This window comes from Neofelis nebulosa, chromosome 16, assembly GCF_028018385.1.
Source record: "Neofelis nebulosa isolate mNeoNeb1 chromosome 16, mNeoNeb1.pri, whole genome shotgun sequence".
Taxonomy (NCBI): Eukaryota; Metazoa; Chordata; class Mammalia; order Carnivora; family Felidae; genus Neofelis; species Neofelis nebulosa.
This window is the reverse complement of record NC_080797.1, coordinates 16389121-16440352: the sequence shown is the minus strand read 5'-3', so window position 1 is coordinate 16440352 and position 51232 is coordinate 16389121. Positions and strand designations below refer to the sequence as shown.

Below are 51232 nucleotides of genomic sequence, written 5' to 3'. Positions count from 1 at the left end.
GAGAACACAGACCTTAAGGGTGGATGGAGCTCGGTCTATCCCTGCCGTGTGCACACGGCTCACGACCACCGTCCAGAATAAGAAATGGCCCGTCACCAGCACGCGTGGAGCACCGCCTCCTAGGTGTCCCCTCCGGGTCACTCCTCCCTGCTTAGACCTCGGCCCTGACCACCGGCACTGGGACTCACTCTGCCAGGCTTCTGTTTTAGGCCAGGCCGCCTCAAACACACATTGTGCCAAAAACCTGTCCGGTCATCTCCGCAAAGATGATTTTACTGGCTTAGAAAATACGTACTCACGGCTTGGTTCAGTTAGACTTTGAATTTCTAGGCAACCGTCCGTCTGTCTTTATCCGTATCGGGTGACCATGTCAGAGGGAAAGTCAGCAACATCCAGAATGATCCAACCCCTCCCTTCCCTTTCTGGGGGAGCACCCTGGGACAGGACAGAAGCACAGGCGACACATGAGGGGAAGCTCCACTCCCCGGGACAACGAGAACATGTCAGACGTTGTGACGCCCCTGAGTCAACAGGCCCCGGGACCCTGCTTCCGGGCTCCCTGTCAGGTGACATTTTCAAACCGTTCTTGTCTACACCTGCCGAGTGTGGGTTTTCTTTCACTGGCAGGCCAGACAGAGGGCCAGCGTCAGGACAGGAGCCGGGGTCTCTCAGGCGGGCGAAGAAGGCCCTGAGCCCGGGACGGCGACCGGCTGGTCTTGGCGGAAGGGCCGCGAAGCCGGGGCTCAGGCCTTGGGCGCCCACACTCCCCAGGTGCAGAGGGAGCCGGCCGGGTATGCTTTTCTCAGACCAACTCTCAGAACACGCTTGTTTTCGAGGCTTTCTTTTATCGGTGCTCCGCAAAGCTGCTTCACGTGCAAAAGCTCCCCCGTAGCCTGGGTGTGGGAGGGAATCTGACTCATGAGAAGCGGCCTCAAAGGGTGGTGGCGTGTCCTGGGCTGAGGCCACAGCCATCACCAGGCGACGTGCTGATAACAGAACAGCACCAGCGGCCTCCTCCCGCTGCCCTGGGAAGACGCACGCGCCTGTTCTCTTCCACCGAGGTCGCCTCTGGAGGGACTCCAGGGCGGCCTCCTTCCTGCATTTCAGTGTTGAAATGACAGGCAAGGGGAGCCGGGGGGGTTGGGGGGGGGGGCCCGTCGGTTGAGCGTCCGACTTCGGCTCAGGTCGCGATCTTGCGGCCCGTGAGTTCGAGCCCCGTGTCGGGCTCCGTGCTGACAGCTCGGAGCCTGGAGCCTGCTTCGGACTCCGTGTCTTCCCCTCTCTCTGTCCCTCCCCCACTTGTGTTCTGTCTCTCTCAAGAATAAACATTAAAAAAAAAAAACTTAGACGCAGTGAGTCAACGTCACCAGGTGTAGATGCAGAGAAGAGAGGAGCTTCTGATATAAACACCTAAAAATTCTGGAGGAAAAGCTACACCTGTTCCCCTTTACTTTCTCTCCGAGTAGGGTTCATGCGCTCTGCTAGGCACTGGGGACAGAGATGCTTGAGGCCTGGTCCCTCCTCTTTAAATTTTTTTTTTTTAACGTTTATTTATTTTTTGAGACAGAGAGAGACAGAGCATGAACGGGGGAGGGTCAGAGAGAGGGAGACACAGAATCGGAAACAGGCTCCAGGCTCCGAGCCATCAGCCCAGAGCCCGACGCGGGGCTCGAACTCACGGACCGCGAGATCGTGACCTGGCTGAAGTCGGACGCTTAACCGACTGAGCCACCCAGGCGCCCCATCCTCCTCTTAAGCCCCTTGTTGTCTGGTTGCGTAGACTGACCTACAGATCACCCCCGCAACGAAACAGGAAAAACACTATAGTAGCTTCCTGTATTGGTTAAGATATTTTCAATTATAAGTAACTGTGCACCATACTTACACAGTCTTAAACAGTAAAGTAGATTTCCTGGCTCAGGCAGCTGAAGTGTCCCCGGGGAGGGCAGGCATTGCTGTCTTCGGTCAACGTTCTCCCCTCCTCCAGGCACCTGCTTCTTTCTCGGATTGGATGGCCTCCTGTCCCAAAATGGCTGCCAGTGCAACCAGACTACGTGCTTCCCCCACAGTCAAAGTCTGGTCTGTGCTTTCTTCAGCCACAGACCAGAAGTCTTGAACTTTGCTGCAGTCTTGAACTTTGCAGCCCGCGTCGGGCTCTGTGCTGACGGCTCGGAGCCTGGAGCACGCTTCCCGTTCTGTGTCTCCCTCTCTCTCTGCCCCTCCCCTGCTCACTCTCTGTCTCTCTCTCTCTCTCAAAAATAAATAAACATGATAGTAAGTGCTCAATGAATGTGGCTCTCGGGGACACTGTGATTACATCCTGAGCTTCCCCTTCCTTTTCTGGGGGACTCTGCTGGTTTCGTTTGGAACCCACACCTCCTCACACATCCCAGACACCATGGGGAGAGCTGAGACTCCCCGGTGCCCTGGCTTCAGTTACCAGGTTGGTGCTGGGCGTGGGCCCCAAAGTGGCTCAGTGGGAACAGAGAAGACGTCTGCGGGGCGGTTGTGGCTGATGAGGTTTTCCGAGGTGTCCGCACCCGTGGCTCCGACCCCACATGGTCCTCGCCAGGGCAGCCTCGACACTCCTCCAGGAAGTGGTGGGACCTGCGGCCCCTCCCCCGAAGCTGGGCAGGCCCTCGTGAGGCCTCGAGCAGCAGGGTCCGATGGAAGTCACTTGGTGTGACTTCCGAGGCCAGGTCCTAAAGACGTCGTGCCCTTCGGCCTCGTCTCCTTGGAACCCAGCCACCGTGCTGGCGGGGAGTCTGAGCAGCTCTCCCTGAGCAGGGCTGAGGCCCCCAGTCCAGAGCCCCCGCCCCCCACCCCCTCCCGGGTTCCCGGCCAGGAGCCACGTGGATCTGCGGGCCTTGTGGGCGAGCCGTCTTGAAGCGGACCCTCCAGCCCCCGGCTGATCTGCCCCAGCAGATGCCACACAGAACAAGGCTGACCGCGTTCTTGCTTGAGCCCAGTCCGGATCGCCGATTTATGAGCAAAATAAAAGATTCAATCACCAGGTTTTGGGGTGATTTGTTATACAGAAATAGATAACCGGAACAGGAGTTCTGAAAGAAAAGGCTCAGTCTGCCTTTTATAATTTTTTTAATGTTTACTTATTTTTGAGAGAGAGAGAAAGAGAGAGAGAGAGAGAGTGGGGCGGAGGGGCAGAGGGAGAGGGAGACACGGAATCCGAAGCAGGCTCCGGGCTGTCAGCGCAGAGCCCGACGAGGGGCTGATACCTCTGAACCGTGAGACCGTGACCTGAGCCGACACCCAGCGTCAGATGCTTAACTGACTGAGCCACCCAAGCGTCCCTCGTCCTGCCTTTTAAATGCAGCATGGAGCTGGAGCCACTGCAGCCTTTTTGGCGCCATGAAGGGGAGCGGCGTGAGCATGAAGAGGCTGCTACAGGAAGCAGAAAGGAGCAGTGGCCTTGCACCAGGCCCCTCAGACACAGCCGAACGCTGGGCCCAGCGAGCCACGACGCCACCGGCTTCCGCACGTCCCCGTTGATGCCCACAAAACACCCTCTCCAGAGGCTAAGCCTTTCTGAAGTGGATTCGTTCCCATAATCCCAAAGCACCCTGGCTGCTGTAGACACAATCCCTACCACGGTGGCTCCACGGGCCCGGGCACGGCTGGGGGCAGGACGGCCACGACGGCAGAGGAAGGGCTCTGCAGCCAAGCTTCCAGGCAAGAGAAGGTGAGGGCCAAGCCCACGGGTCTGGGGAAGGGCGTTGCCGAGGGGCAGTTCACAGGTGCCGGGCTCGGTACTACTCGCTCTAGGACGAGATCCCAAACGCCACCCCTGTCGGGCGAAGACGCGACTATCGGAGCGTCTCGAAGAAACGGCCCCCACGGGGGCTGAAACCGTCCTTTCCTGCTGTCCTCACTGCCCGGCTGCTGCGGGGAGTCGGGGGAGGGTTGGAGATCTCCCAGCAGGAGGTGGGACAAGACTGGGAGCCTCGGTGGAAACTTCTAGGCCCAGACGGTTCGGCAGCTTCGGGGCTGGGCCGCTGCTCCTGCCCTCGAACGCACGCCTCTCCGGGTCCCAGCCCGCCGTCCTCCCTACATTCGCTCTTGTTCCGTCCCCACCCAGACTGACCTCAGCCCATCCCACCCTCCAGCCGAGCTGGGGCGGCCTCCCCGCCCCCCCAGCGCCCCCTCACACAGCTGGTAGTTGTTACCGCAAGGCCTCAGATGTTTACCAAAGCTCTGCATTCTCTCTCCTCTGGCGACGCAGAGTCTTAAAGGGGCCCAGCTAGTTTTCCTCCTCGTGGGCCTCGGGGACCCCTCTCCCTCTGGACGCCCTCTGGGGGCGCCCTCTTGACCTTGTGCGGGGAGCAGGTGCCCGGGTCGGGACGGCCGGGGCCAGCAGATGATGACTCCCCCGGTGGCCGGCGCCTGGGGCCGTGGTGTTGGCTGTTGGAGGGGACCCACCGAACTGGCCTCCTTTCCTCCCGGGCGGGAGGGTGCGCACCCACCCCTCCCCCCCCCCCCCCCCCCCCCCCCAGGAAACCCAGGACACGTCCCCGACACCCACTTCTCGGAGGACAGCACGGCCAGCTCCTGCGGCCGGGCCTCCTCCCTGACTGGGTGAATAAACACAGGCGCCCCAGGGTTTGGGCAGCCCACAGCCCAGAAACACCCCACCGTGCCAAATTGGAGAAAAGCCTTCTTAAAGGAGCTGAAGCTTTTAAGCATTTTCCGAAATCCACGGACCTCGTGTGAGACCGGGCAGGCTGCCCAAGCCTGGGTCCGAGGGACCCCACCAAGGTCTGAGGGAGCCGACTGGCCCAGTGGGGGGGCCGGGGGGGCAGCTGGCCCGACCCATGCGTGGTCAGGGGTGAGTCCTCCTCACGTCCCCAGGCCGGGGCCGCCGAGGAGGGCAGACCAGATGCACCCCGGCCGCTGGGGCCGGCCCGCCTCCCCTCCCCGAACCCCGGTCAACGCACAGCCTTGGAAGCATTGCGAAGCCAGGACCCCAAATGTGCAACCGTGCCTGCGATCCAGAGTGCGGGGGTGGGGGAGTTTGCGGCTGGGCCCCGTGGCGGGAGGGCACTGAGGTCTCCGACCTGGGTCCCTAACCGAGTAAAGATTCCCGGAGGCCCTCGCACAGAGCTGAGCTCCCGGAAGCATCTGGTCATGTTCGTGTCCCCCCACAAATCCACACGCTGGAAACTAACCCCCAGTGTGATGGTGTTAGGGGGTGTCACCTCTGGGAGGTGTTCAGGTCGGAGGGCGGAGCCTTAGGGATGGGATTAGTGACCTTATAAAAGGGACCCCGGGGCCTCCCTCACCCCTTCCTCCCTGTGAGGACCAAGAGGGCTATCTCTGAACCAGGAAGGTGGCTCCCACCAGCCACCAAATCTATCGGCACCTTGATCTCGGACGTCTAGTCTCCAGGCCGAGGGGAGCGAGTTCCTGTCGTTTCTGAGCCACCCGGTCTGCGGCTGGCTCTGTTAGAGCCGCCTGAGCGTGCAGAGACAATGCCCTCGCCATCGTGATAAGAGGGACCGTGACATCGGAAGCCTTCAGATACCCTTTCACGTGGTTCTGACGACAGTCCCCGGAGAGAGGCGGCGTGTCAGTGCGCACGTTACGGTCGCCAAGCCGGGGCCCCGAGAGGGGAAGCCTTCTGCCTGAGGTCACCCGGCCGAGACGGAGACCTGACTCGCCGCCCGGAACTCAGAGATCACCTTGCTTTTGTGTGGTTACAGCCTCCGAGCGAGCAGAAGGTGTGGCCACGGGGGGCTCCCTGGTTATCCTGGTGCAGGAGGGGGCTCCGCTTCCAGATGGGCACAGGACTCCTCGGGGCCTCCTGGTGAAGCCGATGTCATAGGCGGCTGCCCCCTGAGCCGAGGGGGTGGGGAGGGGGCGCCCAAGGCCTCCCTTGGGGAACGCACCCGGCCGAGGGCTTGGGCCCGGCCCTGGTGGCAGAGCAGGGAGCCGGGAAAGCCGCCAGCGCCGCGAGATGGGATGGCGAGAAGGTCAAACGCAGGCCTTCTCACCATCGCCACCCCCGAAGTCTCCGTGTTGCCAAGGCAACGCTCCCCATCCCCGCACGGGGCTGCCGTGACTGAAGCACAAAGCCTCTTGCACGCGGCTCCCGGGAAAGGGCTGGAGGCTGGTCTCATGGGGAACGGCTGCTCAGGGCACCGCACACAAGGAATTGTAAGGGCTGCCCTCGGCCACCGCGCCGGGCTGGTATCCGTTACCATAAACCGGTAACGGCAGGCCGAGTGTTTCCCTGAGTTCTGTGCGCCCTTCCAGCAAATGATCAAGCCTGAGCAGGGGGTGGTGGGAACCCCCCTGGGGATCCGCGATTGGCATCTGAGGTGGGAGTGGTCTCCTGGGACGGGAGCCCTTAGCCTGTGGGGTCCGCGCTGACCCCCGGCAGCTGGTATCTGAGGGCCGGAGAAGGGTCGGAAACAAAGTCCTCCGGGAGGTCCAGGAAGCAGGGTCCTCCACAACCCTCGCGTTCAGTGTCAGAGGGGTGGTGACAGCGGCACAGAGGGCAGGGGTTTCAGGAACGCTCAGAGCCCCCCGGGGGGTTCCCACCTGCAGCCACGGCAGCTGTCACGGGGTGGAGACCCGGGCTCTTGCATTTGCGGGAGCTGGCGTCTCTGGGGCTCTGGAACGCAGGCCGGGCGCTTCCCCAGGGCTCCTGACTCGGAAGGGCTGGGGCAGTCCCGAGAATTTGCATTGCTGACAAGTTTCCCAGGCCACGCTGACGCTGACGCTGCTGATGGGGGACCCCACTGTGAAAACCGCTGGTCTAGATGATCCCATCGGAAGTTGACTTAAGCTGGTCCAATGTCCCACAGCCGTTTCGTTTCCTCTACTTGGGACTCGACGCGAGGTCCGTGTTCTAAGTGGATTTCTCCCCTAGGGTGTAGATGTGGTCTTGGAGGAGGGGGGCGTAGGTCTGACGGACCGTGCGTTTGAACGCATGGGTTGGTTCCTTCATCCGACCCAGATTTCAGGGCTGACCGTGTTCCCGCTCTGTGCTGGGCATCCCTGGGATCCGACCTCGGAAAGAATTCCGTCTAGTGGCCGCAGAGACACGGGTGGGGATGGCCATGCCCTGAGGGAGGATTGCGGCAGGGGGACATGTCGTGTGTCGTGGGCACAGGGCCGGGCAGCTGACTCGGCGAGGAGGACAGAGAAGCGTTCCCAGAGGTCCTGCGTCTAAGGCGCTGGGCTCCAAAGTGTGGTCTGAGGGAGCTGGTTAGAGGTGCAGAACTTCAGGCCCCCTTCCGCCAGACCCCTGAGATCTGAGGGGCCCTCAGACCTGAAGGATGCGTAGGAATTACCCGGTGAAGAGGAAGAGAAAGAATGTTCCAGAAGAACATTCTGGTCCGTGCGCGCTCTAAGAGGGAAAACAAGTTCCACCGACCAGAGCAGGATGTGGGGGTGGGTGTTGGCGGTAGAGAAGCATCTTTGCTTGTGAAGGGACCACGACTGGGGACACTCCTGGTGGCTCTCCTCCACTTGTCCGGGGCCTCCAAGCCTCTGTCCATCAGGTTGGGAGGCTTCCAGTGGGTCCTCTTACCGGTAAAAGTGGGGCATCGTTTTGCTACAGCTCCAAGAACAGATTTGCGCCTTAGGAAGTCTGCTCCCGCTTCCCTGCGGTGGCACTGTCACTCGGGCAGCACTGTCACCGGACAATGGCAGAGCTGTGTGGCGGGGAGGCTCCGGAAAGGAGAGGCAGGTCGCTCCGGGTTCAGGGTGGGGACGTGACAGATGGAAGGGAGGCGGAAGGGTTGGGAAGCCGGCAGGGTCCCCTCTGCACAGAGGAGCCTGGGGCTGGGGATAAGGGGCCCCAGTCCGCTCAGCTCTGCAGCTGAGGACGGGGGCTCAGGTGCCCAGCCTGCCGGCCGGTCTCGGCCAACTGCCCCGTGGCCGTTCCCAACAAGCGCCAGCTGTGCGTCCCCGTCTCACTCTGATGGTTAGAATGCGCCTTGTCACATTACACCAAAACCTGTGTCCCGGTGGCTTCCCTGCCTCGGCCCTCGGATCTTTGAAAGAGGTCGCGGTCCATGATCCACCTGACCCCCCTCGCCGGTATCCTGGAGCTCATGTGGATCGGGGTCTGTAGCAGTGTCCAAGGGCCAGCTTCCCCGTCGCTTCCCGGGCCTGGCACGGGCAGAGGTGGCGTCACCAGGCACGGGGGTCTGCTGAAGTCAGATGGGAGAGTCCGTGTCTCAAAGAAAGCAGACCCCAGGAAGGGTGATTCTGAGTCTGAACGTCATTCCCCGGCCAGCAGGAGGGGAGACAGCTTCCCATTTTCAAGCAGGAGAAAACGGGCTGGCGGCCCCCATCCAGCTCCGGGCACCCAAGGGTGCCGTGGCAGGAAGGCAGAAGGTCCCCCTCGGGACCAGGACCCCTCTCCTGGGCACCAGCAGGGTTCGGATTAGGGAAGGAGTGGGGTGATGGTGTTCCCTCAAAAGATATGTCTGTGTCCTGACCCCGAAGACCCAAGGGTGTGACTGTGTTTGGAAAAGGGGTCTTTGGAGACGTAATTAAGTTAAGGACTTGGGGATGAGCTTGCCCTGGACGGAGGGTGGGCCCGAATGCAGGAGCTGGCGTCCTTATGACAGAAAGGGCAGGGAGGCGGGAGACACAGGGAGCCGAGCTTTGGATGCAGAGACGGGAGCCACGTGCCCTCACGCCAGGGATCGAGGGCTGCCAGCAGAAGGGCACGGGCCTGGAGCGGACCGCCCGAGGAGCCCTGGGAAGGAACCGGCCCGGCCCACACCTTGATTTCGGACTGTGGCCTCCAGCACTGGGAGAGGTACCCCTGTGCTGTCTCTAGCCGTGCAGGGGTGGGGGCGACTCCAGCCAGAAGCCCCAGAAACTAACACAGGCCGGTTCCCGCCTGGACGCGGTGCAGCCCCCTGGACAGGCCACCCCCCCCCCCCCGACCCCCTGCCCACTCCAGCAGGCTTGAAGGCTGGCTCAGGGGCGCGTGGGGGTCGCAGGTGCTGGTGCTGGCTGTCCCCGCCTGGGCAACTCCAGTGGGTGCTCACCCGGAGGCCCCGAAGCCCCTCTGGTTGCTGACCTGGGCCCCCCCCCAGACCCTCCGGGCCGCTCTGGACTGTCCCCAGGACCCCACTCCTCTCCACCGCCCTCCCCCCCATAGGTCACAGCCCATGGTGCCTCTGGCCCTGGCGCCCTCTCATCCCTGCCTCTCACCCCCCCTCCCCCAACACTTGCCAGGCATCCACTCACTCCTGGCCCTGGGAGGGGGGCTGGGGCCGGGGGAGGCCACCGCTCCTGCACCCTGGCCCCGAGAAGGGAAGGCGCCCCCTCCCCGACGCGGGCATCCGGGCGGATGGGGAGGGCCGGCCGGGCCGGGCAGCGCGGGTGCGGGAGGGGAGCCGGGAGCAGGGCTCTGTGTTCTTTCCCGGCCGTTTTGCAACGACCACATGCTTGGCGCTGGGCTCTGGCAGCCCCCCAGCGACATTCTTTCGGAGGGATCAGCTGCTGCCACATCAAACCTTTTCTGTCCAGCCCTCACGGAGGCCCCGGGCCCGCCACCTTCGCCTGGGGCCACGCGGGGCAGTGGGGGGGCGGCGGCGCAAGGAACCCACCGCGGGTTGTGACATTTCGGGGCGTCGTGAGCGCGTCTGCACCAGGCTGTGGCCAGAGCTTGAGGTGTGAGGGCCTGAGCAGCAAGGGGACGGCTTTGGAAAACCTTTCCTTGCGACCTATTTCCTCATTAAAAAATAAAAACGAAATGGAAAAAGCAGACGAGGGGCGCCTGGGTGGCGCAGTCGGTTAAGCGTCCGACTTCAGCCAGGTCACGATCTCGCGGTCCGTGAGTTCGAGCCCCGCGTCAGGCTCTGGGCTGATGGCTCGGAGCCTGGAGCCTGTTTCCGATTCTGTGTCTCCCTCTCTCTCTGCCCCTGCCCCGTTCATGCTTTGTCTCTCTCTGTCCCAAAAAAAAAAAAAAAAAAAAAAAAAAACCGTTGAAAAAGCAGACGATAGAAACCTTTCATTGGGCGGGGGGTGGGGGGTGGGGGGTCCACAAGCGTTCTCAGGGTCAAAGGGTCGCCCGCGACTCCCCTCCCCCAACAGAAGCTCGAACAGGGGTCACGTGCTCCTCCCCGTCAACCAACTGCACCCCAAACCAGAAGCTGCACAGACGGGTGGGGGTCCTGTGGGCCCCTCCCTGGGATCGCCCACTGCTGCTACCTGGTGGGGGAGGGGCAGTCCCAGAAGGAACAGCTGGGTCCTTGGGAGAGGGCCCGGAGTTGGGGTGGGGGGGGGGGGGACATAGAGACTCGGTAGACAGCCAGGAACGTTCCCCCCTCCAGGGCCGTAACGTGTCCCCGATCTCTCAGGGCCTCTGAAGCTCCTTCCTGCGTTCGGGACACCTGCCACGGTGCGGGCTGGAAAGGCCAGGTCTGCTCTCGGGTGGCCTCTCGGGACCTCGGGTCTGCAGCAGGTGGCTGAGTGAGGCAGGGGTGGTTCAGAAAGCTTGCTGAGGGGACAGAAGAGGAGCGGCGGCATCCGGAACCCCAGGGGCCCATGAGGCAGAGAGTGTGTCCCCGGCGGGGCGTCGGCGGTTTCTAAATTCCAGCCTCGCTACCTGGGCCCAGCTGTCCTCAGCTTGCTGGCCGTGAACTTCAAATGGCAGCTCCTCCCGGCAGGAGGTAGATGCTGTTTTCCCCGCACCCTTGGATCTACGGCGGCCTCGCATCGGGGAACTCTGCCACCGGGTGACCAAGGCGGCGTTGGCATCCACCAGGACCAGATGGACAGACGAGCCCCACGCTCCCAGCTGTCCCACCCAGGTGAGGCCGGGACCCGAGGAGCCCAGCCAACCCCACGGGAGCAAAGACCAGCCATTCCCGAGAATCCAGCCCAAATTACGCCCCCTAGGGCCATGCGCGCAGGAACGGCGGTACTAAGAGGCTGAGTTTGGGAGCGGTTTGTTAGTGGGCAAGTTCCCTGAAACACTAACTTCCCTAATTGCTGCCCAGCTCCCGAGCCTGGTTCTCCAGCCTTTCCCTCCGGTCCGCGAGCTTCCTGATTCCTTCCTTAAACCCTCTTCCGCTTAGAGTCGCCAGACTTGGTTCTGTTGTTTGCAAACGAGAGCAGCGGCTGGTGTAGACGCTGGTGCTGGAAGTGGATTTCAGGCGAGCGGTCCTTGGAGAACGGTGGGCTGAAAGCAGAGAAACTCCCACTGGACCCCCCCCCCCCAGCATGACTGCAGATAAGACAGACAGTGAGTGGTGCTGGGGACGACACGGGGCAGCTGAGCTCTCACGCGGGGGCAGGGGGGACACTGGCACGGTCACTGAGGAAAAGCGCTGCACAGCGTCCACTAAAGCGAAACGCACGCCCCATCCACTGCACTCCCAGGTGCACCCCCGGGACAACGAGCCCACGTGTCCTCCAAAGGACACACGCAAGAATGTTCATGGAGGCTTCTTTCAAAACAGCAGAGGCGCCTGGGTGGCTCAGTCCGTTAAGCATCCGACTCTTGATTTCTGCTCAGGTCATGATCTCACGGTTCATGGGATCAAGCCCCCTGTTGGGTTCCACACTGACAGCCCGGAGGCTGCTTGGGATTCTCTCTCCCTCTCTCTCTCTCTCTCTTTGCCCCCTCCTCTCTCTTTCAAAATAAGTAAATATTTCTTTTAAAATACCAAAACGCTGGAAACAGCCCTGATACCCAGGAGCTGTAGAACAGGTTGGAAAACTGGGGCAAATTCCTATAATGGGACTCTGTCTTTCTGCGGAAACCTGCAGACAAAATATTGAGTCCAAGAAGGCCAACGCTGAAGGGTACACACGGCGTGATTCCATTTATGTGAAGTTCAAGAACAGGAAAGACTAGTCTGTGTTGATGAGAGTCAGAACGGTGGTTATGGGGGCGGGGGTGTGGTACTAATTGGAAAGAGGCATGAGGGCGTCTTCTGGGGCCGAGGGAGGTGTTAGAATCCAGATCTGAGGGGTCGGCATTTGTTGTATACACGTAATATAAAGATTAACCGAGCTCTATACTTTATACATGTGTGTGCGTGTATATATATATATGCATCGATGTAGATCTGTACCCTCATACGTATATGTCGTAAAGCAGTAACACCGTTTCTCAAAATTCCACTGGCACACAGGGATAGACGGCTGGCAGTGTATAAACCAGCTGATTTCAGTTACTGGCCTGTGGGTCGCCTGGAATGAAATATCCACTGGAGGCAAAATGTTGGGGACCCTGTTGCTGCCCACAAAATACTATGAAGAACCAAAGATATTCAAGGATTGCAGGCTCAAGGGGCAGCTGTTTTCAATGGGACTGAAGCAAGGATGAACCAAGCAAGCTAAAGTACGTGCAAAATTTAAAGATGCAAAATTTAAAGACCCAGTCTCAGGGGACAGACAGCCAGAAGAAAGTCTTTTGTCCTTTTCTGCTACCTCCTTCCTGCTTCCTCCTGAAAGGCAGACATGATGGCCGGAATCCCAGCAGCCACTGCGGACCATGAAGTAACCTCAAAGACGGCAGTCATAGCCTAAGATAGTGCTGAGAAAAGGAGGCTCCCACCTCCAGAATGATTGCCTCATCTCTCCTGCGTGAGAGAAAAAGAAAGCATCCCACCTAAGTCATTGCTATTTTTGCGTTTTCAATATACGAAGCGGAAGCTAAAAATATCCAGTACAGGCACAACCATCAGAGACCTGCCTTCGTTGCTTGAGCCGCTGAGAGTAGTGCTGTCTCACCTGCCTGATGGGACAACTGGGCTTCCTGGTGACCCATGAAGCCCTCGCTACGATGCAGAGAAAGGAACCCAGGATCCAGGACCCTGAAATGTGCACGACGTGCAGTGAATCTGTGGCCCCTCATGTAGACAGAGCCGGACAGCCCTCTTGCCTGAACGCCCCGGGGAAATGCACTGAGGAAGGAGGTGCCAGTTGGTGGGGGCTTTCCGACTGCAAGGAGAAGGATGTGGCCAGCTGTCTGTGAGGGGCTCGGGACCAGAACGGATTCCTTTATGAGCTGCCTCCCCAGCGGTGCTTGGGATTCACCAAGGCACACTGGCGGGGGACGGGGGGGCGGTGCCCACGAGGCCTGGTGGGAGGACCATCCGGGAGGTATCTGGGCGTTTGCAGTCAAGTCGATGCTGTCCTCAGCATCTCCTTCTAAGCCACAACCAGCTTTGGGCCCCAGCACCTGAGCACGGGTCCTGAGCAGCCCTCCCTGAGCTCGACAGGATCTGAGCCCCCAGCAGCAGGTGGAGTGGGTCCCCAAGGAGTGGCTCGACCAATCCCTGGAGTAGTGGGTGGCTCGTATCTGTGCGGGCTGCCGTATTCTGCGCATCGGTCGCCCCTCCCTCGGCCACCTGCAGCCTCTTGGGGAAGACGCGAGCCTGGTTTCGGGATGCACGGTTGGCTAACACCAGGCGGGAGAGGCCTGCTGTGGCACTGTCGCCCTCCCTTAGGGCAGAAGGTTGAGCAACACCTCACTCCCCATTAGGGAAGAGGGTCTGGGCCACCTTGTCTGCAGAGGAGGCAGGGTTTGATCAGAGAGCCTGACCAAAGAGAGTCTCTGACCAAACAGGCCCTCATGCCATGGGGGTCAGGCAGGCTGCTCGGGGGGAGTCACTGCCCCTCCCCGGCCACAGTGGCCTGCTCTTCTGGCTCTCCAGGTGGCCTTGGTGGCAGGGAGGGTGGCTGTGCATGGGCTGACCTTGGCCTAGTCACCCAGGCCGATGCGATCTGACGTTTGCTCCCGAGCCCTCCCCTGGCGTCTTGTGATGCCGAGGCGGAACTGCCGTCTCCCCGAGGGCACTCGCGCCTGGTGGATGTCTTCCAGCCAAGGAATCCGACATTTATTCTAGATTTGGACTGGCCCTCCCCACCCGTCATACTGGCCTTTGTCCTACCAACCCTGGGCTAACCGAATGGCGTGGTGCCTGGCCCCAGTGCACGCAGGTGCCGAGGCCCAGGGATCTAATGCGGACAGCCCCGTGACTCACGAGTGTGGAAGGGCTCGGGGACGGCAGGGGCGGAAGACGGAAGAACCTGGGCCTGGAGGCATGCCAGCCAGTTCTGCCGGAACCACCCTGCTTCCGGATTCCTTACGAATCCGATCACGGGCTGCCACACAAGCCGATAACCGCCCTCCGGTTCTCGGTGCACGCGGAGCTCGAGGCCGGCAGGTGGTTCTCCCAGAGCCAGAGAAGAACACCGCTGTGGAAGCTGGTGGTCCCCGGGGCCACCTCTGGGACCCAGTGCTTGCTCCCGCCGACCTTTCCTTCCCCTCGACCTCTACCTGCGTTTGAGCCCGACACAGGAGCCGGTGTTAGTCAGCGCGCGGTAGAAACGAAACGCTAACGTTTGTAAAACGTCCAGGCACAGCCACCGACGTGGCCAAGACGGCGGGCCTGGAGCTGGGGACCCCTCGGGAAGGCGAAGCTGTGCCTGGGCCAGGCGGGAGGCTCTCTGTCCCTGCGGGGGCGGGGGCGCAGTGTGCGTCGGGCCTGCTGCCTTCTGGCCTGTCCCGCGTCTGACCCTCCCTCCCGTGCGCGCCTCCCCTTCCCGAGGCCAGAGCAGCCCAGATGCTGCCGTTCAGACCCTGGCCAAGAGCTGCGAGCACGCGGCCTGGGCTCGGCCAACCGCGTGCTTCCGGGGACCCTGGGCCTGGAGCTCACATCACACAGCAGCAGGGACAGTTCAGAGTTCCTGCCCTGCTCTCGGCGGGGGGTGGGGTCGGGGGGGGGGGGGGTAGGGTTGAGCACCCCGAACCAAGGATAAGTCCCCACGGGACCCCAGGCTCGGTCCCCTGCCCTCACTTAGATTGCGTGGGTGGCCCAGGGTCGCTCCAGCATGTCTTTCTGTCCCGCCCACCCCGTCGTGGGTGTCCGTTGTCGGGGCTCCGGCCCCTCGCTGATGCGCATGACGGTGGTTTCCAATTCCCAGGAGCCTGGCTGCGAGGAGAATCCGCGTCCGCATCCTCGTGCGCATGCGCGAGCGTTCGCGGAGGCACGGGGTCGCCAGGGGCCGCTCCTTCTCCCCGGGGCTCACCGCCCCCCGCCCCATTTTCCATATGCCCCGGGCTCTCGTTTCTCCACGGCCCGCCGCCCTGCGCACCCTCTGGTTTCCATCACCTGCATCCCCACTGCGATGACGCCGAGGGTGTCTACTGGCCCCGCCCGTCCCACCGCCGGGGTCGCAGCTTCGCGAGGACAGGGGCTGTGTCTGCTCCTTCTGAGCCCCAGGACCCAGCACACCCAACGTCCGAGCGCAGAATGGACGCGCGACTCTGGGCACCAACGCGGGAACTGGACAATCAGTGCAATTTTAATGATCTCGGACGAGGGACGGCACAGGACCCGACCGGGAAAGGGAAAGGCCGGGTGGAAAGTCCAGCCGCTGCCCCTCCCGGGTCCTGCTGCTTCTCGACCTGGAAGCCAGCCGGGCGGTGGGGGTGGAACTGGGACTTCTGTGCAGGGTGGTGAACGTTAGTTGAAACCTTCCAGTACTTTCTCTAAGCTCAGAGACATCAGTGAAAGCGCGAGGGCCCTCTGGTGGCCGGTGCGGCCGGTGGCTGCAGGCAGGAGGCGGCCAGCAGCGGCAAGCCTGGGGCGGACCGGGAGGCGCCTGGCCTCTCGGCGCTCGCTTGCGCCTAGTTCGCGTCGGAGGAGTTGGTCAGGTAGAAGGGGCGGATGACCGCTTGGAAGCTGGTGAAGGACCCTTCCGGGCAGGGGAAGAGGGAGGCGCTCCTGGAGCTGTTGGTGCCCAGGGCGTCGGGGATCGGGGCCTTCTGTCCCAGGAAGTCGGTGACGTCGGCCACGAAGCGCCCCTCGCAGAGCATCAAAGCCTGGCTTTGGTAGCCGACGGTGGGGTCTGAGTCGGTGGACTTGGAGAGGCCCAGGAGGGGGACCTCGTCCGCGGTGCACGAGAACCGGTAGTCCCAGCAGCTCTGGACGGTGGGAAGGTACAGGAGCAACCAGGAGACGAGCTCGTTCTGGAACAGGAAGCTGGGGTGCTGTGGGGTCTGGAAGGACCGGTTTGGAGCATCCAGGTAGTTGGACGAGGCCTGGGAATCGCCCGAGATGTTGGCACTCCAGGTGGGCGAGGTATACAGCCGGGGCTGGTAGGCGTCGTCGCTGAGGTTCAGGCCTCTGTACTGGGCCAGCAGCCGGAAGGGCACGGTGTGGAACTCCAGTGCCTGCAGAGTCTTCTTCTGGAAGAGTGCCTCGTGGCCGCGGTACAGGGACAGGTTAAACTGCAGCTCGAACAGGCTCTTGGGCAGCATCATGGGGAACCGGATCTCGTCCAGAAGGCCTTCCACCTCCCCGTGGGAGGGCTGCTTCTCCTGGCTCCACGCGTCCACGGCCATCAGCAGGGCCAGCTCGCTGCGCACGGCCAGGTCGCTCCTGGAGAGCAGGACTCGCAGCAGGGCCGTGGGGATGCTCGGCCAGGCCTCGGCCTGCGTCAGGGCCTCGAAGTTCCAGGCCAGGAACCGCACGCAGAGCTCCTCCAGCATGGGGTTCTGGGTGGCCAGTGCATAGGCATAGAGGTCCAGGGGCGTCTGGAAGGAGGCGTCCTCGGGGAGGAGGATGGCAAAGAGGCTCGCGCAGAAACTCTGCAGCCGCCAGGCCCCGTAGGTGGAGGCGAGCTTGTGGAAGCACTTCACCGACGTCAGGGAGACGCCCAACCTTCGGGAGTAGAAGTACCTGGGGAGGGGAGCGAGCGCTGACCAGCCGGGCACCCCTGCCCCTGCGGGACGACAGGGGGCCGGGCGTGTGCCGGGCCTGCCTCTCTGACATCACTATCTATCCCGTGTTTGCCGGCGACCCACAGACACCCCCGGCGGTGCCCCATTTCGAGAGGCGTTCGGTGCCCCCCGGACTTATCTTTCGGGCCAATCCACAGTCCAATCTCACATCTGCTCAGATCTGACAAGCGGGCAGATCCCAGGGTCGCCAACCATGACGCTCCGTCCCTCACCTGTGACGGAGGCAGCACCAGCAACCTCTGTGCTCTGCCTCCGCCGTCAAGGTCATCACCCTCTGGTGTCCTGGGCGCCAGGACCTGCTGGCCACCTCGGGCATCAGCACTACACTACCCCTTCCTTCCTGCCGTCACAGCCCTGGCCAGGGCCCCTTCGGTCCCTTGCTGGGTGCCTGTCAGTGCCCCTCTGTCCCCAGCACCTTCTCCTGCCCCCGTGACACGGGCATCACCCCTGGTTGCTCCCTGTCTGCTTCCCCTGCTGATGGGGAGCCCATGCCGGTGGCACGCAATCTATGATTGGCTCTGTGACTCGGGGCGCCACCAGGACCCTCTGTGCTGGGTGAGAACAGGTGTGGAAGGGGTCTGCCTAGAGGGCAATGCCGGGCTAGGCCTGCCGCCCTCTCCCGGGATGGGGCGGGTGGCGTCCCTTGGGAGGAGACGGGGACCCTGTGCCCAGTGACGGTGGCAGACGCGGGTCCTCCCCTCCTCGTCCCTTCCCGCACTCGCTACTCTCGAAGCTTAGCGCGTGATTCCTGCTGGCGACAGGAACTCGCAGGGGGAAGAGGGCATCTTCCCGCTGGCCGGCCACCCACCAGCTGGGTAACTGCCCGAATCACTGAAGCCTCGCCCTGGAGCAGTGGCAGGGCACTGGGGCGCACACCTCCCGAGCACGGCCTCTTTGGTGGCAGGCCCCGCAGGTGCGTTGACAAAAGGGGGGAGGGACTGTGGCTACCACCCCTCCCAATTCTCATTTCAGGCCGGAGCGGGAGGTTCCCAGGCCGCCGGTCACTACCCACCTCAGCCTCTGGTGGGCCCCGGTGTGAGGAGGGGGGTCCCAGTCGTCCCTCGGCCTGCCCCTGAGAGGCAGACTCGAACAAGGACGGGGAGCGTCGGCGACCCTCAGAAACCATGGGAACTGGTGAGGAGGCCCCGGGCATCAGGGGGCCCCGGGCAGAGGAATGGGGGGAATCTCTGCCCTCGATGGGGATCAGGTCTCCTGAGGCCTTCCCGGGGCCGGACGGGGTCCGGAGGCCAGGGGCATCCAGCCCGCTGTAGCCTTTCTGCCTTTGGTGAGGGCACAGAGACAGAGACAGAGAGAAAAAGGAAAAGACAGAGAAGGGAAGAGACAGAGAGAGAAGGAAAGAGACAGGGGCATCACCACTGCTCCAGAATCCTGAGCTCTGACCGAGGGTGTGATTCCAGCTGGGTCTGGGAAGCTGGGGAAGGGTGCCTGCCTGGTTCTCGAACGGATCATAGAGATGGTCCCACTGGGGGAGGGGGGGGGGGGACACACAGGGCAGCGGGGGGGAGGGGGGAAGGGCGCCTGCCTGGTTCTCATAGAGATGGTCCCATTGCGGGGGGCGGTGCAGCACAGGGCAGCCGGAAAGAAACCGTTTCAATCTGTCTTAATTGCCAACATTTGTTGTTTTCTCTTCAGTGTCGCTCCCAGCTACATAGAGCTTTAGGTCCGGAGAAGGAGAAGGAGCAGCTCTTTTTAAATACGTGCTTTCGGAGCACAAGCCCCTGGGGGCCCCGGCAGGGCGGCCTGGCGGGAGGGTCGGGCCAGGACCCGGAGAGGCGGGCCCCTGGTGTCTCCGTGTCCCCAGCTGGGGCGCCGGCTCACGGGCGGGGGAGACTCCGACGGGTCTGGGGTCACAAGCGCTCCACCTTCCACACAAGCAAGGTCAGAGCCAGAATGGGAGGAGGGTGAGTTCGTAACTGCGTTTAAGTTTCTTGCAAATCTTGGGCCGTGACCTCACGTGACCTCAGAGACAGGTGTGCGTGCTTCTGGACCACCTGACTCCTCCTCGAACACACGCACGACTGGGCCTCCGCGGAGGCCGTGGCCCAGACCGGCGGCGGCCTCTGGTGGGCGGGACCCCTTCCCAGCTCTGCCCCAGGCCCCTCCAGCGACCTCTCACCAAACCGGTCCGGGTCTTGGACCCGGTGGACTTGTGACCCACAGAGGGTTTGATGCCTCTTCTAACGGCGGCGACTGCTGGGAGATTTTTTATGCAGTGTTTTGTGAAAGTCGGTATTTGTGTGTGTGTGTGTGTGTGTGTGTGTGTGTGTGTGTGTGTGAGTGTAGAGTGTGCAACTGTGTGTGCGCAGAAGAGTGTGCGTGTGCACGCGAGAGGGTGGGACGCACACAACTGTGAGCCCGAGCATGTGCAAGCACACGTGTGTCCACGTGAGGGTGTGGGGGTGTGCCTGTTTAAGACCATGCGGATATGTGGGGGCACACGCGGGTGTGAGTGTGTGTTGTGTCGTGCCCACGCACGTGCTCGCGGAAGCACCCGTGAGGTCGGTGCCGTAGCCCCTGAGGTTTGCCGCCGGAGGGAGGTGGGAGCGCCCTGGGGACCCTGCCCAGGCCCTGGTACCCCCGTCCTGAGGATGGTCACCTGATAAAGTCTCTGACGACAGGCAGGCACTCTGCGTCCACCTCCATGGTGACGGTGGGGCCAGGCTCCTTCCACAGGGCTTCGGCCTCGGGGTTGGTTGACAGGATCAGCCTGTGGCCGCACACGTCTAGGCCCTCCTCCTCGTCGTCCTTCACCCTCACCCTGATGGACAGGTCACAGCCCCTCTGGCTGTCAAAGATCCACTCCAGAGCCGCAGGGAGCTCATCCGACAGGTCAAGGGTGTGGGCACCGCGGGTTTCTAAAAGGGGCAGAGGGGAGCACACTGTTAGCAAGAAGGGCCAGGGGCCGTCACCCAAGAACACTTCTGCCCCCTGGACTCGGTCTCCTCCTCGCCTTATCTACTCAGGAAGGCTCCGGGGGAGACAGGGGGTGCCGTCCCCTCTGTGGTGCAGAGCCTCCCCACCCCCGTGGGACACCCCAGTTAGCTCCTCTGCTCCCCCACATTCGGGCAGCACCTCCCCCGACGTCCAGCGCCCCCGCCGCCCCCCCCCCCCTTAAAATCCCAGCTGCTCAAGCAGTCACCCAGGTGGTGCCTTCTAAAACCCAGACCCTTTCCCTGGCTGGACCGTCTGAGGAGGGAGAGTCTTACAGAAACTCAGTTCAGAGCCATGGGGTCCCTAGCAGCCTCCTTCAGGGAACAGGGGCCTAGAGAAGCCACTTGAAGCCCCCCCCCCCCGGAGGTGGTGCCGGGGGTGATGTACCCCTGTCCCGACACCCCCAAAGCCTAACTGGAAACAAAAATCCCACCTGTTCTTTCTTTTTCACAAATGGGTCACAAGTCAGCCAGGCGGGTCCAGCCCCGCATTCCTCCGCCCCCACGGTCACCATCGCCTCCCTGCCCGGCCCCCCCCCCCGGCCCCCCCCCCCCCCCCGCGCCCCGCTCCCAGGTAGCCCTCCACGCGGTGGCTCTATCGCTGTGTAAATGCTCCGTCCCCAAGCCTGGGGTGGGGGGGGGGGGGGGGTGCTGCCCAGGTCCCCAGGCCCCGTGCGAAGCCCAGGAAGGAGAAGAAAGATAGGAATCGGGGACTGAAGAACGCGGAGCGGCCCAGAGAGGTCAGCCGCGTGCTGGTGCAGCGGGAGGGGGAGGGGAGGCCAGGGGGGCGGGAGCCACGGGGGGGGGGGGCAGGGTTTAGGGCTTGCCGTCCAGGCACGCGGGCGCTCCTTCCGTGTAGCCGACGGAGGACGAAGGAAAGTAAAAGGATTCGAGACGCAAGCGTGCAGCACGCAGGTGTCCCGTGCAGGGGGCAGGCGGCTCTTGCCCAAGGACCCGGTTAAAGGGAGCATTTGTGAGCGGCCCTGCGAAGGGCCGTGGGGAATCGGGGATGGCTTGGGGCGTGGTGCTGCTCTGGAGGCTCTCCCGCCCCCTCCCTCCGGGACAGCCGTGGGGCGGGGCAGGGCGGGGCAGGGCGGGGCAGGGCGGGGCAGGGCGGGGCAGGGCATGCAGTGCGCAGGGAGGGTGCGGGCGCTGCAGGGGAGGGCGAGGGCGGGCGTGAGGCGCGCGGGGCTCACCGTTGATGCAGATCACGCCCGCGTCCTGATTGTGCCTGCAGTTGCTCCTCAGCCAGCCCAGGGACTTGCACTCGGCCAGCGACGACTCTGTCCCCGCGCACTCCACCTCGTCCAGCATGATAGGGCCCGCGCCTGCAGGCACACAAGGGCGGGGCTGGGGGTGCTGGCGCCCTCCGCGGGGGGGGCGGGGGGGGGCGGGCGGGGCGTCGACAGGGCTGCTGCTCCCCCAGAACTGCCGACTGCAGAGACCAGTTGCGTTTACTGCGGCGACGGGAGCCCCGTGCAGCCCTCCCGCTCCATGCCGGAGGCCCCTGGTCCCTCACGCTGCCCTGCGGGGTCTGTCCCCAGGTGTGACCTGGCGGCGATCCGAGTGCGGGTTCGGGTTTATTCCGGTGGCCACAAACTAGCCATCATCTGTACCCGACCCCCGCCTCTGAATAGTTGGAGTATTTCCCTTTCTTCAGAATCACGGGCCCTGCGTCAGTGGAAACGGTCCTGTGCACCCCCCGGGGGTGGGGGTGGGGGGATGGTTCAGGAAGGTATGGTTTCCAGGGCCTGAGGGACTGGCTGCCGGCAAGGCCAGCGTGAGTGCCCCTGGCCAGCTCGGGTGTTAGCCCTGCTTTAAGTGTTGGCCAAAGCCGAGTGAGGAGGCCCGGGCCTTCTCTGGCAGCCGGTCCCAGCTGTGGGACCTGGGGACCAGCAGGCCTACCTGGCCCGAAGGCGGCTCTGCCCAGAGCCTTGGTGGCGTTCTCAAAGCCCAGGGCCCGGCAGACGACGCTGGCGTCCGTCAGGTCCCATAGGTTGTCACACACCGTCCCCCACTGGCCTCTGTAGAAGATCTCCACGCGGCCCTCATTGGCGCTGTCCCCGTCGGCCAGGCGCATGTCCCCGTCGGCCAGCCGCACGTCCCCATCTTTCACACCTACAGGGTCCCCAAGGGAACAGAAAGGTCAGCAGGGAGGAAGGCCCACCTCCCTCCCTATCCGGGGGCCCTGCCCCCCCCCCCCGAGGACCACTTGTCAGTTCCCCCCAGGGCGGGGTGCCTTCTGTGCAACGAACTTTAAAGCCCTCCCTCCATCCTCGAGGGGTTCACCTGTAGGGGAGGGGTAGAGGACATGGCCCCCTGCCAGGAGGTAAAACGCCTCTTATCTTTGAGGTCTGAGTCCTTCCTCTGTTGGTAGAGAAGGGGCAGGAGGGGCAGCTGGGACCCTAAAGCCTGAGAACGGGGGAGGCGGGACCCCGGGGGGCAGAATGGAAGAGGAGGGGCCTATGTGACCCCACCTGAGGGCATCTGGGGCTCGGGGATGCTGCCTGTGCACTACAGCGTGGACCCCTAGGAGGGTGGGGGGGGGAGTCCAGGAGTGGCAGGCCCAGCGACCCCCCAGAAACATTGGCAGGAAACGCCAGGTGCAGAGAGAAAGCGGGGCTGTTCTGGGACAGGGTCAGGCAGGAGCTGGGTGCCATGTCAAAGGGTAGTTCTCAGTCGGGGGTGCAGCAGGCCTCCATGGGGTCACCAGGACAAGGAAGGGCCTCCTGAGAACACTTCTGAAGACAGGCATCCAGAACTCTGAAGTCTGACTGGGTCCACAGGACACTGATTCGTGACCCGCCCCCCCCAACCCCCAGCATTCGGCCTGTGTGATGGGCTCCCGGTGCTCAGTCCCTCCGGGTCCCACTGGATGAAACGGAGAATCCCTTGGTGTCCCCCCAGAACCTATGAGCCACCATCACTGGGGATCACCAGGGCTCCAGGCAGGAGAGAAGACCCGGGCTGACCCCGGTGACCCAGGCAGAACATTGCCTAGATGTTCCGCAAGGAGGGGTCAGCCCCACAGAAGGCGGAGCGGCGGCCCCTCAGATGGCCACTTTGGGCATTCCTGGGGCTCAGCTCACCTTGGGTCCCTGCAACCAGCAGCCACATCCAGAGGAGTCGTGGGAGGGCCATGGCTCTCCTGGGAGGCCCCCGTCCTGCGGTGGAAGGAAGCAGAAGAGTCCGATAGCAGAGCTGGGCAGCCCTTGGGACCAGGATCCTTCAGACCCTACGTGTGGTGTCCCTGCTCTCAGCTGTGAGCGTGACAGGTGCCCCCCCCCCCAGCGGGAGCCCCCCCCCCCCCGAGGGGTGGTCCTCAGCGCGTAAGGAGGGAGTGAGACTTGCCCAGACGAAGGGTGAGGGGAACGGGTGGAGGTCTCTAAGCAGCGGGACAGTGGGCACTAAAGCCCATCTCCGAAAACCAGGCCCTGGGCAAGGCTGTAGAGGGTGCAGGGCCCAGATCCCCAGAGGCCTGGTGGGCCTTGCTGAAGGTAGGGCTTTACTTTTGGCAGCTGGACTCCTGTGGGCGTGCCTGAGAGCTCTCTGTGGGCCCCCGAAGGGAGGAGACACGCCGGGAGGTCCTCAGAAATCCAGGCAGGAGTGACAGGGCCAGAGACAGTGGCTGGGAGGGGGAGTCAGGGCTGAGGCCTGGGACTGGCTGCAGCTGGGTGGGGGTGGGGGTGCGGATGAGACGGGGGCCGGGGGAGCAGGCCGGGGGTGGGGGGAGATGCTGAGCGGTGGACCTGGTGCTGCCACCTCTGAGGTTAGTGTCCCCAAGACACAGGCGCGGAGAGGCTCGGGCCACCGAGACTCCACAGCCAGCCTGGGGGGCGCAGCTCTTCCAACATCCGCCTGGAGTCCTTGCTTCTCTGCAATTTTGGGGGCTCGGTTTTCGCCTTAATCCCAGCCTCTGCCCCTCACCTGCCTCTGCCCGCCAGGCCCCGGCTGTGGGGGAACCAGTCATCGTCTCTCTGTCTCGGTGACAATCCCGTGGCCACATGCCACTCCCGGGCCCAGCAAGTGGGCAACGAGGCCGCCATTGTGGGCACCCCTACAAGTTCAGGGCTGGTGACCCTGAGGCAGCACCCCAGTTGTGCATTAACAGTGGCCGATCAAGCACCTGGTACGTGGTATGCAAATATGGCTGCCCTTGGGGTGGTCATGGCCACCTGCTGTAGCCTGACCCCCTCACATGGGAAATTGGGATAAGGCTGCCTGACCTTTGCAAATTAGAAAAAAAGATACTCTTTCTTGGGATAGGTATAGGCCTGGGCTGGAATACACCATCTGATGAGAGGGCACTGGGCTGAATTCCAAGCCTGTTTGCCCTTTGTCCTTGTGCAGTGAACCACTTGGACAACTGTACATAGAGACCCTGTGGATCTGGGAGCGGCAATGATGGTTTCTGGGCTGAGGGAGAGCACCAGATCCCAGCTGGGTACCCACAGGGAGACTGTACCCACCGGATTACATTGGGTAGTGAGAGGGACACCCACCTGAGAACAAGAGGCATGAGCTTACCTGAGGCCACTACTGATGGCTGCCCTGGATCCTCTTGCCTACCTGCTGCAGGATCCCCTCTTCAACCCAGAAAACTCAGTGCGAAGCATGGCATGCTGGTCCCAGGAAACGCCACAGAAAACAGTGGAGTTTCGATTTCTAGAAACCACCTGACCTGGGTCTCTTCTGGGACTGGCTGCCGGCCCAAGCCTCCCTGGTCCCCTCCCTCCTCTCAGCTCTGCCTGCAGACGTTGGACCTCACGGAGGCAGTCTAACTGACTTGATAACCGGAGCGAGGCGGCCTGCCCACAGCGGCAGCTAGGCTCGATTGTAAACAACCTTCCAAGCTGGACTGGCCGCAAGGGCTGGCGCTGGGGGAGGGCGGCGGTGGCGGGGAGGGGGAGAGGGAGGAGAGTGGGGGAGGGGGAGCCGGGAAGAAGAGCAGGGGGTGGGAACAGACAGGCTGGGGCCGCACCTTGCCAGTGTGGCCCGGGCTCGCGCTGAACGCTCCGGGGCGTATCCTGGGTCTGGCACGTGGCTGGCAGGGTGGCCACCGCCCGGACGGCCGCTCACCGAGCGTCACCCAGCGCTGAGAGTGCGGCAAGCCTGACGTCACTGAGAGGCCCTCCGCGAGGCTGCACGGAGTCATCCCCGGACAGGCGAGGGGGGCTTGGAGACGCGAGACAGCACGGCCAAGTACGCAGCCAGCAAGTGACCCCCAGGGGGGCACACCACCCACCCCCGATAAGGGCTGTTCTCCCAGCGTCTCACCCCTGCAGGGCGGGTGTAAATTGCGGAGCCCCCCCCCCGCCCCCGACAGACAGCCGTTTCTCCCCCCCCTCCCCACCCCACAGAAAGCAGCACTGCATTTTTCCCTCGGGAAGGCACCGGCTCCCACTCCCAGGCTGTCTGGGGGCCCAGGCTCCCCCGGAGTCTGACCCAGACCTGGCAGCTCAGGGCCCTGCAGGCCCCTTGCCACAGGGATGGTGTCGGAGAGAGGCCGTGAGGGCGGCCGGCCCAGTGGGGGTCAGCTTCGGCCTCAGGGAGGGTCCCTGTAGGGTGCGTGTGCCTGGGGGCTGCGGATGCCCCGGGGAGAGCCCATCTGAGGGTGGGGGGGGTGTGTGGAGCTGAGACCTGGAGGCGGTAGGTCCCGAGGCTGCGGTCCGAGCCCCTGGGTCCAGCTGCCAAGGTCAAGCCCTGGGATTCGCGGTTAAATGAGGCAACGAACGCCCTCTTTTGTTTTTGTCACCTGCATGCCACGGTTCTGGATGATTTGTCCCCAGGTCTCCCCAGCCTAGTGGCTCGCGGCCTGGTCTGCACATGACAGTCACCCGGGAGTTTTACAAACTCCCGGTGTGCAGGCCCACTCCGTCACGATCTCCGGGGTGGGGACAGGCATCGGCAACGTAAAGCCCTCCAGGTGGCTGCCGTGCGCGGCCAGGGCTGAGACACACGGGTTCCCTGGCACTGCGATCCCAGGAAGGCGCGCCGAGGTCAAGCCCTGAATGGCTGTTTGCCCACGAGGTGAGGTTTCGGGGAGCTGCGTGGTTCCTCCAGCTCCCTCCAGAGAAACCAGATATCCAGGGGGAGAAGCATCTGGAAACAGCGCTGGCAGGAGAGACCGTGGTGAGTTTTAAAATCCCATCCAGACGAAGGAGCTTCCGCTTCGTTGGTGCAGAACCTCCAGGACCCCCCCTTCTCACAGTCTCCACGATTTTTGCCCACACAAGCCGCCCGTCAGGAAGACAGTACAAAGGAAGTCCTTTGGGAGGTGGTGGTGGCGTTACCCTTAAACGTAAAACTGCCAGCTATCTTACCAGCAAAGACCAGTTTGTTGACGAAGAGCTAAGAGTTGCTACCGGGAGCAAGCAGGCTACGGCAAAGCCGCCGGCAACTCCACCGGGCAAGGAAGAAGGGGCTCAGTTTTAGAGGAAAGGGAGGGGCTGTTATAAACAGAAAGGCCCCTGCGGGAAACTGGGAGGTGGCGTTAGTGGCTTCCCAGTGGCTGAGCTGCTTCGAGGGGAGGAAGAAACCCTCCTTCCTCCAGGTTGGGACAGTGACGCGGTCTCTTCCTGCTGGGTCTGCGGTGGTCAACCGGGGCTGGGGGTGAGAGCCCCCCCCCCCCCGCCCGCCGCCCCCCTCCATTCTCACCGAGGTTTCCTTGGCCTCATTTTCACGGTGGTGCGGTTTCCCACTCAAGTTGCTGAATCTTTAGCCCCACGGTCCTGGAAAGTCCTTCGTGTTCGGGCAAGGAAGGTGTGAGCCCAAGGCCTCTGCGTGGAATCCGAGTGCGGGGTGTGGGCTCCCCCGGGGCCCTCCAGGCGGAACCGAGCTTGAGAGGGCCTGGTCCGGTGAGGAGGGACTCCGTGCCGGTAGGACGGAAAGCCCCGGGCACCGCAGACGACGGTCCGGCTGCTGTCACCAGGAAGCCACTGCCAACAGTGGCAGGGAGAGGCCTGGGGATTTTCGGAGGCGAGGACCTTTGGCCGGTTCATAGGGCAATCTTTCCTGCGTCTCCCCCACCTGCACGCCGAGCGCAGGAACTGGCCCCAGAGGCTCCTGCTGGGGTCTACCAGAGACCTTTCGCACGGGTCTCGGCCCACTTGCTACCCAAACCCCCGTGGGTGGTTATCTGCAAAGGGGGTTCCCTCTGCAGATGAGAAAACAGAGGCGAGAGAGGCAAAGTGTGCCCGGTTGTGCAGCAAGAAAGGGAAGGAGCTGGGATTCAAACCCCCACTTTTTCTTTTTAAAAAAAATTGGCTCAGGACGCCTTGATGGCTCAGCCGGCTGTGCGTCCAACTCTTGAGTTCAGCTCAGGTCACGATCCCGCGTTCATGGGATCGAGCCCTACGTGGGGCTCCACGCTGAGCGTGGACCCTGCCTAAGAGTCGGTCTCTCTCCCTCTGCCCCTCCCCCCTGCTCTCTTGAGGTATGATTTACATACATTAAAACGCATTCATTAAAATGCATTAATGAGTTTTGACAGAGGTGTGCAAATGGCAACCGTGACCATAATCTACAGAACGTTTTCATCATCCTCAAACGTTCCTTATGCCCCTCTGCGGTCAGTCCCCTCCGCCAGCCCCCATCCCTGGCAACTACCGATGCGTTTTGCGTGTCCTAGAATTGCATAGAAACAGAAACACACAACGTGTGATGTTCTGCATCTGGCTGCTTTTACTTAGCACGAGGCTTTTGAGACTCATTCGTGCCACATGCGAACACCAGCTCTTGGCTCACTTTTTTCCTGAGGAGTCGTGCCCCATGGGGACAGACTACACCCTGCGTATGCGTTTACGTGCACCGATGGACATTTGGGTCGTTCCGAGGTTTTAACTACTGCACAGGGTTTCCAGTTGTTCACGTCAGCTACACAGAAACAAGGGAGTTTCTGTACGTGTGCCATCTGTCCTTCAGCTCCACGAAGGCACCGTGCTAGTTTTGCAACTTCTGTGCGAGTTTTGGTTTAAAATGGCTCCAACAGGGGCGCCTGGGTGGCGCAGTCGGTTAAGCGTCCGACTTCAGCCAGGTCACGATCTCGCGGTCCGTGAGTTCGAGCCCCGCGTCGGGCTCTGGGCTGACGGCTCGGAGCCTGGAGCCTGTTTCCGATTCTGTGTCTCCCTCTCTCTCTGCCCCTCCCCCGTTCATGCTCTGTCTCTCTCTGTCCCAAAAATAAATAAAAAACGTTGAAAAAAAATTAAAAAAAAAATAAATAAATAAAATGGCTCCAACATAAGAAAGTAGGTTGTTGGGGGGGACATTCTTACCTCGTTCCCAGCCTTAGGGGGAGGGAAGACCTTTGGTCTTTCAGCACAAAGTATGACGCTCACTGTAGGTTTACGGCAAGTGCCCTTTATCAAGTGATGAGCGACGTTCCTCTTATGCCTGGTTTGCTAAGAGTTTTGTTTGTTTTAAAATCATGAACAGGTGTTGAATTTTGTCCAAACCTTTTTCTGTGTCTTTTGAGACAATTATAGGATTTGTCCTTTTTTTTTTTTTTTAATTTATTTTTAACGTTTATTTACTTTTGAGACAGAGCACGAACGGGGGAGGGTCAGAGAGAGGGAGACACAGAATCCGAAACAGGCTCCAGGCTCCGAGCCATCAGCACAGAGCCCGACGCGGGGCTCGAACTCACGGACCGCGAGATCGTGACCTGGCTGAAGTCGGCCACTTAACCGACTGAGCCACCCAGACGCTCCAGGATTTTTCCTTTTTACTCTGGCAACGTGGTGGATTATGTTACTTTTTGACTATTCAACCAACCTTGCCTTCCTGGAATAAAACACACTCTCTCGTGAATTACTTCCGCTTTTACATACAGCTGGATTCAACCGGCTAGATTTTCATCAAAGACTTCTGCATCTTTGTTCATGAGGGATGCTGGCCTGTATCTGTCGTTTCTTGTAAAAGATGTGTCTGGTTTTGGTATCAGAATAGTGGAACCCTCAGAAAATCAGTCAGGACGTGTTCTCGATTTCCCAAATCATGGAAGATTTTGTGTTGGCTTGGTATTGTTTCTTCCTTAAATCTTTGGGGCAATTCACCAGTAAGACCATGTGGCCTTGGAATTTTCTTGGCATGAAGGGTTTTGAGTCACATCTTTTACACAATTTTATTAAGGTACGATTTACCTTGAAACTCACCAATTTAAAGTGCATATGACAGGATTCACGCTTGGGAAGAGATTAATCTCACTTGTTTTCACTCTGTTCTAAGACGGTGCTTGGGAGCTCTCCTTTTGCTGATGAATTATACCCTGAACACAGAGAGCAGCCAGCAGGCCACAGTCACCACGCGTGTGAGGAGGGTGTGAGCCCAGACCCCGCGGTATCTGGAGCTTCTCAAAGAGATGACTCCTTGTCCGGTTCCATCTCAGGCCGACGCCCTCCGGCTTCCCCCTCGCGGCCCTCCTGGAGCTGTTCTCCGGAGGACTGCCAAGAACACCGGGTCCTCCCTGTGGCTCAGTCCACGGACCCTCTGCGGACCTTCTTCCCTGACCTCCCTGCGGTATCTGATGGTCAGGCTCCCAGTAGGAAACAGATGGCTCCAAACGGGGGTCACCGACGGAGGCTTTAAGGAAGGGACGACCTGCGAGGTGTGAGTGAGCAGGGGTAGGGACATCACGAGGGGTAGAGTGGTTCCTGGAGTGTGGACCACTCTCAGGCCAGAAGGGCCGAGGGCAGGGAGCAGTCACTGGAGCACAGGCTGAGAGGGCAGGGGGGACCCTTCTCGCGAGATCGTGCCGGAGGCGACCCTGCTAGAGGGAACTGAGGACCTTCGGCTCATCCTCCTCCCTCCGTGGGCCCCCCCCCCCCCCACCACTGTCAGTCTCTGGGGACACAGAGCAGGGCGGGGAGGAGGAAGGGCAAGGGAGGGTCTGAAGAGAGAAAAGGACCTGTGAGCACGCCCTCTGGGTCCTATGCCAGCTCAGGCCCATCTTCTCCAACAGCCCTTCCCCATCCGCTGCTCCTGGGTGCTCCTGAGGGTTCGCACCCCGGGGAACGGGCTCATCCCCGCAGCTCCACAGACACGCCAGGGGCACCCTGATCGGCCTAACCTCTCTGCTGGGACCCTCCTCATCACCCCATCACGCGGCGAGCCAGAACGGGCGAGCGCATGCTAACTGGGCACCGGGGGCTGTTCACAGCAGCATCCTCCCTTTACAGACGAGGAACTCGAAGGACCGAGAAGTCAGACGTGCTGTCCCGGGCCACACAGCTGGGAAGCGTCAGGGCCAGGACTGGAACCTGTGAGTGATTTCACAGCCCATGTCCTTCACTGCAATGACCAAACGGGCTCCTTCAGACACAGGAAAAGTTGGGACTGGATGATTCGTTTTCCAGAAAAGCCGTTCCCTGGTCTGTGAAGGCGCCTGTCCCGCCAATTCCCATGGCCTGTCAGACGCCCCCGCCCCAGAAGAGGACAGATCGCACCCCTGAGAGCCCGGCCTGTTTGTGAATCGCCACCCCCCTTACATTTCCTGCATGAGGCCCCTGGCCAACAGCCAACACAGAGCCGCAGACAGAGCATTCACAGTCCCCTCTGGCACTTTATTGTTTAGAAAACAATGGCTCCAGTAGGAAGGAACGCAATCCTGATGCTTCCTGATGCTTACGGCAGCAAATACAGAAACAGAAAACTTCTAGCTTTAAAACGGTCTCAAATCTCTAACTGTGAAAACCCCCTTGGGGCACCTAGGCCTGAAGTGCCATCAGAAAGGTCTCGACTTAGTGACTGTCCCAAGTCCTCCAACCTTCCTAATTTTGCTTCCGTTTCAAAAACTCACACGGCCTCCACGTCAGTGACATTTATCAAGGACGTGGGTCAGGGAGCCTGGCCAGGCAGTCAGAAAACACTTGGCTGCTCCAGGCTACGTCCAGCAGGAATCGAGTTCCAGAGAAACGTGGCACATACTTTTCCTAGATACTTCACAGTGGGAGCGGGAGCCTCCCTGGGTTCCTGCCTAGCAGCGTCATCAGAGTCTGTAAGCGGGAAAAGTCTGTGAGACAGGGGTCCTCAGTGACACCTGAGCCTAAAAGATGGCCCTTCCCAGACCATCAGGCATCCTACAACTCCCGGAGGGGTGAGGGAGCTTCAGGGGAAGGGCCCTCCTCGGCTCTGGTCCTGGCTGACCTGTCCTAAACCCTTTGCCTTTGCCTTGGAGCACGAAGAGGCCACAGGGACGCAGATAAGCAAGCGATTTGTGTGAAGTTTCCAGAGGAGAAGCTGCAAAGTTCCCCAGGGGAGGGAGAAACAAAAGGTCAGGGGACAGAAGCCACAGGGCCAGGCTGGCCTCGTACATGACCTCTCTTGGAAAGAGCCCAGCACCCCTGACCTAGGGCAGGCCCGTAAAGGAAGGAAAAGATCGCCACTCGTGGAAGTCTTTAAAGGCAAGACAACATCTGACAGTTGCTAATGTTTTGTCTTCATATCTTCTGACCGAGGACTTCTAAATGCTTAATCACTTGTCTTCCCACCTGCCAGAACTTAATTCCAGCCTCCTCCACTGCTGGGAATGAATTCGTTAACTATGGGACTTTGGTCTGTGTGATAAGATTTGGTGACTCCAATATGAGAAAGGAAATTGGTTTAATTAAAATGAGTTAATAATTAAAAACCTCAGTACACATGCTGGCAAAGCGAGCGCCATAATTAAAACTTCCAAGTGTTGCCTGGCCACAGAAGCTTCCTGAAGGGAAAAACCGTGGAGTCAGCCACACGGAGCGGAGACTGCCTGATGTGAGGCTGAGGACAAACGAGCAAACTTGTGTCCTTTCCTGTGGGTTGTGGGGAGATGCATCCCTGGAGGTCTGCCTTCGCCCACACAGCCCTGTGACACCCTGTAGTGTAGACAGATTCCTTTCCGGGCGCCTCGAGGAGTGGATTTAACGTACGAGGTTCACCAGGAAGGAAGCAAAGGGGGTGGCCTGGGAGTTCCCGACAGGCAGGTCCCACTTCAGACTCACTGTTTTGTTCTCACGGGGGGACAGTGCTGGATGCACAGTAGGAGCTCAAGAAACATTTATTAAACGAAAGCACAAAGGGAAGGAGAGAAAGAGAGGGAGGTGGGCAGGAGGGAGGGCTGGTCCCAGATTAGGACGCCCGCAGGGACCAGCTCCCACCACCAGGTGGCAGTGCACAGAACAGGTGGCCACAAGGGGAACCGACCCGGCCCGTTTCCCGGCACTGCGCACTGCGGAACCCCCTCCTGCGGCTGCTCGCACCCTGGGGCTGACCTCCCTGTTCTGGGGGGCGGGGAGGGTCTCTGCACCAGGCACACACCTGAGCTCTGAAAAGGAAACGACAAAAGCAAAACCAAACACCGCGGAAAAGTGCCGTCCTCTGGTTTTTATAAAACTTGAGTCCTGATGCAGCTGAACACCGTCCAGCTCTCGGCCTTGCTGGTCTGAAGTTTGTAAATTTAAACAAACTCTATTCCTTCATACTTCACGTTTCCGATCTTGGTCTCCGGCAGTAGGAAGCGGCCATCCAGTGTGAAGGCCAGGATGTAGGTGGCGACCCTGCCCGCGTCCTCCTCAGACTTGAGGGCCACGATGATCTGGTCGTCGGTGTCGGGGATGAACTTGAAGGAGGAGAAGCCGTGCGTGGGGACCACGGCGCCCACGTGGCTGACGGAGACGTCGCCGAAGTCCGGGCTGGCGCTCAGGAGCAGGTTGGCGCCCTTGTGCTCGTCGTCCTTCTCGCTGTACCGCTCGTGGCTGGCGCGGCGTGGCAGGAAGAACCACCGCTGCAGAGTGTCGCTCCAGCACGCCGATTCGTGAATGAGGTAGCCTGGGGACACACGACAGACCCCCCCCCCCGGGGTCACCAGACCGCCCCGCCCACGAGCAGGGTGCGGACGGGACCCTCCACCACGTGGTCGTGCGCCCGCGGCACCTCCTTCCCCGCGCGGGCTTCCACGCTGCGGACAGTGCGTGGCGGGCTGGCCGCCAGGGAGCGTCACCACTCCGTCCTATCGAGACCTCCCTGCTTCCTGTGGCGCTCTCCGTCCGTCCTTGTCCTTGGTCACTCCGAGAGCCAAAGACGGGAAAGCCAGACCGAGACCGCCCAGGCCTGGGGACCCGTGGCCAGGAGTTCTGTCTGCGTTTCTGCTCCCTTGCTGCTAACCAAGGAGCACGATGAGCGAGCGAGCCCGGGGGAAGGGAGCGAGATAAGCCAGCACGATGGATTTGTGAGGAAGGGATCAGGGTTGGGGGGAGACGCTCCCTCGAGGCTGAAAAGGAGGCAGCACACCCTCCTATCTGGGGGCGAAGCAACGTCCTCAGCGCCATGCCCCCCAAGCCTGGAGCTGCCTGGCCGCTCCGAGCATCCCGACCCCCCCGGCCCCCCCCCCGCCCCGACACACACACACCAGCCGTGACACTCTCCCGGGAGGCGAGGGGAGAACCAGAGCCCGGTCCACCTTGCTTCTACCTGGTCAGGGGCGGGGCCCGGGCCCCACCCTCAGGGACCGGCCAGAAGAGCTGGCACAGGAGGGGCTGTGGTCTGAGACAGCAGGAGGAGCTCTGTCAGGGACAGCGAAGGGATGGGGTGGGGCTGGGAACAGACCGCACAGGCAGAAATCCCCAACACCGCTGTGCCCAGAGAAAGCGCGCACGCAGAGCACGGGCATCTGCCATGACCCCGGGCGGGGCCAGGTCCCTTACCTGGCGGCTGGATCCCCGCGGCGGCCCGCAGGGCATTGTAGCTGGACACCCAGTTCTCGTGGTCCACACTGCCCCTGCAGCCCACCACCTTCACCCATTCCGGGTTTTCGTTCACCACTTCCCCCGTGCTGGTGGTCCACTCCTTGCCCAGGCCGCCCACATACAGATGCTCGTCCTTCACCGCCAGCCACTCGGCTTTGAAGCCTGGGGACAAGGAGACGAGGGGGCGTGCCTGGGATGACAGCCACCCCTCTGCTCCCTGGGTTCGCGGGGGGTCTGGCAGCCTTGGGCATCAGAGGGCACCCATGCTGGACCTTACACGAGGCGATGACAAGACAGCGGGGGACAGTCTGGCTCAGGGTGCCATTCCCAGAGGGCCAGCAGTGGGGCACCGGCCCTCTGCCTGCTATTCTCCCTGTCCTCTGTCCCCAAGACCCATCACCTTCTCTTTGGCCACTGGATCTAGGGACCCTCTGCTGGGACAGTCTGTCCTAAACTGATTCCAATGGCTCCTGCCGCTGGTGCCTCGCCTGCTCCCCCACTCCCAATGGCCCAGCAGCCACTGGTCAGTCTCCTCTGATCCCCGAACTGTTTCTCAAGCTGTGTGCCCCAACCTCAGGATCACCCCCGACCCTGGGCAGGTGGGAGCGCCTGGAGAGGTTACCGTAGCAGAGAGCGGTCTCTGTCTCTGCAACTGTGCCTGGCACCCGTCGAGCGGACGTGAAGCCCCAGTGGCCAGGGCTACGAGGGCTGGTGGGGGCTCCTAGTCGGCTCTGATCAGTGTGTTTACTTCTCGGCAGGTTTACTTACTGTGAGCCCAGCTGAAGGCTGCAGGGCGCTCAGGCTGTGTGGGAAAGCCGTTCCCTGCACCCCGTGTTCTAAACTGTGCCCGCTTTCCCACACGTTCTGCCAGCTTCTGGCCGGCCCCAAGGACCTAGAGCTGTGGCCTCCAGAATGCTTCTCTGCAGGTGGCTCTGGAGGGACCCGCTGAGTACCTTGTGGTCTCAGGGACCTCATCAACGCCCCGGGGTCACTTTCAGATAAGGCCCTCTCCATTGACCAGTCTTTTGTCCCTTCCGATGACCTGACCACAGGGCAACCCAAGGCTCCCATTATTCCGCTCTCTTCCTGATCCGACAGGGAAGAACAGAACCATTATATGGTTGCCCATAAACGCTGACAAACCATGGCAGGAAATGGGCAACGAATGTTTTCTCTAAAACCCAGGCCGAGATAGTTCCCTGCCAATTGCCCGAGGCTTGGGCAAGCCCGGAAGGGGTTTTATCACTGGGGGGGGGGGGGGAGGGGAGGGAGGGCTGGCGGACGGCGCGCCCCACGGGCCAGCTAGTTGCTACCACTGCTCCGGCCTTAGAGAGGCCGCAGTGCTCAGCTTCCTAGAGGGTGCACACCCAGCCTGGGAACGGGATTTTTGTCAGCTCCCCCGCCGGTGCCTAGCGCCTCCTGGCCCCTTCCCCCGGGGAAGGCCCCGGCCCGCTCTGGCTCCCTCTCCCCGCGGGCTGAGAGCGGTAACTCCTTTCTGGCTCAACAGAGCATGGGTGACAGCTGGTTTCTGAGCACGGATCCCACTCAAGTGCGGTCGCTGCTACGCAGACCCTCCCTCGGCTGGGTTTCCAGAAAGGAGCCCCAGGCAGCGTAAGTTTACCTTTTCAATAAAGTCTCAGTTCAAAACGAGGGCAATCGGACACCATGGCTTTAAAGGTAAGACACTCAGAGGGTGTCATCCCTGCGTGCTCTGAAGACACCTTTTAAGATGGAAGAAATGGCTCGATCCTGGGGTCACCGGGAGCAGCAGCCCTCAAACTAGTCCTGGAAAGGAGCCTGCTTCATGGCCAGTCTTCTAGGAAGAAGCTCCTACTGCTAGAAACTGCTTTGGTCCGAGGCCCTGTAAGACTTCGGCTCCCAGCTCGGGGTGGGGGGTGGGGGGTGGGGGCCAGAAGCAGGAGGGGAGGGCTCTTCCCGGTGGTCCCTCCTGGTCGTGTTCACCGCACACGGGCACAAACCAGACCGGCAGACAGTCAACCCAAACCTGTCCCCCAACACCTCAGCCAAAGCCGGGAGGCAGAGAGGGCCCAACCTACCTTTCCCCACGGTTCCATCGCCATCAGACAGGATCACCCAGGGCACGGCCTTGGTGCCATCGATCTGGTAGATGACCCCTGTCCGGTCGTCCACAGAGTAGAGTCTCCCGTTGAAAACGATCAGCTCGGAGAGCTCCATGCCCCGCCCCTTCTCAGCCAGGTGGGACTCGAGGACCTCGTGGCCTTTGTCCCACTCCACGGCCACCTTGTCCCCGCTGTCTGACAGGGTCAGATGGCCCTTCTTCAGGTAACTGAACCAGGTGTTTTCCTCTTGGGCTCTTGACTCCGTGTCCAAGTCAGCAATGACCGCAATTCGGTATCGAGTCCCACCTGGCGTCCTCTGGGGGGCGGACAGGGGGTAGGTGTCATTGTACCGGTCAGCGGGTGCCTGGCCGAGCCTCCAGTTGTGGGCGTTGGGTATGGGGGGCCTGCCTGGGGGCGGGCGGTGGGAGTAGAGCAGCCAGAGGACAGCGGCGCCCACAAAGGATGGCAGGATCACCTTCCAGCGGGGGCGGAAGCGGGGGTCTGCCGCCTTGGTCATGGACGCCAGCACCGGAAGGCCCCCCACACTTATCCGGAGGGAGTGCATAGACTCATTCCATTCCAGGTGGTTGGAGGGCTGGACGGGCATCAGACTGAAGGGCAGGCGGTACCTGGGCACCCAGAGAGAGAGGAGAGAGGTCAGCGGCTTCCCAATCCCGTGACGGTGCACGGCCTGAAGGCTGCCGTACCCGGAACGGCACTGTCACTGCTGTGCGGCTGTTAGGATTTGGCTTAATGAAACCCGACTCTAGCAATATCTTTGTTCACTCTTATTCGGCAAGGTGAGAAGTCTTTCCAGAGCAAAACTATTCCATCTCCTCTGTCTCGACTGGCGGGATAGAAAGCTTGGCGAGGGCGAGTTCTGTGGAGGCTGGCGCTTTACAAGCTCAGAAAGAGGGAGCAGCAGGGGGTGAGGGAGGGAGTGGGGGTGCCGAGGGGTCTGGGCAGGACAGGCTCCTGAGCTATATTCTCATCAGATGCCACCTCATCCGAGAAGCCCGCTCCAAGGGCTCTGCTCCCGACAGCAGCCCCCATGTCCCCTTCCTTGGCATCTGTCACTACCCCGCCCCCCAACATCATGGCACACAATTATCAGTGTGTTCCAGTCCTGCACTCCTAGAACAGGGCACAGAGCAGACGTGTGCATGCTTCCTCCTGGGCCAGGCGTCTGTAATATGCAGATACAAGTATAAAACAGACATGAACCAAACAGAAATACTTCTGTTTCTGGCAAAGTCTGTCCTCTGACACCATTCTATTCATGCAAATGACAGAGGGGCTAGAGTCTTGACGGGCCCTCTTGGCCTGGAGCCATGGGACCCTGGCCCACTCCCCAGGGGCACTACCACAGCCGGGAGGCGGCCAGGAACCGCGGCTCTTCACCACCTGCCCCCTGTTTACGTCGCCGGCACGGACCACGGCAGCCTGGCTGGCGCGGCCACAGTGGTGCCGGACAAGCTGGGGACGATCGGCAGACAGCCAGCTCTGGGCTGCGGCCCTCAGTCTCCGTCTTCAGTTGTAACTCAGTAAGTCCCGGCCTGAGAAAGTCCCCGGGCCGGACCGCTAGTTCACTTCTGCCTCCTGCCCCGAAACAGCCAACGACGTGACTTCAGGGGCGGAAGCTCCTCTTGCTAATGGGTGGCAGCAGGGAAGGGCGGGGGGCCAGGCAGCTTCATGCCACCCCGAGCCCCCCCTCCCGCCGCACCCCAGTCCACACGGCCCACGGCGGGGGGGTCAAGGAGCTCCCATCCACATCACAGGCCGCTGGCTCTGCGGGTAGAAAAGTGTGGCCATGGTTCCACGTGGAAGCCAGCCCTTTCCTTCTCTTGCTTTTGGACACATGTGTAGGTTTTGCCTGTAGGGTCGGGTGCAGAAAAGGGGGGCCCTGGGGGCAGGGGTGCTGCGCGGGGGAGGTGGGCTCGGGAAGCCCCCCGCCTCACCTCAGATGCTGGTCCCAGGCCTCCCTCCTGGGCGAGGGCTCCCTGCCCCCCCCCCCCCCCCCCCCCGGGAAGTGGACCAGCTGTGGCCACGGAGCTGGTGGCTGAGGCCTTCCTGGCTGGGAGACGGGGGTCCCGGCCACTGGCCCTCCTCTGCTGCACCCAAGCCCAGGGCTTCCCAAACCACGGCCGGGCCCAAGCCACCCAGAGCCCATCTCCTCTGCCACGTGGCCACAGAGCTCTCAACCCCCGCTCACCTCCCGTTCCCAGTTCCGCCTGGATTCTAACGCTTCCTCAACTTACTGTTCCCAACTAAGTCTTGCTTGCTCTCCCCAAGCTTCTCTCCCCCCCAACCCCTCCCTCAGGAATAGTGCTGGTGACCGAGAGCCGCCATATTCTCTGCTGCCCGGGGCCAAATCTCCATCGGAACCTCAGGAGATGCCCTTTTCTGCATGAGGACCACCACCACCTTGAAGAACCCAGGCACGCCCCCTCCCTCCACAGCCATCTGCTCCAGCCAGAGACCTGGCAGTTCGGCCACCCACCCCCTCCAACCACACCGTCTGCTGCCACTCCCGTCTGGTGACCCACTTGCCCCGCGGCCGGCGACACCCGCTCTACCCACACGGGTAGATCGCACCGCGTCGCCGCGAGTTCTGGGAGTAAACCCTCACTGCCACACGGCCCCCGCCCAGACCTCCACCTCCCTGAGCAGGCTCCTCTACTGGCCGGCCGGGCACCGTGGCCCTCGTGCACCCTGGCCGGGGCTCGTCTCCCCCGCCAGGACGCTCTCGCCTCTCTGCGTGGCTGCCTCACCTTTCAGGATTTTTCTAAAGTGTCAGCTCCCCGGAAAGACTCGGCCGCCCACCCCGCAGGGACTGCCCTGGAGTGCCTGCCCATTCTCTACCACGGCATCCTGCCCCTCGTCTCCGAGGCCCTCAGCCACCCACGTAATCACTTCCACGCTGCCGTGGCTCCACGGGGCAGGGACTTGCCCACTGCGAACTTACACTCCTGGCAAACGGTGGAAACTCGGCATATATTTGCGGAAGGAATGAAAAATAGGCCCACGTCCTCAACAGTCCCTCAACTCCACCCCAGGCCCCACCTTGGTCATACTGCAGATCCACACCCCCGCATCCGGCCCGGCTGTCACACTGGGCCTCAGGGGAGGTGGACACAATGCCCGCCAGGGGTCACCATCGTGAGGTGTCACCCTACTGGCCCCTAGCCTGCCCGCTCTCCATTCCTGGTTCGTCATCCTGCCCCTGGTCATCTTGTCACATCTCCTGCCTGCTGGCTTCCTGCAGGTGACGAGGGGGCCCAGGGCAGAGCCCACATGGCCACCCCTCCCATGCACCAGGCTGCCTGGCCCTGGTCCAAGGGGTCTGGAGAGAAGGGGCCCACTCCTGCTTCTTGGGGGTAGTTCAGCCATGTCTGCTCTTCTGGTTCCTTCTCCACCGTCTACATACGTGTCCAAATCAGCCATCTGAGTGGCCATTTGATCCCCACGTTATACTCTCAGGTACACAGAACGCACCCAGTAAATACCGTGTCTGAGTGATGAGAACCCCTCCGCAGGCTGTGACACCTCGGTCCCTCCCCGCCCCTCACCATCCTGGAGGAGCCGCCCCTCCGCCCCTCTGCCCCCTCTGCCCCTCCGTCCTGCTCCATGTCACAAGGCTGAACCTCCTGCCAGGGGGACAGCGAGCCTGCAGCTACTTCCCTGCAGCCCACCTCTTCTCCTGAATCTTCCCTGAGGTGGGCTCGGTCTCCAGGGGCAGAACTGCTACAGTGCGGGCTCCCCGCGCCTTCCCCGCCCGCAACTCTGCCCCGAACTCCAGGCCCGGCCGCTGGGCCCCCTCGTCTGCCCGCGGGCACCAGAACGGGTTCCCCCAGGAATCTGCTGAGCTGGCTGAGGGCACTCGCAGCCCTCAGAAGTCATCCTGGGGAGCAGGCAGCTCGCTTTCTCTCCCCTCCCTGGTCTGGTCTGCACCCCAGCTCTGGATGTGGGTCCCCCCGCCCAAGGCCTCCACCTGGCGCCATCTCTCACCTTGGCCTTCTGGGGATCTGGACCGTCCGGGTCCCACCTGCATCCCACCACCCATCAGAGGCCTGGGCTCGCTTCTCTGGGCCTCGGCTCCTTCACGTGTAAGCCGGGACAGAACAGGGCCCCCTTCCCAGAGCCGTGTGGCCGGCTCCCCCCCACCTTCCCCTTCACTCTGCCAGCACCTTTGCCCACCTGCCCGGAGGGCCTAGCCGTGTAAGTAAGCTTGACCAGAAGCAGCTGGACCATCCCGGAAGTACTGGGCACGGCAGCAAGTTCGGGGACGGCGCAGCCTGCAAGGCCAAACACGAGGACCGTCTCTCCACAGAGAAAGTGGCCCGGGCCCTGCCCTGGACCCTCTCAGACCCATCCTGCACACAAGTGACAGATCGATTCCCCGAAAAAGCGAACGTGGATTGAAGTCCTTCACTAGATCCTAAAGCTCTCCCACTGACGGACAAACTCCTCAGCCCGACACACACACACACACACACACACACACACACACAGAGCGCTGGGTGGTTTCCAATTCCATAGTCCGTGAGCCAAACCCCTGTGCGTGATGCCTCTGCCTGGGACGCCAACCTCTCTGACCACACAGGACCACCTGGAGGTCCCTAGCTGTGCCATGATAGTCATGCTTCTGCTGTCCCTTTCCCCTCCTGCCCCCATCTACGGCGAAGGACCCACTCCCCAACCGGTGAGCTTCCCTCCTGTGGATACCGGAAGATATCCAGGCCTAACCCTGAACCTGTGAGCGTCCCCTAATTTGTCAATAAAGACTCTGCAGATGTGACTACGTTAAGGATCTAGGGATGGGGAGATGGGAGAGGTGGGCTCTAAATGCAGCCACGAGCGTCCTTACAAAAGGAGGCAGAGGGGCATGAGACAACGATAGGAGACTGTGACCACGAAGGCAGGGAGGGGAGTGATGGGGCCATGGCCAAGAAGTGCCTGGGGCCCCTGAAGCTGGAAGAGGCCAGGCCAGGTTGTCCCCTACGGCCTTGGAGGGAGCACTCGCCGGCTCACACCTTGACGTCGGCCCAGTGACACCGACACTGGCTTTCTGGCCTCCGCGTTGGGAGAGAATAAATGTGTGTGGTTTCCAGCCACGTTCGTGGTAGTTTGCCACGGCAGGGCCCCAGGAACACACACACCTCCTCCCACGCCGTCCTCTGTGCTGCCCCCTGCGACCACGGCTCCACTCTGAGCTCCTGGGGGGAAGGGGCTCTGCTCCGCCAGGCTAGTCCCAGCCCCTGACCGGCGGGCAGAGCCTGGGGCCCCACCGCCTTTTGGGAACAAGAGAACGACAGTGGGCTCTGTCTGCCTTCCAGAAAAATCCCTTTAGCTTCACGACTGGATTAATTTCTCTCTGGACCAAAACCCAACCTCTGAAGACAGCCCTCCATTAGTGTCCTAGGAGCTACTTTTATTTTGTGGAGATAAAATCAGATGTCTTTCCATTTGCCCCCCCCCCCCCAAGCCCAGGCTGGTTCAGCACCCAGAACTCTCAGAACTGATGGGGCCTGAAGCGTCTTGTTGCCAGAGTCCTGGCGCAGTGCAGGGCCTCGCGTTCGTATTTAAAGGAAACACCACCACTTCCAGCCACCACCACAACCCCAAACGTGCAGCCATGAACCCCAACAGAAATGCGCCACAAGGGCAACAGCGAAACGGACAGAGCCGCTCCCAGGAGAAGGCCCGGGTGAGGCTCTCTCTCAAAGAGGATCTCTTTGCCCGCACTCCTCAAAGCTCTCCACAGTTTAAATGTTTGCTTTATCGTGACAACCAGGTCGTCGACCCCCCCGTCTGCGGCATAACGGGCTGATCCTACACAATCAGGAAAGTTAGAACCTAGTTGCTACGGCAAAATGTCACACAGTCTCTGGCTGGCCACGCTCGCCTGTTCCGGATCTCCCTTCGGAAACCCGGGGGCCGCACCCCTGCTGGCCTCCCTTCTCCTGCGCCAGCCACACCGCCGGGAGAGGTCCCGGGAAAGAGCCACCCGGGGGGACAACCGCCACCCGCCCCCCCCGCGGGGGCTCCAATCCTCCTTTCCTTCCCCACCCCCTCTCTCTTAGACGGGCACCAAGAACGGCTCACTGCCTCGCCTACATCTCTGGTTTCTGTCGCCAGCACTTCCTTGTAACACAGGCCTGAGCGACAAGGTGTGACCCGGGGTCTGTCCACTCCCAAGTGGGTCCCCGGACTCCGGACCCTGCTAGGGAGACGCTCCCGCCCGAGCCCCAGGAGGGAGCGGCCACCCCTACCTTCTCACGCCATCCCCAGGCCGAGACAGGACTCCACATAAAGCTGAGACGACAGGCGCGGCCACTCCCGACAGAGCCCACAGCCAAGAGGGACTCTTTCCCCGCTTCCCTCAGGACGGGTGTGTGACAGGTGGCAGAACCAACAGGTTTAGCTGCATTTGCCAGAGCAAACCTCCGCCTTTCCAGGATCTAGGCTCAGGCGCTGCCTCGCCCCTGCACGGTGGCTGCCTCCCCTCCCCCAGCACGGCCCCGGTCTCGGAACTGAACGGTCCTAAGAGGGCAAACGTCCAGGCAGCAGGGGGGGAGCTGGCTGCCCACCGCACCTCCTGGTTGGAGAAAAGAGCTGAGGCTGCCGGCCCTGAGCTCCTCAGAGTGACAAAGACAGAGGCGAGGGCTGGCGGGCTCCGGGACTCCAGAAATGCCGGGAGAGTCAGGGAAGCGAATGTCGAACACCCACTGGGGCCAGGCTCCTGGAAAGCATTACCGGGCTCACGGCATTCTTCCTCCTTGCACTCAACAAGGAAACTGCACTTCAAATTTGGACGGGGTGAGAGGCACAAGGAAACCAGGAAGGAAAAAGTCACAGCGGCCAAGCATGTGCTTTAGGGACTGAGGTGAGGCCCTCCTCCCAGATCATTTCCTTAAAGGCCGACACCCTGGATCCTACTAAATTGTGCATCTCCCACCCCCTTTCTCTGCAGACAGCAGGCACTCACAGCTGCCTCCTGGGGCAGGTCCCCCACCCCCTTTCTCTGCATACAGCAGGCACTCACAGCTGCCTCCCGGGGCAGGTCCCCCACCCCCTTTCTCTGCATACAGCAGGCACTCACAGCTGCCTCCTGGGGCAGGTCCCCCACCCCCTTTCTCTGCATACAGCAGGCACTCACAGCTGCCTCCCGGGGCAGGTCCCCCACCCCCTTTCTCTGCAGACAGCAGGCACTCACAGCTGCCTCCCGGGGCTGGTCCCCCACCCCCTTTCTCTGCAGACAGCAGGCACTCACAGCTGCCTCCCGGGGCTGGTCCCCCACCCCCTTGCTCTGCAGACAGCAGGCACTCACAGCTGCCTCCTGAGTCAGGTTAAATACACCTCAGAACAACTTCTTTTTCAGCCCTGTTTTTGCTTATAGTCAACTACCTGAGAGAAGCCAGCTTCTGTGGCTGCTGTGACCACTCCGGGCAGGTGTGGTGCTTCAACACTGCACACTTATGTCATAGGCCTGCGGGACAGAAGTCTGACGGGTCCCGCTGGGCTAAAATCCAGGGCTCCCTTCCCTCAGAGGCTCCAGGGAGAAGCCTCTTCCCAGATGGTTCCGGCTTCCAGAGATGCTTGCGTGCGGCCCCTGCTCATCCTCAAAGCAGCAACGCCGCATCTCTCTGAGCCTCGCACGCCCTCCCCCCTGCTCTCCTGTCTCTGCGTCCACTTGCTCTGTGGCCCTGGGACTAGGCTGGGCCCGCCTGGGTCATCCAGGATGCGCCTCCCTTTTCAAGGTCAGCTGACTGGCACCCTTCCTTCCATCTGCTACCTTCGGCCCCCTCTGACACCTCATACACCTGCAGGTTCTGGGGGTCATGATGTGGACATCTTGGGGGGCCATCATTCTGCCGGCCACAAGAAGGGAGACGGGGCAAGAAGCCTCAGCTTCCCGGGGGCCAGGACCCTCCACACACAGCCTCAGAGCCTGTATTTACCGCATCACGGTAGGGCCGTGTGTGATGAACTCGTACCATCAGGAGCAATTTCAGCAAAAGTTACCCTTCCGGTTGAAAGCAACGTCCCAAACAACGCTACTCGTTATCAGAGAGCCTGAAGATAAGGGGACACAATAAAAATCCCACCATCCACCCAAACCACGGCCTGCTCCTGTAGACGGTGGGGTCGCACCTGCCCGAACCCATCTTCTCTCCTGCTCTGCTGGTGCCCGGCTCCCAGGATGCAGCCAGCGGTCAGCCCTGCCGGACCCCCTGAAGCCATTCTGGATGCGCTCTGATCTGACATCACATCCCCACTGTCACCCGGTGTCGGCACAATGCCATCTGGGTCCCCGCTCCTGCCTTATTCCCGTGGCCTGTTCCCACGGATGAGAACTGCGCTCTGCATAGGAACCCCGAGCAGCGAGTTCCATTTCATTACTGCACTTAGTACAGATAAACAAGTGGGATTCAAAGGAAACGCAGACAAAAAGAGAAAACCGAACGTATTCCCAGATCGCTCTATTATCAGGATTTCTCTTTTTCTAAGTAATTGTCTTCGTCTCGCAAGAGGGAAAATCAACAAAGAAGTCCCGAAACATCAAAACAAACGTTTTGCGTTCCCTTAGTGTTGCCGTTTAAGCAGAGCCTTCCAGAAAACCTCCACGGTCCAGAGCACTCGCGAAAGGAGGGCAGTACTTTCTGGATTTTCCTTCCAGTATCCCAGGTACCGTTCCTCAAATGTCTACACAACACAGCAACGGCTTCTCTGTCCCGGTGCGGATCCATTTCAGGACTCTGGACCACATTCTCAGAGCTGGGCCGTCCCGCTTCTGAACAAGAAAACACTAGAGCATCTACAGACCTGCCCTATATGGTTGCCACGAGGCCCGCCACGTAGCTGCTCAGAAGGTCGTACGAGTCCGATGGAAGGGGCTGTATTTGTGAGCCTGCGCGAGGCTGCCTCGTGGCCACACGCAGGGAGCTGGACCTGTCACGCTCGGGTCCGTCCTCACTCCCTCGGTGGCTCAAGGGAAGCACGGCGGATTACGTGCAGTTGGGCTGGCGGGTAAACATCTCCTCAATTATCAATTGCTTAAACCAACATTTGCTACACGGTTGGGGGCCACGGGAAGTATGGCCAGAACTGCGTCCGGGGTACAGTTTTGGGGGGAACGGGGCTTTCAGCTAACACAAGGCACCAAATACTCAGACGTCCACCTCAACTGAGGGATCGCAGGGGACACGGTGGGGCGCCCACACACCTGTAAGTATGTGACTTTCTCCCCCACCCTGCCGCCTAACATGCTTTCTGCGATCCGGCTGACCCGGACGGGAAACCGCGACAGGACTGAGACTCCTCTGTCTGGAGCCCACTCCCGTGGCCGCCTAACAGCGCCTGAACAAATCCGCGCTTCACCTGAGTCCCCTCCCGGAGGACGCTCGGGCCAGCACAGGAGGAGACGCCCCTCCCGGGTCCCGACGGCAGAGGCCCGGCCGGTCAATGTATCTTTCAGCACGGCCCCCAGGCCTGAATAGAAGGCTCATTGAGGCCATCAGGGAGGGGCCCGGGGAGGCCACTGGCTGCTCTGGAAGGAGCCCCGCTGTGCCCGCGGGCTCTAGCTGGACTGTGCCTGTGGGGTGGGGCCAGGAGCTGGAGGGGGGGGGGGGCTGCAGCCCGTCCAGAAAGGTCTTTCCCACACAGCTCCTACGAGGAGGGGCGGGGGGGGGGGGGGGCGCTGCAGAGACTCTAGGTTCCCGAAGGTGACGCCATGCTTCTGCCAAGTTTGGGTCCTTGCCCTGAACAGCCAGCGAGAGTCGGTGGACGTCGGCAGACGCCTGTTCCCAAACCTCTGCGCTGTTGGAAACGTAGTAGGGAGAGACGGCGAGCACATACCCGGAGACAAGAATGACAGACGGAGCCGAGACACTGGTTTCCTGGGGACACTAAGGTGCTCGCGAGAAAGGTGTATCTGGCAGACAGAAGACGGACTGCGAGCGCTAGGGGCCTGCCAGGCCTGGCGACACGGAGGGCAAAGGAAAGGCCCCAAGCAACAGGGGTGGAGGAACTCAGGGAGGAGAGGGTCAGGCCACAGGGGGGAGGGGGAGGGGGCGGGGGGGGTGGGGCGGGGAGGGTGGTGGACAGCTTGGGTGCAAAAGGAAGGAAGGTGAGCTGGGCTGAGGGGAAGGAGAGGAAGGCCTGGGTTGGTGGGGGGGGGGGGTCTGGCCTGCTGCAGGTGCGCTAAAGTGCCAGTCTGAGAGGGGAGGAGAGGCCAGGCGATCATCGAAAGGGCAGATCGCGGTGGGGCAGGAAGGGATCGCGCTCAGGGACAGCTGTCCCACGTGAGTCAGGAAAGGAACGTGTCCCGCAGGGTCGGAAGTGGTGATGTCCCACACTAGTCAGAAGGGGGAGGTGTCCTGCACTGGTCAGAGGGGTGAGGCGTCCTGAGAGTTGGAGGGGGTGAGTCCCCACGAGTCAGAGGGAAGAGGTGTGTCGCACCAGAGGGGGGAGGTGTCCTGAGAGTTGGAGGGGGGAATGAGTCCCGCAAGTCAGAGGGGGTAAGTGTCCTGAGAGTTGGAGAGGGTGTGGGTCCCACGAGTCAGAGAGGGGAGGTGTCCTGAGAGTTGGGAGAGGCTGTGAGTCCCACGAGTCGGAAGGGATTGGTGTCCCGCACTAGGCAGAGCCAGTGAGAGTCCTGCAAGTCTGTCAGGTAGGTGTCTCACAAGTCGGAGGGTGGAGTGTCCCCCGCCCGTCGGAAGAAGGGGACCGTTCCTCGGCGTCTGAGGGCCACGGGCAGGACGCGGCGGGGTGAGAGGGCGGCGGCGCGGGCCGGTCGCGAGGAAGGGCGCGGCGGCGACGGGTGCAGCTGTCACTCACCCGGTGCGGCCTGGCTCCGGGGCCCGCGGGCGGCTGGGCCTCGCTGCGGCAGGGCCGGGACCCAGCGGGCGGCGACTTCCGCCCGGCTCGCTCGCCGGGTCTCCGGGACGCGCTCCCGGCAGCCTCGGCTCCGCGGCTGCGCGCCGGCGCGGGCGCGGGCGGGGGCTGCTGGGAGTTGTAGTTTTTACTGCTCAGAGGGCCGGGGCGAGGGCCCGGGCGACGCAGACCTTCGCGCTGCCGGAGCCGCAGGCCCTTTCCACCGCTTTCTAGCGGAAGGCTGGCGGAGCAACGGCGGGAGGCGGCTATCAGTTCTCCAGCCGAGATTTGAGGACCTCTTGCCTGGCCCTCTCGACCCTTGTGGTCTCCCGGGAGGCGGGGGAGCGCGGACCCCTTCCTGCCACCCTCGTCAGAGAGAGCCCCTCTCTCCTCGGCCCTTCTAATCCGCCACGTTGGAAAGCTGCTCCGGTTCCAAAGTAAAGATCTGGGCTCAGGGCTGCAGGCTGGAGTGTCCCAAATAAGGGTATCCAGTTCGTCCTGTTGCTCTGGTCCCCTCCTTGGCCCCTGAGCTATTTTGATGGACATCCCTGCCCTCCACCCCCAAGTCCTGCAAAGATGCCCATTTTAGCAGTCATGAAAAAAGCCTGGTAGCAGTGAAGTGTCCCACGAGAGCTGAGAGCTAGGCGAGGGTCAGAGCTGCGGGTCTGCAACTCCAGCCTCTGCGTGCGCGCGATCACCCATCCGTCCAGGGGGAGCCTCGCATTAGGTAACAGGCGCGAGAGAAAAATTCAGATTCTGTAAATGGTGTCCAGTAATAATAAGCCTCTCACCCCTGTTCTGCATTCCTTGCCCAGAGGCGATCACCATTACTAGTTTGTCGTGGTTCTTGTCAGAGGTATTTCGGGACACACAAACAAATCATGAACACATATCGTTAAATTACCTTTTTAAATTAAAAAAAAATTTTTTTTTAACGTTTATTTATTTTTGAGACAGAGAGAGACGGAGCATGAACAGGGGAGGGGCAGAGAGAGAGGGAGACACAGAATCGGACGCAGGCTGCAGGCTCTGAGCCATCAGCCCAGAGCCCGACGCGGGGCTCGAACTCACGGAGCGCGAGATCGTGACCTGAGCTGAAGTCGGATGCCCAGCCGACTGAGCCACCCAGGCGCCCCTAAATTACCTTTTTAAAAAGCCGAATGGAAATTTGCTAAACACTCGGTTCTGCATTTTGGGGGGGTGGAAAGGGGACAAACCCTTTTGGAATTCACTTGTTTCCCGTTGTGCTAAACTGAGTCCTAACTACATATCATATATTACTATTATTTTTAAATGATTTTCAAACCTTGCATTTACCGAACTATCTGTATCTACATATGCCTTCCAGCTTGAGAAAGAAAACGCTGGCCCTGCTATCCTGAACGCTCTCCATACTCTTCCCTCTTCCCAACCCCTCTCACCCCAAGAGGTGACTGCAGTGTTGAATCACTCACATCCTGTATCTTACAATTTTAGCGTATAGATATGCATCCCTCAACAATATATATGCCTGTTATAACTTGTACAAAAATGAAATAAAACTATATGCAATGGATGGGAGATCCCGTCACTCCACAGATATTATCAGGTGTATTCATTTTGCCAATCTGATGGCATTAAATGTCTTCTCATTGTCTGGATTGCTGAGAAGTTGTGTTATCTTTCTTATGGTTCCCCCCCCCCCCACCACCATTTATATTCCTTCTTCTGCAGATGCCCCAACATTTCAGTGTTATTTTTAGGAAATAATCCATTCTTTCCCCCACTAGGATGCATGCAATGCCATTTGTTGCCCTGATCAAGTTTCCGTATACACGTGGGTCTGTTTAGGACTTTCTATTATGTCGAATCAGTATAGTTGCTGTTATCTGCACTCTAATACTACTGTTCTTATTCTTACCTCTCTCACCTTTTGGGCGCCTGGGTGGCTCAGTCGGTTAAGCGTCTGACTTCCGCTCTAGTCACGATCTTGCCATCCCCAAGTTCAAGCCCCGCGTCGGTCTCCGTGCTGACGGCTCGGAGCCTGGAGCCTGCTTGGGATTCGGTGTCTCCCTCTCTCTCTCTGCCCTTCCCCCCACTCACACTTTGTCTCTCTCTCTCTCTCTCAAAAATAAAATAAACATTAAACAATTAAAAGAAGAATAAACCTTCATGTGCTGTAGGACAATTCCCCCTCACCTCCCTCCTACATTCCATCCACCCTTCACTTTTGGGGTTTTGAATGGAATTGCTTTAAATCCATAAATTAATTCAGAGAGAACTGAGATTTTTCTGATGTTGGACCTTTTACCCAGAACATGGTTTGCCTTTCCATTTACTTAGGTCTTTGTTAGTGTTTTTCTTTTTCTTTCTTTCTTTTTTTTAAACGTTTATTTATTTTTGAGACAGACACAGAGCATGAACGGGGGAGGGTCAGAGAGAGGGAGACACAGAGTCTGAAACAGGCTCCAGGTTCTGAGCTGTCGGCACAGAGCCCGACGCGGGGCTCGAACTCACGGACTGTGAGATCGTGACCCGAGCCGAAGCCGGCCGCTCAACTGACTGAGCCGCCCAGGCGCCCCTTTGTTAATGTTTTTCAATAAGGTTTGTAAGTTTTGTCTTCACAACACGGCTTTTTCCGTATGGTTCCGTAGAGAGGTGTTCCCTTCTCTAAACAGCTGCATAGTATTCCGCTGTGGGGAATGTCCTGTTAGTTATTTTACCAGGTCCCCAATGCCGTCCCTTTGGCTATCTGTGATCTTTACATCACAACAATGCTTCAGGGCATATCCTTGAACTTGCTTGTTTGAGCACAGCACCAAGTCTATCTGCAGGATAAATTCCTGGAAGGAAGATTTCTAGGTCAGAGGGCGTTCGCATCCCCTGGTGAATAGACCCTGCCTTCCTGCCTTCCGGACAGGCGGTGCCGGTGCCGGGAAACTGCTTTTCGTGGGCACCTCCTGCGATTTGAATCCTCCTTCCCTCCTTTGCAACGTTGGAGACTTCGCCGTGGCCTTTTTCTGGAGCTTTTCTCCTCCTTTTGTTCCTGTGGCTCTACATAAAAGACTGCAAATTCTTCACTTCAATCATCCACCGTGTGTTTACTTATTCACAGCCCCACTCACTCATTGCGCAGTTAAGGCTTAGACTTGTGTGGTCCACCAGGGGGCCCTCCCATTTTATCTAGCAAGCAAAATGCTGCCTGATGGTTCCATCTGTGCACGTCTCTGAAAGTGCTGAAAAGGAAGTTCTAAGACTGAGCAGTGGGGAAACCGAGGCATGGGGCGTTAAATGCCTGCTGAGAGTCAGCACATAAATGGCAAGAGGTCTCCCTGGCCGCCCGTCTCTGCGTCAAGTCCAGGGTGGACTTGCCAGAGGAAGGCTTGTCCTCCTCCGACAGAGGAGGTGTGAGAGCCGCAGAGCAGCAGATGGCCCTGTTCTGTCCTTGCAGCCCTGGTCCCCACCTGCCCCCCAGCCTTCCAGAACGCGGGCACTGCCATCCAGGAGCAACGAGCTTGGGCCCGCGGCCAGGGAGGCTGGGTCTGGCCGCCAAGTTTCCATCTCAGCTTCGCCCTCCAATGTCCACAGAGACGCCTTCCCCCCCACCCTTTGGCAGTGGGACGCCAGCATCCGAGCCTGAATTCAGAAGTTCACAATACCAGTCTCTGCCCTTGTGGGATGACTGGGCAGCCTGGCCCAAAATAGCTGGGAGAGGCGGAATGTTGGGGCCACAGTGGGGAAAAAAAAAATCACAGCGCTCCTAATGACAGGCTGTGCGTATCTGGCACCGAGCGCCTTACAGACGTGAACCGAGGTCACATGGCTTTCTCCCCGTGATGAGAAAACAGAGAGAGCCGCAGTGATATGCCCAGGGAGAGAGAAGGGATTGCCAAACAGAGGACATAGAATGTGCTGTCTTCTGGGCAGGGATTCTAGGGAATGTTCTCTTCCCCCGTGAGTCTCTGGGTTTTACATCCCATGAGCTGCCCTTGTCTGAGAATGTGGGGCCCCTGGGGAATGTTTAGGAAGCCCTGGTGTTTGGCCCAGACATCCTTGTGTGGGAGGTGTGAGCTCCCAGGGAATTCCAGAATGGGCGTGACCTGTAACTCATTTGGGAACCGAAGAGAGAGACCTTGGGGGTGTGGGGGTTCACGGTTCTGGTTGGCCCTGGCCTCTGCCCATCACTGTGCTGATGAAATCTCCCCCAGGCAGTGCTGCTGGCTTTGGGTTCTGATTTGTCAATGTTGTTTGGTTTTGTTTTGTTTTGGCCATGACTCTTGTCCTTAGCGCTGGCCAGGACTTTCCAACGGGAAGATATTTGCTGGATCGGGAGCCTTCTGCCTCGGTTGCTCGGGGTGGGGGGCGTGCTCAAATAGTCTGCGAGACCATCCCTGGCTTGCCCAACGTGGTTTTCCTACTTACCGTGTCAAAGCAACAATGAAGGGGGTGACAAAGAGCATTAGGGGCCTGACTAGCTCTGGGTTTGGGTGACAGATTTTATTTCTTTCACTGAGGGCTGAACTGGCCTTGAGAAATTTTGCCCATTTGTCCGTTGGCTGGAGCTGTGGGCTGCATGCCCAGGAGGTGCTCAGACCGCAGTTCCCTTTCTCTGGAACTCCCCACGCCTCTGAGCCTTCTGTCTCACATGGACGTCTTGGGAAACCCCAGGTCCTGACTGCCACCTTTACTATGAGCACCCGTCACCCTCTTGGTTTCTGCCTCAAGAGATAGGAGGAATCCCTTTCCTAATCTCTGGGGAGATGTGGGCGCTCAACCCAAGAGGAGGGAAGGAGCAAGATCATACAATCATGACCGTTGCAACGAACACTCTCGTGCCTTGTGTCTGCTCTGTCGGTCCTTTCCTCAGCCGTGTGACAA

The 51232-nt window shown here is 60.7% G+C and overlaps 1 protein-coding gene across 4 annotated transcripts; it reads right to left on the bottom strand.

The window, feature by feature from the left end:
• Positions 1 to 15291: 15291 nt before the first annotated feature.
• On the bottom strand, positions 15292 to 46469 carry LOC131497997 (soluble calcium-activated nucleotidase 1). 4 transcript variants are annotated; one of them, XM_058704800.1, is made up of 9 exons: positions 46340 to 46461; positions 35976 to 36129; positions 35477 to 35816; positions 33378 to 33581; positions 22791 to 22865; positions 21607 to 21819; positions 20898 to 21029; positions 19368 to 19626; positions 15292 to 16688 (listed from the first exon to the last, which is right to left on the bottom strand). In XM_058704800.1, exons 2-9 carry the CDS (start codon positions 36105 to 36107, stop codon positions 15635 to 15637), a joined length of 2409 nt encoding a protein of 802 aa, XP_058560783.1. In that variant the 5' UTR covers positions 36108 to 36129; positions 46340 to 46461; the 3' UTR covers positions 15292 to 15634. The 4 variants fall into 4 exon arrangements, with proteins under 4 accessions (XP_058560783.1, XP_058560782.1, XP_058560784.1 ...); XM_058704799.1 differs by having other exon boundaries at positions 35477 to 36129; XM_058704801.1 differs by lacking the exons at positions 33378 to 33581; positions 35477 to 35816; positions 35976 to 36129; positions 46340 to 46461 and adding an exon at positions 24229 to 24283.
• Between the last annotated feature and the right edge of the window lie 4763 nt (positions 46470 to 51232).

Bases quoted from the DNA above. Each gene is read 5' to 3' on its own strand.
- LOC131497997 (XM_058704799.1), bottom strand. From the start codon at position 36,107: ATGCCCGTCCAGCCCTCCAACCACCTGGAATGGAATGAGTCTATGCAC. The intron at 33,582-35,476 runs GTAGGTTGGGCC...CCTTGTCCCCAG, and splicing joins CGATGGAACCGTGGGGAAAG to GCTTCAAAGCCGAGTGGCTG. The intron at 19,627-20,897 runs GTGAGCCCCGCG...TGCCCCTTTTAG, and splicing joins GGGCGTGATCTGCATCAACG to AAACCCGCGGTGCCCACACC.